The sequence below is a fragment of the Lontra canadensis genome, unplaced genomic scaffold (genome assembly GCF_010015895.1).
Source record: "Lontra canadensis isolate GAN:19392208 unplaced genomic scaffold, GSC_riverotter_1.0 scaffold2, whole genome shotgun sequence".
Classification (NCBI taxonomy): Eukaryota; Metazoa; Chordata; class Mammalia; order Carnivora; family Mustelidae; genus Lontra; species Lontra canadensis.
In genome coordinates, this window is record NW_022630996.1 from 59,192,107 (window position 1) to 59,262,773 (window position 70,667).

The window sequence follows — 70,667 nt, forward strand, 5'->3', positions numbered from 1 at the left end:
GGAATTAAGCTTTCTACTAGAGCAACTTACCCTGAATTTTCTGGCTCCAGTGTTAAAAATTCCCCCTCAGTCCCAGATATACCTCCTATCTCAACTCGATTTCCTAAGTTACAGATGCTACTATCCAGCAACTGGATCCTAAAGAAAAGTCTGATCCATTAAAGGAAAGGAAATTGTTGACACAAACAAACCATTACAACTAAAAGACTTACTGCTTGTTTCTCTAGAGAAAGAATACAAAGGAAAGTAGAACAGCAACAGAAATGGTATTCCACTAGCTAAAGCCATGATTGCTTGTTTTTATTCTCCATAGAGTGAAGGATTTCTGGTTTTAGAGATTTCCCCATGCAATAAATGTATTAACCGCAGGATCATAAATAAAGGGAGGATAAATTTCTTATCCTCTCTGTCTTACATTCTTCAATACAAATGGGTTAATGAAGGTTATTGTAGAGATGAAATAAAATAATACACGCAAAGCAGTTAGTACAGAGGTAATGTCTTATGGATGTTATTTTTTATATTAAACTAGTAGCAAATTTGCTTCAGACTATGACCACCTGTGTGTGTGTGTGTGTGTGTGCGTGTGTGTGCACATCTGTGTATACAGATAGCATTTTAAGCATGGGAAATTTTGGCTAGTCCTAGGTAATAGGGCAGTCTTATATGGTGTATGCCAAACACGAAATTAGGAAGTCAGATTCCTCCTGGCCTTACTTTCCTCTCAAACCTACTATGCAGGTAAATATTAAATTATATGAGAACCCTCTAGTTGTTGTTGTTGTTGTTTTTAAGTTTAAAAAACTCAAAGCAAATTCAAGTATTATTATTATGAAAGTGGACTCTCTGGGCTTCAGTTTATTAATTTGTCAGATAGATAGTCAAGGAGTACCTTTCATTCAAAATCCATGGATTAATGCAGTGCCCGGGTGGCTCAGTGGGTGAAAGCCTCTGCCTTCGGCTCAGGTCTCAATCCCAGGATCCTGGGATCAAGTCCAGAGTGCGTCAGGCTCTCTGCTCAGTGGGGAGCCTGTTCCCCCCACCCCACCCCACCCTACTTGTGATCTCTCTGTCAAATAAATAAATAAAATCTTTAAAAAAAAAATCCATGGATTCAATAGTGGTTATTTATTCCTAAAGAGAAAAACAAATATAAGGTCCCTAACCTTCGTTCCTGCTGGTGCTCTCTCCCTTTGGTCCAACCACCTGGAGCACAGACAGGTGATGGCTTGTCTTCCACAGGCATGGGAGGTGCCCACCAACCTACAGGGACCTACAGAAACTTAGGCAAATTCAATGCCTACAGAAAGAGTAAGGATTGCAAGGATGGTGGTAAGAGGAAAGAGGCCAGGCAGGGAGGGATGGCAGTCCTGCCCGTGCTAGTAATTCAATGCCTGGGTATTCCTAGGCATGGTGTGGCATGAAAGGGACACTTGCTTGGCAGCGTTCACACCAGCTCTCAAAGGCTAGGTCCTTAACTCCCAACAGTAGTGGCTGGCAGGCAGTGCTACCACCTCATGGCTCACAACCGCCAATAAAGGGAGGGGTAAGAGTGCCAACATGGAATATGAGCATGCTCAAGTTAAATGAAAGGCAAATACATAAAAGTTGAAGACCACCCATAAGAACCTGACAGAACCACTTCTTTAGGCTACTGTGAAATTAAAGTGAATTACATATGACATCCCTTCGGAAAAAAGCCATTTAAAGGTCCATCAAATTCACAAGACAAGCCAAATGTTCACCGCCATTAACACTAGGAAGAAGAATGGAGCCCAGCAATATATTGGAAAAACTTAGAGAACTTTTTTTTCCCCTAAAGTGTGATATTTAGGGCCACATAGGATTTTAATGATCTTACTGAAAGAAAGTCAAAAGAAAAGAATAGTCATTAGCACCTTCTACCTCATATATTTCAATTTCTCTGGGAAGTATTTCCCAAAAGACAAACCCTGGGTGGACAAGTGCTTTTTCCTAAATGCCACCCCAGCAATGATTCTATTTCAGAGAGCACAAGGAGGTTCTTAATGCCCAGCTGTTTTGATCTTTTTGCTTTCCATTCTCCCACCTATTTCTCTGCCAATCTTTTACACTGCTCTTATAAGTTAGAGAAATTTTACCACCTGATTTTAATTACTGAATACTTTTTCCTCCAGTTTCACGCCTAACTCATGGGCTTCTGATAAAGATACTCTCACTGAGGGCACCTGGCTGGCTCAGTCAGTTAGGCATCTGAAGGCTGATTTTGGCTCAGGTGATGATCTCAGGGTCCTGAGATGGATGCTTCTTTCCCTCTCTCTCTCTCTCTCCCTCCCTAGGCCCCTCCTCCTATACTCTCTCTCTCTCAAACAAATAAATAAATAAAATCTCTTAAAAAATACTATCACTGTACAAAGATGATTGGTGCACTTCTTTTTCTCAATGCTAAAACATTCTCCCTATCCTCTCCAAGTTTACTATGTAGGTTACATACCAGAGACCTAGCACAGTGATTCAATGACACAACCCTGAAAGTGTCTGCAATTCTTAAAAAGCAAGTGTGAAAAAGCTGTAAGACAGGACACCCCTGAAGCCGAGAGAGACTCAAATAACAAAGTGTAGAGAGAGAATCGTATATCCATAGGATATCCTCATTTTTCCTAAATATGAATGCAGCTACATTCACCTGTATCTGTCCTTTGTGTATTTAATTTGTTGATTTCCATCTTCACTTGGTTTTCCTAGGAGAGGATTTAATATTCTGTGTGTGGCTAGCTGGAGTCCAGAGTTTCATAAACAGAATGATCTTTGCCCTCTACAGTTCCAGGGATTCCTGGAACTTATAAGAAAAAAATCCAGCTATCTCTAAACCCCATTTATTTTATTTTTGCTGTTGAGGTATAATTGCCATATAACACTACATTAGTTTCAAGTGTACAACATAATGAACAGATATTTATATATATTGTGAAATGATCACAGTAAGTCTAGTTGACATCTGTCCTCATATATAGTTAGTTATAAAGGTTTCCTTCTTTTCATGAGAAGGTAGATCTTAAACCTTCTCATGACATGACATGACATGACATGAAGGTGGCTAAGACCTTCTTAGCGGCCTTAAGATATACAATACAACATGATTAACCACAGTCACCCTGCTAAATATCACATCCCCATGACTTACATATTTTATAACTGTAAGCTTGTACCTTTTGATCCCCTTCACCCATTTGGGCTGCCCCCATCCCATTTTAGACTCACCATAGTGTGTGCAGACACATAGTATGTTGCCCATAAAAAGTTACCACAGCAACAAGAGTGTTCCCTGACTTCCTAAGGAACCAACTGAAATGCACACATCCATCGGGGTTAAAACTGTGAGCGTGCACTCAAACCATGAGTGCACATAGTCACGTACCCAAAACTAAGCCAGGACGGAGCAATAAATTATCTGATGGTACATGATCATATAATACTTGGCTAAATGCACCATCGGAGAGCCTGTTGAGACAGTGTGGAAACAGTGAAATAAAACTGAAGACTTAGGGTTGTGAAAGCAAAATTTGACTTCAGTGCTCATGAGCTAAATAGATTGACCATAACTGAGGTTCTGGATGGCAGAGTAATGTCTCTTTCCTGCCCACAGTTTTAAAAGTGACTCCATTGCTGTGTCAGCTACACTTCGCTTGGAAAGCTATTGACTTTTCCTTTCTGTTGCCTCAATTTTCTTCTGCAGGAGCACAGAGGGATGCAAGTCCAGGTGGGCACCATGCTTTCCACTGATTACGCCATGAAACACAGCAGGAAAACCTCTTATCTCAGGTTGGAGCTGCCTGTTTAAGAATCTTTTTCTTTATAAAAGGTATAAGGTAGTAAACACAGCTGTAGATAAAGATTTTTGCATTTTCTTGCTGTTTGTTTTAATCTATTAAAATAATATAATTAAGAGAGCACAAAAACGTCTGTAAAATTATACTATCTGCCCATGTGTGTGTATGTTATGTGCCAAGTTTTACCCAGCTCTTGGTGTTTGAGTAATCTGAATGGATTTGACTTTAGAAGTAGTTTTTTACATCTTTTCCTACGGTGTTGTCAGATCACAAAAATACAGTGGCTTAGGATCAATGAACTTTAAAATTCTAAATTAATCTTGGAATTAGGATGTTATTAAAGATGACTTAATCTTCACTCTGGCTATTTCCTTGCCAGAGTTGGATCATTGCTCTGAATTCCTGTCTGCCGATTGCTTTTCTTTTAACTCCACTAGGGGTATTTTTTTTAATTGGAATATTTATATATCTTTAAGAAGAATAAAGGTTTTGTAAATAGTATCACAGCCAAACCTTCCTTTCAAGAAGATGAAATCTGAGTTTAGGATGAAGAATATGACTCAATTCAGTTTGCGAAGACATATAATAATATAATCCCATTTACTTCCTACTTAGATGAATTTGAAGTGTTTTCAGCTGTGGTATATTAAATTCATCTCACAGAGAATAGATTTGAGTGGATACTTAAGGCCTTTTCCGAGCCAGTTATGTTTAAGTTAAATGAATAAACATATTTTAATGTCTTAATTATAAAAATAAAATGTACAGAAGTCTATGATCTGCACTATCATTTGGAAATAAACTGGAGAAATCCTATTAGGATGGAATTAAGTGGAGAATAGTTTCCCCCTGTGGGGACTTTTAATTTATTCAGAATATTTCTCTAAGTGTTTGCTAGTGAATCCTTTGAGATTACTTTGGAAGAGACACCCTTGAACTCCAAACACATTTTGCTTGAGGACAAAGGGGTGCTGTAATTAATTTCAGCATGGGAGGAATCTGGCTTTCTACTTATCCTTTCCATCACCTCCCTTCCTGGGAGAGTTCACTGTCAATTTGTAAAGGCTTCAGGGGTGCCTGGGTGGCTCAGTGGGTTAAAGCCTCTGCCTTCGGCTCAGGTCATGATCTCAGGTTCCTGGGATTGAGCCCCGCATCGGGCTCTCTGCTCAGCGGGGAGCCTGCTTCCTCCTCTCTCTCTGCCTGCCTCTCTGCCTACTTGTGATCTCTCTCTGTGTCAAATAAATAAATAAAAATATTTTATAAGGGCTTCAGAGCATTTTAGCTTGGGCCTGGTTAGTTCAGCCTCATGAATACCTGGGAAGAACTTTAAACTTGAAGTTTAAACCGAAGTTCTTTATTTAAAGTTCTTTAATTCCCAGGTGAGGAATTAAACAGTTTTGCTAACTCAGATGATGAACCACTTATGAATGTCTGTCCCAAGCCAGTGTGCCCAGTCTCTGTTGGGAGACACAAAGGCCATTCAGCTGAGTTGCCAAAACCAATGACCAACGACTTGTGATATTTTTGAAAGCCTTCGCCACTTTTGAAACAATGGTTCCTGTCTTTTCACCTCATCCCAGTTCGTAGAAATGTATCTCTTCTAAACAAACATCAAACCGAGTATTTCAGGGCTGTTACCTTAAGTTATGAGATGGACTTAGAACCCTACCTCAGAGAAAGCTCTGAAGCTCCATTGTAAATAAAATTAGTCAGATCCATCTCCATGAAATGTATAACGTAACTAGCTTCGTTTGTGTTTGAGATTCCTTGGGACTGGAAAGTACCGTAGATGGATCATGATCAATAAAGACGTAATAACAGTGAACTGCTCTGGGAGCATTTTTCACTGGACAGATAAAGAAAAGTAATAAATAAAGCATTGCAAATACAAAGTAAAATAAACCTCAGCCTAATGGGACTTTTAAAAGACAGGTAGTCTGGGGGCCCCTGGTTGGCTCAGTGGGTTAAGCCTCTGCCTTCGGCTCAGGTCATGATCTCAGAGTCCTGGGATCGAGCCCCACATCGGGCTCTCTGCTCAGTGGGGAGCCTGCTTCCTCCTCTCTCTCTGCCTGCCTCTCTGCCTACTTAAAAAAAATCTCTGTCAAATAAATAAATAAAATCTAAAAAAAAAAAAAATTAAAAGACAGGTAGTCTGATAAAAATTCCCTAAAGTCAAAAAGCACTGTCTGATTCAAGTTTGCATGTATCATGCTAGTATCATATTATGGGGTCCTTTATCTACCTGAATTATGTGCATCTGATTGGTGTGCACAACATTTTAAACAAATGAAAAGATAGTTGCCATGTTAAAAAGACCTAAGTACACAAATTAAATATTTTTGGATGCAATGATTTGTCTGAGCTTGAGCCCAAATGAAAGGATGTTCTGCTTTTCACATGCCTACGAGTAAACAGATTTCCAGATGGGCCAGGGGGAGAAAACTGAGTTTAACACGGCTATTAAAATTATCTTTCCCACTCATTTCCAAGGCACTCCCGCAAACTCAGTGGCACTATCTTTCCAGTTCAGTGAGTAGTAAGTGAATGACTCTCTTGCAGCCTCTCCAGCCACTCATCTGGTTGGAGGGGGGCTTGCTTCTTCAGAAATAAGGATCCCCCTCGACTCTTCCCTGTCACTCTAGGTCAGCAGATTGAACACAGCCTGTTACTCCCCCCCAGATCTCCAGATTTTCATCCTGAATCCCCGGAAAAATGGGGATCCAGTGGGAGGAGGGGAGGGAGAGTATGAATATAGAAGGAGTCAAAGAAAGGAGAAAAAAGGGCGTAGGGTGGAAAGAAAGATCTGCTGGAGGCAGAAAGAAGGACAGCCACGTAGTCCTGTACTCGTGTACTCGAACCCCAAAGACCAGCCGGCGTTGTCCAGCCAGTGACTGTGAGTTTCGGAAACGTTTGCTGTTAGCGCGCCTTTCCTTGCGGACACTGGGTGGCGCTCATGGTAAAGACTTGCGCTTCTCTTGGGGTCCTGCCCGCCCCCCCTCCGCCCCCAACGCCCGCCCCTCCTCGCCCGGTGCAAATTTCGGCTACCGGGAGATGAAATTACTCACATTCTTCCTACGTGTCGCAGTGGGGAGAGCACTTCTGGATAATTTTGATGCCGTGGGGCTGTTTCTCAACGACTGGGCCTGTCGGTGGGTTTTAAAAGAGGCAACAGCATCTGGCCCGCTGGCCTGAAAATAAAGTTCCAGGCCTTGGTGTTAGAACCAACCAGTTAAGGCAAATGTTGCTACCCCGACCGAGAGCCGAGATTCCCAGAGCGTGAGCACCCAAAGCGTGGATCCGAAGCGGGGGGCCAGGGCCAGATGTCGTGTTCGCGCATAGAGCCACGATGACTATAGGACTATGAGGGTAAAAGAAATGGGACTAGATTGGGATCAGACTCCTTTCAACGTAGAGCTCCCGTTCCCTCCCGCTGCCTATGAGGAAAGGGTAGGGGGAAATTGGGTCCAGCTAGAAAAGAAGCAGAACAAAATCAAGAAAGTTTAGGCTCTGGGCCTTCAGAGACACCCCCCAGATCTGAAGATCTCACACACCAGCAGTCTTTCTTTACACAAGTGACTTTAGTCTGGCCTGAGGACCAACACTTTAGGAACTGAAACAAAGACCTTAAAACCTTCCCTACAGCCCCACTCCTTCTTGTCTTGGATAAAATAGGAGATTTTTTTTTTTTTTTAACAAGGAAAAAGTTAAATTGAACAAGGTCTAAACTAACTTAACATTGTAACACTGAGTTCACAACAAGATCCCTAACTTCTAAACTGTGTCCAAATTCGGCGGTTTCCAACCTCACACTCGCTGAAATCTGCCTTCCCCGCAAGGTCTAAGGACATAACCGCTGTGAGCACAGCTGTATTGACCTTATTTCCCTTCCCGTAGTAACTTTTAAATCTGTAACAAATAAAAAGCGGGGGATCACGGGACCTGCTAAGGCAGCCCTGCTCCTTGCACCACTCGCCTTTTCTAGGAAGTGCTCTGAACCATCCCTGGCATTGCTCTAAGGAAGCCGTTCATGTAATTAAATAGCAGGATGTGTGTAAGGTGACTTGATGGGAGCCAAAAGCTTCTCCAGAGCGGAGACTGGAAGCCCGATGGGGTTGGCACTGCTTTCCCAACACCCTGTAGTTTTTCACAATTTAAATCTTGGTGGTGAACAGTGGTGCCTAAATCGACAGCATGAGGCAAGGGTGAGCGGACAGCCAAGGCTCTGTTTACCTGGGTGACTATCTCAGAGAATTTCAGGGCTGTGCAGGCCTAAAGCAGGAGGCTTGGGCTGGGGTGGGGATGGGGGTGGAAGGAGAAGATGGGGGGGACTGGATGGGGCCTCGTCACACACACCTCCCCTTCCCTGTGCACTCCTGACCCGAAATTGTCCCCAAAGGGCAGTACAACAACAGCTGTGGTTTTCCCTGCACCCAGCCTGCAGGGGCAGGCAGTTGGTGGAAGGGTGGTACTCCGATTTCCAGTTCTGAGGCTAGGCTGGCACCCTGCTTTGAGTTCCAGATCCCTAGCTCTCCCTCCCAGCCTGTTTTGGGCAGAGTAGCTCCATGGCCAAGGTAAGGCTAAACTAGCACTAGACGTAACTAACGTAGATACTTTTCTTTGTTGAGAGTGGGTGCGTGAGGGAATGAGAGGCCCAACCAGCCCACCCTAGTTGTTGGTTGGAAATCCCAGGTTCTGGGGCTCAGATTCCCTGGAGGTAGATGCTGGGAGTGCTCAAATCAGGACCCAGCTCCTGCAGTTGCCTATTTGAGGAGAATGGGGTGGGGGTAGTTTGACTTAAGTAAATTTCTAACGTCCCAGCTGGATCACCACTATAGCAAGAGTGACGTGTTATGAAAAGGAAACCCTGAACCTCGAGTTCCAAGCGTTTGATTACTGAGCCTTTATTCCCTTTGCATATGAGCTAAGGTGTGTTTGCTGCAGGGAAAAAAGGGAAGGAAAATATAGAAACAGGGACTTGAGAAGTGGAAAGGTAGGCCTTCGGGTGCCACATCCATGGAAGTTAGGAGGTTACAATTCATGAGCTTCACACAACTTCCCCAAAGAGTTTTTGTCCTTGTCTACTATCTAGTCTTCTTAGGGTTTCCCCATTCCGACCCGGAGCAATGACAGATCGGAGCAATGACAAATCGTAAGTGAACCCTTCACTTCTGCAGGAGTATCTGGCCACTGAACACAGTTACGGACCCTGGAGTCCAACGGCATCCACACAGCCAAGAATCCTGAACAAAATATGGGGCTGCCTGCTCTTCTTGGGGACCAGCAATTTGGGCACCGTTAAGTTATTTGTGCTGGTGACACTGGTATTTTTAAGTGATCGTAGAGGTTTAGGCTTGCAGGAGCTCTCTGCCATTAAAAGCTGGACAGGCAGCGTGAATTCTTGAGCATCCTTATCCAGTCCTTGTCTGAGAAGTACTCATCTCGTGCTAAAGAAGTGCTTGCTGCAAATTTGTGTCATTCCCCAAATCACAAATTTTCAATATGGGTAAGTTACAACTTGGCTCCCAGAACCCCACTAAGAATATTGTTCTCAGTTCCTTCTCGCTTTGGGTCCTACACCCCTGCTCCCTCCTCCCAATCCCTGATTTGATTCCTCATTTCAATATCAATGTTCAGCTCCACACACACAATCCCCCCCGACCAACCCCCCCCCACGCCCCGGGCCAAGCCGATGGGGTGGGATGGTACAGAGCAAGGAAGACCGACGCCCACCTCACCCCCCAAATATGTACATTTTCCAAAGCTGCTGATGGGAACACACTGTCTCCAGATATTACTGAACTGGGTATTGGGGCTTCTGCGTTGTCTTTGGTATTCACTGAAAACAGACTGCCTGAGACCCCCTCCCCCAACAAGCAACAACTACACACATGCGTGCGCGCGCACAGGCGCGCGCACACACACACACTCACTCGCCCCCCCCCCCTCCTTTTTTTTCCTCTCTCTCTCTTTTTTAAGCAATGCTTTGTTGTGCTAAAACTAGTTGGACGAGTTAGGGTGTTGCTGCTGCTCCCGAAGCCCTGGCCAATGGAACCCGATCCACCCCGCTGTGCGTAAGCGCGCAATTAAGGATTTAACCAAGGCTGTGCTGCGCCTCAGCCATCAGTCAGCCTGCCGGAGACAGAGCCTCCACGACTCCCAGCCTCCTCCTCGCCGCCGCCGCCTCCTCCTTCTCTCCTCCTCCTCCTCTTCCTCCTCCTCCCTCGCTCCCACAGCCATGTCTGCTTAGACCAGAACAGCCCCACAGCCAACTCGGGCAGCAGCCGCCGCCACAGCAGCAAGGACAGCCGCCGCCGGTGAGCGATGACAGGAGTGTTTGACAGAAGGGTCCCCAGCATCCGATCCGGCGACTTCCAAGCTCCGTTCCAGACGTCCGCAGCCATGCACCATCCGTCTCAGGAATCGCCAACTTTGCCCGAGTCGTCGGCCACCGATTCCGACTACTACAGTCCCACGGGGGGAGCCCCACACGGCTACTGCTCTCCTACCTCGGCTTCCTATGGCAAAGCGCTCAACCCCTACCAATACCAGTACCATGGCGTGAATGGCTCGGCCGGCAGCTACCCCGCCAAAGCTTACGCCGACTACAGCTACGCCAGCCCCTACCACCAGTACGGCGGCGCCTACAACCGCGTCCCGAGCGCCGCCAGCCAGCCAGGTAAGGCGGGGGCGGGGGGCAGATGCAGGGGGAGCCCGGATTCTGGAGGGGCGAGGTGGGGTGGGAGATTGGGGACCCGCGCCAACCACTACAGTGGGGGCGCACCCGGTAGAAGGGAGGGGGGCCTGGACTCTGCAACCGAGAGACGTTCTCTACGGCCAGCATTTTAGAGACTCTTGGAAGAATTCTCCCCTCGGGCACCTGGGGGGTGGGGGGCTCTCGAGTCTCTGGATTCCCTAGTTGCCTGGTCTGAAAGCCAACTAGTCTGAAAAGGGGGTAGGGATGGAAAGAAGAAAGACTCAGGCAGTCTGAGTGGCGTTTGCATAATAAAGGGGAGGTTAGTTGTTGGAATTTTTGGTGAGCGTGCTCCGCTGGTGCGCGTGGGAGTGGAAGGCTGCCTCAAAGACGCTGTCGGGATTAGTCTAAGAGCAGCCACGAGCCAGGGTGGTGTTCCTGTCCCGGGAGACCGAGGCGGGGGTGGAGGGCTAGGGGGCTGGAGCCCACCAGAGAAAGAAGCCTCGGAGAGCCTTGTGGTTTATCCAGGGCATTTCCAGAAACAAACAGCCATTTAAGGGTGGAGGAGGGCTGCTGAGGGGTGCCCAAAATTTGTCTTCCTCTTCCCCACCTCCTCTCTTTTCGCCCTCCTTGAAACTTAGTTGGAGAGTTTTAAGAGGGTAGTGAGCTTGGGCGGTGAGAGAGAGGCATGAGGTCTCCTTGGAGAGGTTTTGCTGGTCAGGTTTGATCTCTTCCCACTAGCACATTAATAATCCTGCTAATATTAGCATCCCCTTCTTTGGCAGAATAGAGACCACAGCCCTCATTCTCCACCCTTCCTCTCCCAGGAGCTCGCCACACGCGAGCGCGCGTGCACACACACACACACACACACACACACCACTCTACCCCTTCCAGAGATGGGTAGTTTTGATAAGGTGGTACTTTTCAGAAAGGGGACTTATGGCCCCAGGGTATGTTTGTAAAGCCAGTGTTCAGAAAGTTCTTTTCCCTGTCTATATTCACAACTTGGGAGAAATTCGTCCTGATCTGCCGCCCCTTTCCTACGAAAACACCCTACCAATGAATCCTTTTCAATGTGTGACTCTTGCTAAATTTTAAAAAGAGAACCTAGGGGGTGGTATGTCTTCATTCCTTTCAGTGTCTCTGTATTTCGTGCGTAAGTGAAAGATTTTTTTTTTCTTTTGGCCAAGAACTTATTAAGTCTATTTGTAAAAGAAACCAGACACATCTGTGCCCTCGCAGATCTGCAGGGAGATTATGGGGGCTGCATAATCGGCCCTCTGTCTGCAGCGGCCTGGACCTCTTGCTGCTGAATTGAAGGAACATAGTTTGCTTGTGGGTCTTTGAACTTTGGAGACCTCGGTTAGCGTCTTCCCTGCCCCAGCGTCTGGTCTCTGCGGGCGCCCGAACAGACGCCGACAGTGGGGGCGGGAGGGGGGGTGTCACGGCCCAGAGCCTCCCCCATTGAAGCCCCAGGAGGGGCTGGCCAAGCTCGCCCCAGGAACGGGGGTGAGCGCAGGGTGGGCGTAAAAACAAGCCAGGGTGAAGCAGGAACCGCTCGCTGCAAGGGCTAAATCCCAGACGCCAGGAAAGGAGCCGTGCTGTACAAAGAGCTTTGCACAAGCCCACAGGAACCTGAATGAACTGAGTAGGGAGTTAATCAAACTACCTGGCTTTTCCATGACTTGGGGGAGGGGCGTACTTCTCTGGGTCTTGCTAAGCCAAGGAGGTGATATGGGGGAAGAGACCGAAGACTGAGTAAAACAAAACAAAACTCAAAGACTGTATTTGAGGGTTCTGCAAAAGAAACGTCTGCGGACAAACTCTAACCGGGTCTATTTTGATTATTTAGAGAAAGAAGTGGCCGAGCCCGAGGTGAGGATGGTGAATGGCAAACCAAAGAAAGTTCGTAAACCCAGGACTATTTATTCCAGCTTTCAGCTGGCCGCGTTGCAGAGAAGGTTTCAGAAGACTCAGTACCTCGCCCTGCCCGAACGCGCCGAACTGGCCGCCTCGCTGGGACTGACGCAAACACAGGTAAATCCGGCAGCGGTGGGGCCCGAGCCCCGCCTCGGCTGCAAGGCTGGCTGGGCCGCGCGGTTCCATCCCGACCCGCGGCAACCGATTCCATAGCACCGCGAGAAACTCGCAGACAGAAAGACGCGGACCCCGCGCCCTTACCTCCGTGACTCCATGAGTCAGGCTGGGTGTTGCCGCCGTGCGACGGTGGGGATGGGATGGAGACGCCGTTCATCCTCCCGCTTCGGGCCTCCAGGGGCGAGGGGCCAATTTCCTAGATTGGAAACAAGGGGAGGGCCATTTCGAGGACACTCTCGAAGCCTGGAGAAGTTGGTTCCCTGAACAATGCAGAGCCTTTCGGGGAGAGCAGGGCCCCGCGGCCTCGCGGTGGTCTCCGGCGCGAAGGTCGCCTCGGGCTGGAAGGTTGAAGGGTCACGCCCTGCTCCAGCGGAGCTCTAGGCCGTGGCAGCCTGAGGGTCGCAAAGCGGGGGGCGCTGTTGTGCGGGGAAATCATCCTGGGTCGTCCCATTCCCTTTACTCCCTCTTCAGACCTGATGGGGCCCATAAAAAACAAAAACAAACAAACAAACAAACAAAAAACAATAATAATGTTTGAATCTCCACCCAGAGCTGCAGGCGCCTTCTGACCTTTGGAAGCTGAGGAGGGAGTGGGGGGGAGTTGGGCGGGAGATTGGGACACTGCTCCTTTCCCCCACACTGGCGCGAGCACAGCAAGCCCCAAGCCCTCGCGCGCGGCTCTCGGGCCATTGTTTTGGGGACGCTCGCTGCGCCGCGTTCTGTGCGCGCTGCGCAGGCCCACACGTGGGCGCACGCCGCCCGGGACACTTGCGCTCCCCTCCCCCAGCCCAAACAGAAACTAAAGCCTCGGAGTCGGGCCCTCGCAAGGGCCGGTGAGCATCTGGCCGGTCAGGTTGTCCTCCGGGATCCCAGATCCAGGCTTGGCCTCAGGCCGGGCCCGCTGACCTTAGGCCGCAAGCTGCGGGGAGAGGCCAGGTCCGTGCCACCTGGGGGCCCAAGATGCTTCCTCCAGGCAAGGCGCGGGCGGCCTCTGAGTGACCCGGTAACGTGTGCCTTTGTTCCCCCACCCAGGTGAAAATCTGGTTTCAGAACAAAAGATCCAAGATCAAGAAGATCATGAAAAACGGGGAGATGCCCCCGGAGCACAGCCCCAGCTCCAGCGACCCTATGGCGTGTAACTCGCCGCAGTCTCCGGCGGTGTGGGAGCCCCAGGGCTCGTCCCGCTCGCTCAGCCACCACCCTCATGCCCACCCTCCGACCTCCAACCAGTCCCCCGCATCCAGCTACCTGGAGAACTCGGCTTCCTGGTACCCGAGCGCAGCCAGCTCAATCAATTCCCACCTGCCGCCGCCCGGCTCCTTACAGCACCCGCTGGCGCTGGCCTCCGGGACACTCTATTAGACAGGCGGCTTTCTCTTGCTCTCTTTTTTGGGACTGCTGTGTTTTGCTGTTTTAGAAAATCATAAAGAAAGGAATTCATTTGGGGAAGTTTGGAAAACGGAAACAAAAAAGATTCATGTGTAAAGCTTTTTTTGCATGTAACTTATTGCATTTCAGAGGACCCTCGTCCCCCCTTTTTTTACAGACGAACTTTTTTTGCGCAACTGTGGACACTATCAATGGTGCCTTGAAATCTATGACCTCAACTTTTCAAAAGACTTTTTTTCAATGTTATTTTAACCATGTAAATAAGTGTAGATAGAGGAATTAAACTGTATATTCTGGATAAATAAAATTATTTCGACCATGAAAGCCAAATGTTTCTAAAAAACACTCCTTTTGCCCTCCTTATACTGGGCTAGTGACGTTTTATGCAGGCAATTAAAGGAAGACATGCTCTGCAGAGATCCAATAAGGCAAAAAGGAAAACAGAAATTGGGGCTGCATGGAGGCAAAACTGTACCCATGTGTCGGATGCTGTACTTTATGTGTCTATATACATATGTGGCCTGTTTATAGTACTGCCATAAAATATATATAGGGTTGGTTTTTTTTTTTTTTGCCTAACCACAAAAACATTTAGATAATTTTAAGTTTAACCCCAGATTGTTTCAGGTAGAAAGTAATGCTTGAATCTAAATCTGGTCCTCCCACCCTGTGTGTGAGTAAAAAAGCTGCAGAAATCCATCAATAACCACTCCAAATTCTAAACTCAAAGCAATTATCACGCACAACTCCCCCTCCCAACAACCTCTGCGTATTGGCAGAGCAATTAGACAAATTACACTCCTTTCAGATGGGCGCATCCAGAGATGAGGAAAAGAAGAGGAAGAAGAAAAAGAAGAAAATTTTCCTTCCTATTACATTTTTTTTAAAAAACCTGAAATGTTTGCAGCGTGGCAAATGGTAGTGTCTCAGACTCCTTGGTAAAGGATTATAAATTTTATTTGGGCTCTTTTCGGAGAAAGGGAAGGGTCACAGGACCTGAGAAGGATGATAAACATAAATCAGTAGGGCAAGCAGAGCATGATGGGTAGGGAGCATTCCTTCTCCTGCCAAGAGAAGGAATTGTGGGGTGAAGGACAGGAATGACAGCGTCTGGGCTCGGTTTTGATTTCATCTTGTGTGAGATAATATTGTATATTTTTTTCCCCCTCCATCCTCTTTACCACTGTGTTTTTTTCAGGAAGGGGGTCTTTCTGCTTTGCTTTTACCTAAAACAGTGGCATAGTGGTCCCAAAGGATGGGAAATTGAATATTTGTAGGGATCTCTCCTTTGTGAAGCAGTGTTTGGGGCAGAGAGGAAGGACTTGCTGCAACCTTGGCCTATGTCTCATCCTTCTTGGGCCCCTGTACATAGATATCAACACGGTTACAGCCTGGTCAGGGCTTGCTCTCTGGCCTGGCTTGTGGGTATCTCTTTGATTGTCGTTTAGTGTGCCTGACTTTGTTTCCTTGGGACACCAAGGGAAATCCTATGTTGGAAATTACAAGATGCGTAGATATATTTTACAGCTAGGAAATCGGCAGCAATAAATGTGACAAGAGTCTTTAAGTGTGTGTGTTGGGGGGGGGTTAGAGATTAGCACATAAAAAATTACCTCCTGTCATCTGAGGATTTCTGAGAAGGTTCTTCCAGGGTTGGGAAACTAGACCTGAAAAGGCACGCTGCGTGCCCAGAGGGGAATTTACCACTGTGTTCACTCTTTCCCCTCTCTCCCTTCCCCTCCTCCCCATTTCCCCAATTCCCTCCCTTTCTAGCCTGCCATTTCGATAAGGGCTAGGGCCTGGGGGTAGGAGTTCTCTGGTCCCCGGCGTCCCCGGCCAGGCCCCGGGGCAGCACGGGGCAGGGCCTGGGCTGTGGACTCCTCCTCCTCCCCCACCCCAAGCGGCCGCTTCTCTGGTAGCAGCTTTCCTCCTGTCGGTTCTCCTCCAGCCCCTCCTTTCTCCCAAGAAGTTCCGGAGGGCGACTCGCTCCGGGACAGGCCGTGCGAACCCCCACTTTGTTTTCCGCACTGGCAGAGAATGGGAGGACGGCAGGGAAGAAGTGGAGGGATCTGCTTTCTGCTCTTTTCTTCGCTTGTAAAGATTTGGGGAGTTTCCTTTACACCGAAGCGAGCGCTTCATATCCGGGGAATCCAGCTTTGAGAAAGCCTGCGCGGGCGGTTTGGGAGCTCCACCTTTCCCCTGCGCCCCCGGCTGCGCGTTTGGAGAGGCTGGCGGGGGCGCATCCACTGCACACCTCTAACATTTCCCATCCACTGGCCGCCTGAGAGTGGCAGGAATGTGCTTGGAACATGCTTTTTACCTTTCTGCACAGGGAGAGGGCAGATATTTTTCCAGCCGTCCCTCTCATCTCCGCCCTCCCTTACTGGCTTATGAAAAGGGGATCCCTTCTCTACCATCCCCAGTCACCGGACGCGGTCAAGCTGAAGGACGGGCGACTTAGAATTGTTTGCGGGGAAAGAAGGGAAACTCTTCTTTCCTGACCTCCCTTCCTGATCACCCAGCCTTGACGCTGCCTGGTGTTAAGGACACTAGTCTCCTTGCGATGCCGGTAGGCATCACACCGCGCAGACAGACTCGGTTTCAGGATTCCTTTGCTTGTGCTAACCTCACTTCTTCCACTCTCAATGGTCTCTTCTCTCGCGGGTTTGTTTTTTTTTTTTAAGTTGGTCTGAGAGCCATGGACAAAAATATTCTGGCAAACCATTCTGCAGCGGGTTTTCCCTGGCACCATGGGGATTCTCCCAGGAGAATTTAACTCCCTGCAGTCCTGCGCCCAAGGATGTAAAAATAACAGATCTCCAGCGAAGTCTAAAATTATCTGTGTGGTGTTTCTCTCCCTTGCCCTTCCTCCCACCTTCCCTCTTTCTCTCCATTGTTTATTCTTGTATCTAATAGAAATGTACTATTCCCCTAGCATAGCTGTAGTCTGTCTGACACCACTCTCCTGGGGTCTCCGTGTGCCCCTTCCGGTCCCGACTTGCCTAGCTTTCAATCTAGGTCTCCCAAGATGTTAAGCCCAACCCAAAATTTAATTTCCTTTACCGTGGGCCTCTTCACAATCCCCACCATACTCCCAAGCCTCTACCCCTATTTTCAGACCTCCACCCCTATTTTCAGACCTCCTCACAAAGCCCGGGAGGTCCGGGGCTTGCCGGCAGGGCCAGCGCGATTCCTTGGTGCCCTGCCCGCCTCCTGGGCCCTCCGGTAAAAGATCAGATAAATTGGTCTTTGTTTGAAGCTCGTGTTGGGTTAGGAGGATTTCTGCCCTTTTTTCCCCCGTTTTCCTGGCGGCCACCTCCTTGTGGAATAGGGGGCGGCCTGGGGAGCGGAGAGAAGCCGCATTCCTGTGGGTGCCAGGCGGCTCCAGTGCTGAGCCACAGGGCCTGAGACACACACACAGAGGAACCCGCAGACCTCGCTGTCCTTGATCTCTCTCTCTCTCTCTCTCTCTCGCTCTCGCTCTCGCTCTCTCCCTCTTTCCCTCCCTCCCGTTGGGGAACCCACCCGGGAGGCTGTCAACCCACACACAGATCCACCCAGGTCTCGGCCTGGGGCAGGAGCGTGTTGACCCGCACAGCAAACACACGCACACACCCCCTCCTGGGGACATCGGCCAGGCCAGGATCTCCCCGCCCATGCCAATCCTTTCTCTCCCGCCCCTTATCCCACAATCCCAGACGCGCCGGCTGGCCTCCTTTGGCTCCTTTGATCCCACCGGACGCCCCACGGCTCGCGGCGTCCTGGCCGCGCCAGCCCGGGAGTCGCCCACAGCGCGCCGAGGCCTGGCGGTGCTCGCCTCCTCCCGGCGCGCCCAACTGCTTACTCCGGCCTGACACCACTGGGTCTCCCGAATTCCCCCGCCCTGAGCGCAAGGGATGCCTCCTGGAGCACTGCCCCCTGACCCCCTGCCCTCCGTCAGCGCTTCCTTTTATTCCAGGAGAGGACCTTTAGGGCTACCCAACCACCACCCTCCCCGCCTCATCCCCGCAAGCCCTTGGATCGCGCGCCTCCCACTGGTCGCTGGGATCTCGCCAACCCCGAGCGCTCCAGCCCTCTCCAGAGGCACGCCCTGAGGACAGACGCCCTCCGGCACCTCTGGGAAGCGCGCCACGACGGCGGATCCGCCTGCGGTCACCCCTCTCCTCCCTCCAGCGCCCCCCTCCCACAGAGGCTGGGTGGAGGCTTCCGCCTCGCGTGAGGTTGGGGAGGGGGCGCTGCGGCTCGCTCCCGCCCTCCGCTCGCGTTCCCAGGTGGCCTGCGGTCCTTGCATACTGTACTCGGTTTTTTTCAGACTCACAGCGAAACTCTGGGCCTCGAAAACAGCCCAAATAGCGGTAGCACGTGTGGGATTGGCTAAATATTTTTCTACGTAGCCTTGCCGCCCCCCCCCCCGCCCCATCCGCGTTTTCTTTTGCATCTGACAAGTTTTCGGTTCCCCTGTTGTACAGGGCAGAAAGTATACATCGCATCTACTGCGGAAGGGCGGGGGGCGGGGGGAGCCTTCCCCTTCAATCACTCAGGGCTGCCAGCGGAAACGCAATAACCTGTTTTATAGGTCGAGCTCTAACAGTAAAGATAGGAACCAGGGGAATTTACGTGCATCTGTCTTTAAAGGAGATGAGAGTCTTGTTTTGCAGCAATTAATGTTTCTGTTCTTTTGTTCGTTGGGACTTCGTATTTACTTCTGATTTATGGGGGTCTGTAGGAGTCTTTGCCAAAAGTGCATGAATTATTGAGTCTGTTCCACATCCTAAACCAAGATTTATATAAAACCGTGAAATACCACACGTTACGACCTTTCCCACAGGAAGGGAAAAAATGGCTTCATAACACCATTCTACACACGCACGCGCGCGGGCACACACACACACACACACACACACCTCCTCCAAGTTTCAGTAATGATTCTATCTCCACCATACACAGTCTAGTGTGTGTGTGTGTGTTTTGTTTTGTTTTGTTTTGCTTTGTTTTTTTGAAGAAGTGGGTGGGGGTGAAGGGTGATAAACAGTTCCCAAGCTATGATTTTTTTTTTTACTTTTTTTTTTTTTTTCTTGCAAAGGTGAGAAGACAGAAATCTGCCACTGGAAACTTATTGTCATCCAAGGACTATTTCTGCCACTTACCACTTGCAAGGTGGGATATAGTGGTAGGGGGAGGAGGCAGGATATGGACTCAACTTTCATCTATAAGTAGGGGTCACTAAACAGGGAACATTTCATTATTGCCTTTAAATTCATAGGACCCAGGAAGCCTGCTTGTCACCTTGGGGGCTGGCCCTGGATGGGCAGCTCCCAGGTCTGTGAGGTGTTGGGAGGAGGAAGAAAAATCACGTGTGTTCTAGAGCCTGCCAAAGATGCCCAGGAAATTCTCTGTAGTCAAGGTGGAAAATTGAGGTCCTATAATAAAAAAATGATCATAAAAAGTGATATAAGGGTTTTAGGTATCTGACCAGGACATCCTCCCCATCCCCACCCCCCAACCAGGAACCAGAACTAGGCTCCAGAAGTTTCAGCCAGGGCAGGGTCTAGCCTGCTTACAAAGGGTCTAGCCTCTTTGTAAGCAACAGCTAGAACCCAGTCACCTCAGTCTGGGACAGCAGAGTACCCCAGTCTCCCTCCAGACACTCTTGCTCTAACTCTGACTCCCTCTCTCTAGGGTCCCTCCTGTTTTAAGAGACTGATCTTGCTTTTTTACAACCATGTATGGGAGCAGGAACAATCCTTTATCAAAAATATTCGACTTTCTGGAATCTAGAAAGAAACACATCAGTGACTTAGAGCAATAGAAGCTAGTTTATATGCGGGGTGTTAATTAATAAAAGTTAATGATAGGATTAAAGCCAATAGTCAGCCTAGCCAAGTGGAGGAGACAGCTTCCCAGCCGGCTTTATTTCATTAGCAGCAATTAATACGTTTTCTGCTAATATCCTTTAGGACTATCAATGACTTTTTCTCTGTGAAAGAGAATGGAGATGGAGCTCAGGAACACTTACAAGCACACAAGGCATTTTCCTCTGATGACAAGAGAGATTGCAAATTCATTTAAGCAAATGTTCATAAACAAGTGACAGGCACACTCTGAGGCAGCCTTGGTGGAAACAATCGTGAAACTGACAAATATTCTTTGCTTGGGGGAAGGGCATTTTTCTTTTTTAAGCAAGGAAATGCTTTAGCAGAGAGGGAAAACAAAGACAGGAGGCAGAGAGAGGTAAGAAAGAAAGGAAAAAAGAAAGAAAGAGAAAAATTATTCCAGACTCCAGGCAGAAGCACATGCATCAGCCCTTGCAAACACATCAACCCTACACATATTGAAGATTTGTACACGTAATGCTTCAGACCACTGATTTGCTATTTTCTTAATTCCCGCTCTTCTTTTTCCATATGAATCAAACAGTCTTTTGTCCTTCAGGGTTTGATTTGATCGCTACCGTTCACATTTCACTTTTGTATTTTCCTCTTCCTATACCATTACTCATTGAGTGCCTTGTGAAATTACAATCGTACATTTTCAACTCAGCAACCCATTTGCAGTGCAAAAATAGGGTCTAAATAATGGCTGAATTAGCCCTACTGGACAGTTTCAGATGTAACACTCTGTAATAATTATATTGCAGGCTGGATTAGGATGCTATTATCATAATCTGGACGTTTACAATTATCTGTAATTTGCAAAGATGCGCCAGGTCTTGATTACAGCAGTTTTTTTTTTTTTTTTGTATCACGCTAACCATCACTAAACAGTGACAGTAATAACAGCTAATTTTGCTGGCAATATAAGAGGTGCTGGGGTGTGCAAACAATTTCACACCTGGATGTGCTCACTCAACCAAGAATATAGAGAAAGAGCTTCTGCCCTGAGACTCAGACAAATATTCTCCTCTGCTTCTGTTCAGTATAGATTTCTAGACCCTGATCATTGCTTAAGAGATTTTCACTGGTGGTAAGTTTTTATTTCTTCCATACTTGAAGGCACCGTTCATGTTTCTCGTCTCACACTTTCCAAGCTCTATGTGTTGCTGTTGTGATTTATTATAGACTGCAACTTTGCTTTATAGATTTTTCAGTTCTGACCTTTTATCCCCCTTTAACAGTGAAAGGGTTGTTCTGGTGAGGAAAAGGATTCGGGTGAGATTGGGATCCTTAAGAACTCGGTATGTCTTTTTTGCTTTCTGTGCTATTTATTGATGTATGTGGTGCAGCTTCTGACTGGAGACTGCGGAAAAAGACCAGGTTTCTGTAAGGTGTGAAGGGAGTCGGCTGGAGATTCCAAGCTAAAATCTATTTGGAAATTGTTACTCAAAGCTAGCCCTAGGCGAATTTAAGATCTTTACCTGTGCCGGTGATTTTAAGTTTGGGGGCATCGAGAGAGCCAACGGCGCTCCCCACAATGCTCCTTCAGTATCACAGGTACGGGGACATTTGCAATGGCAGGTGTAGCCTGCATCTCTCGACCGCAGAGCCCCTTCGACATTTTCCTCCACTTGGGAGAAAGTTTCCGGAATAACTGGCCCCTGAAACCCTTCAGGGCTCTTTTGCAAGGCCTGTGCCTCCAGCCGATGCTGGGTGGGAGGGGGGAGGCGGGGGAGGGGCGGGATGCGGTTCTTACAGCTATAGCCGTCGGGGCCCGAACGCTGCGACCTTGGGGTTGGAGGGGAATGATTGGCTGAGACGCAGAACCGAGCTGTGGAGCCCAGGAACCAGTCGGATGTGGGAATGCACCGAGGAAGACTCTCGCAAGAAGCGGTGCTGTTCTATCTATAGATGACGCTGTTTCCTGACCCTGTAGACACTGGAAGCAGCTAGAGATGTTAAGTGCAGGATCCTGAGAAGTCTTTGGCTCCCTCACCCCTGTACAGAAAGGCCTTTCTCTGGCGGTGGGAATCTTTGGACTAAATTGTGTCAAAAGATAATGAGATGCTTACTGGCGCCGAGAAGAAATTTCCTCCTTCCCCTCACCCCCGCAGCCATTGTTCTCTCGTTCTTTTTTTACCTGGAAGAACGAGGCTCTAGAACGCCAACTCCGGGGAAGTTCGAACGTGGGGAGGCGTTGTAGGCACCGCAACTGGGCGATGCCTTTTACCCACGCCCCTCCTACCGGTCTGGTCCCTGTCCTCTCTCAATCTCTCTCTCTCTCATCAGTTTACTATGGGGTCTATACTTTCTAAAGAGCGAAAATATTAACCCTTTAGGTTCAGAGGACCCGGAGGAAGCACAGTCCCAAGGATAGTTCTTGGGAGGACCCCTTCGCAGAATTTCTTGTTTAATTAAACTCAAGTTGAGAGATAGATCGTTACAGGCGTATCATGACAGCACCTCCAATGTGTTAAAATGCATTTGCTGGGTTTCAGAATTCCATGCACTCTCAGTGGTTTGGCATACGTCTGGTAGTTTTTTTTTTTTTTTTAAGAAAAATTAGTGTTGGTTTCGATGTATGGTAGCTTTTTCTCTAACGTAATTTGAATAATTCAGCAAAGCCCCACTACCAGCTGTACTTCTGCAGCCTCTTCCATTCTTTTCAGCATTATAATTTTGGTTAATTTTCAATTTTAGGTCCTACGTCTCTGCAATTTGTGTATGAATAACAGAATAATTTCCCTCTTTTGTTTCGCCTTTCCTGTTCCTGAATCTAAATAAAGATGGCTTTTTAGTATTAAAAGTGGAAGAAAATTACAGGTAATTATCTTTGACGGTAAAAACGCTGTAATCAGCGGGCTACATGAAAAATTACTCTAATTATGGCTGCATTTAAGAGAATGGAAAAAAACCTTCTTGTGGATAAAAACCTTAAATTGTCCCCAATGTCTGCTTCAAATTGGATGGCACTGCAGCTGGAGGCTTTGTTCAGAATTGATCCTGGGGAGCTACGAACCCAAAGTTTCACAGTAGGAAGGGGGAAAAAAGAAAAGAAAACATTTTTCCTAATGTAACAATGCGAATGCTAGAAAATGACAAGACTGATCGGTTTTAAACCATTCTGAGACTGACTGAGCGTGGAAGTTGCTCAACAAAAAAAGGAACGGGTATATTGGTAAGTAGTCTTTGCTTTGTGTCTAATTATAGTGACTGTCCTTTTGCACGACTGTATGTCGCTGTCATTATATGGAGCACTCTGAGTATCTCTATTGACTTCTGATAAATGGCTCAGTGGTTTCAAGGTTCATAATTTGAAGGATGCCCAGGTCTGTAGCCATTAATTCTCGCAGTATGGGGCTTCCTGCTTGTATGACGAAAGGGCTTTTCATTTTCATTATTTCTGTGCTTTCCACAAGATCGGAAGGATGTATTTCATCCAGGATCATGCATTTTCCTACCTAGCTAGCTTGCAAAGGGTATAAACATTAAGTAGTTATAATTGTGCGTTTACTTTGGTTTTTTTTTTTTTCCTGTATTCTTTGCTCTTGTTTAAAAAAAAAAAAACTGCTTCCAAACAAAGACAAGTACAGCTATATTATTTTGGCCATGGAAAGGAAAAGGAGAGCATTCGGTTTCTGTACTGGGAACTACTGGATGTCTAGAAGTTAACCTGGGAGAGATCATTCCAGTGTTGTTGTTGTTGTTGTTTTTAAATAAATAAATGTGTAGAAATTACAATAAAAATATAATATATAGAGGAAGCTGAGAAAACATCCACGTTTAATGTTAAAGTACTTAAGGCAAAGGCTAGTGCTGCAAACTGACATCTTTGCAGGCACTTGTTGTTTATATATAGGGCTTCCCTTATTAGGAAATAGGAATTCTTTTAAGAGTGATAGAAAATATATGGGGAGGGTAGGAGGAGGGGGTGGTGAGATAGAGACACACAGAGAGAAATATACAGGACACTCCCAGCGTTTTGTGGCTTTTACTCCATATATGAAAGAAGACAAAACCATACAAAGTATATGTACAACTAAAATTCAACAATATATACAGAAATGTTTCTCAATATAAACGTCCCTATTAGCTTAGTGAATGCCACCAATTCACCTAGTAAAGGTATCAAAGCAATAGAATGGTGATTTTGGTTGTTTCTTCTGTCTTTCCTGATTCCAGTTCAGGGTTCGGGGGTGGGGTGGGGAAAGAGTGGTTCTGTTTTGTTGTTGCTCTTGTTGTTTTTCAACATCATCATTCTTGCTCATTGCATTTTGATAAAACATGCAGCGTTTCCTTTGTGGCAATGTTCTAATCTTACAGCTGATTTTTCCTTTTTCTTTAGAGAAGGGCTGTTATGTGAGGGTTTTTTCTTTTTGCTTGCTTTCTCTTTTCCTTTTCTTGTTTTTTTTTCTTTTCCTTCCTTCCTTCTTTTTTTTTTTTTTTTTTTTTTTTTTGTCAGTCTGGGATTGGTAAATAAAAATGCAGGAGCCTGAAATGCTTCTTTTTCATCATGTAATGTCTTAAGCTCATTAAACAAGTAAAAACGCTGCCATGTTTGCGCAGATTCTTCTGGTGGGGGAAATGTCTGTAAAAAAAAAGTCGTTTTGATGGATACTCCCAAAGAGAAGAGGAGGCTCAGAGCCTGGATCCCAAAGGGTAAGGGAAAATGTCCTTGCAGTGAGGGATTTCAGGAGCACTGGCATAGAAACCAGTCTCTCCCTCTCTCTCTCCCTAAAATGCAAGATCAGTTACTGAGGCTGCTCAAAGGAAAAAGCAGATGAGGAAAGGAAAGGAAAAAAAAAAAAAAAAAAGAAAAGAAAGGAGAGAAGAGAAACAGAGAGAGAGAGAGAGCAAGAGAGCGAGCAAGCGCCCAGACTGTCTTGCTACACAGAAGAGTTCTCCCGAGCCTGCTCCTTTGGCTGGGTTTGGCAGATGCAAGCAGGTCCTGGATCCTCCTTGCCTTGTTCAGATGTTTCCCTAGGGTATCAATTTCCCTCAGACAACTCACATCATCTGTGGTCTCTGCATCGTGTCCTGGTGTGGAGAGGAGTACCAGTGCGAGTAGCCGGGCATGTAGCTGTTGGCGGGCATACTGACGCCCTTGGCTGAGGCAGAAACGTCCCACACCGGAGGCAGCGCCGGCGAGCGCGGCGACAGGGCCGCTGAGCCAGGGAGAGGGTCGCTCTCATGCGGGTTACTGCCCTGCTTCAGCAGTTTCTTAAACTTGGAGCGTTTGTTCTGAAACCATATCTTCACCTGGAACGAAATTCGGTAGTGATCATTAGGCATGGAAAAACTTCAAACCGGTGCCTCCATTCAAGGCTTTGGAAGCAATATCCAAAAAACAAAACAAACAAAACCGCAAATGCCAAGTCCCCGCCTTCCTCCACCTCTCTCTAGCCGTCTCTCCCCCATCCCGCCCCAATTTACCAGGTATCTTGTCTGGATACCTAAAGTCATTGTAACTCTTTCTTCAGCTGGATGCAAGCCCAGGTTTAAAACTGTTTAAAACAGTTTAAAACTGCAGCATAAATAAGAACGAAGGTGAAGAAGATAGTCAGGTTTAAAGTCTAAAGGAGGCTTTTTAAATGGAGAAGTTTTCAGATGAAAGCCAGTTGAACACACTTCCTCTGGTAGTCTGTTTTTGAATTTGCTAACCCCCAAACCTGGCATCTCCATGCATGGACAGTGAGCAAATGACTGAACAGTGAAATGCCTGTACATTTATAACCAAATACCTCGAATATAGCCTGCATACATTGCACATGACATGCATGGAGCATCTGTCTCCTGAAGTAAATGCATCCTCATAATCCTGGAGGGAATAGGGATGGTACCTCCCTAGTTCCCTACTTTTATGTTGCTCAGTCAGATTGTGGTCAATAATCATGACACGATTGTCAGTGCAGTCGCTAAAAGTCAAAGGCCCCCTGAAAATTAAATGTGAATCAGGACTCTGGGATGGTAGCATATCTAAGCTAACACCCCAGATCTACTTTATTTGAAGAAGGAAATTCTCTGGGGCTGCTTCTTTTACCTTTAAAATTCCTTAGCCATAGGAATCGGCTTTTCCAAGAAGAATACAAGTTACTGAGTAGCAGGAATCCGTCCACATCAAACCCCAAATATTTCCAGTGGCAATATGGCAAGAGAAAGCAGGCTGAATTGAAAAGAAAAGCTTAAGGGGCATCAGTTCTAAGACACCACACACAATCACCTACCAGCAAGAGTCCCATAAACCCTTGAGTCCCCATGCTGAAGATCGAAATCGCCCACCTCACATGAGGCCTACCAACCCATTCAGCTAAGTTAATTGACAAGGACAAAAACCACAGGTGATTGCAGCCTGGCTTTATGACCAGGGTCCTAATATACCTACTTAAGCCCCTTCCTGTGAAGTCTAAAATGCCCCATATGTCTTTCAAATTAGTAGGACAGGAGAACTTCAGCAACTGTACTTAGGTGAGGCTTCACCTGCTGTAATTTGGTGAGCATTCCTCTTTGATCTCCAACTCTGACATTGCTCCCAAGTCCTGTGCTCCAGGGAGGTACCCCAGCCTGCACCAGCCAGTCACCCAGGGTGATTTAAAACACTGAGCTCAGGGCAATCTTCAGAAAAACCCACCTCACCTATCCTATGACGGATAGTTTGTGCCTTGGTCCTTTTACTAAGTCTTCTTGGAGCCTATACCCATCTGGTTCCCCCCCTCCACCACCAGTTTCATTTCATCATTCTATGTCCATGAGTTGAAATCCTTATTAAGTCCCAGGACCCACAAATGGATCCTTAAGAAACATAGGTCTTATTCTGCCTCCTGGCCTGAACATCTTTTCCTCCTACATGTTTGTTCTCTTTCTTGTTGTTCTGCTCTGGAATAGGCCTCGATTAATTTATATGTTTGGTCACCAAAGGACACTAGGCTGGGGTGGGGTCGCCGAGAGTTGGGAGGACGTGCAAATCCAATCCAGCATTGAATACCAGGTCATTTATTCCAAACTGTGTTGTCCCGGAAAGTGCGTAATGGAGCAAAGGCATTTGTTATTAAGCTCCTTCCATCCTTAGTTGACTAGGCCCAGAATTCCTCCTGATGCGCTCCCTGACCGATCTGTAAGCAGGGTCAGCATTTCAGGGATACCTGGGCTTCCCGGGAATTACCTGTGTTTGTGTCAGTCCTAAGGAAGCTGCCAGTTCAGCTCTCTCGGGCAGGGCCAGGTACTGAGTTTGCTGAAAGCGATGGTTTAAAGCCTGGAGCTGCAGGCTGGAATAAATGGTCCGAGGCTTCCGAATCTTTTTCCCTTTTCCATTGAACCGGATTTCCCCGTTTTCAATCACTGTGGTTTTTTGTTGATCTGCAAGCAAAAAATACAGAGGAGCTGTCACCCGTGAGGCCACGGCTGCAGCCTCCCTGAGCTTGGCCTGGCCTATACCGGGTCTCCCCAAAGCCCAGAAAGGATTTCTTCAAAGCGTCCCCACGCCACCCTAACCTCTCGGGGTTCACAGTGCCCGGGTGCTTCCTGAGGGTGCGAAAGCTTCTTCCCGACCCTAACTCTGGCCCTAATAAAGTGCGGGGACTGGACCGCAGGAGCGCCCTCGACCCTGGGGCAAAGAGCCTCGCTCTGCCGCAGCGGAGGCGGCGCCGGCCATTCTCGGTGGCGCGCGACGCCGCAGGGCGGCTGCTCTCACCGCGGAACTGGGGGCCCCCCGGCCTGGCATTACTGGAGCCACCCTGATGTTTATGCGGCCAGTTGACTTTATGTCACTAGCTCCAAGCCCGGTGCATCAAGACCCTCGGCGTGTTCGAAACGATGCTGCTGAGAGGGACCGAAACACCAAACAAAACGCAACCGGCCGCTCAGACCAGCTCCGGAACCGGCTGAGCATTGCCTAGCAACTTTGAACCCCTCGGGGGCTGAGAACCGTCCGCCCGAGGCCCTCTGCTTCGCCTCTCGGAACAAAGGCGCAGCCAACATTGTATCGAAAACCCAGAGGGAGGGGGGCCTGGGCAGGCGTTGGTGGGGGGAGGAGTGGGGGACATCTAAAAGCCCGCAGCAAAGAGCCCAGTTGTCGCCAGCTTAACCAGAGCTAGAGGCAACGTCAGCTTCCCTTCGGGTCACCGAAGCGCACCGGGCGCCACCCGCAAAGTAGGCCACTGGCTGCCCAAATTGCATTCGGGAGCAAAACACGCTCCTCAGTTCCTGCCCAGAAATGTCCCCAGTCCTGCCAAACGCCGGTCACAGCCCGGAGGGGAGGAGGGAGGCAAAGGGCGCACAGACCCAGCGAGCTGGAGCGCGCCGCGCGGACCAACTCGTAGAGCGAAGCCAGCGCGGAGTCGGAGGCGCGCAGCTCGAGCCGCGCGCGGGAGACCAGGGAGCAAGGCCGGCGGCGCCGCGAGGAAGCGGAGGGTCCGCGGCGGCGAGCAGGGGCCCGGCTGGGCGGAGGCCGGCAGGCAGGCGCCAGGAGAGCGGGCGCGCACGAGGCCTGGCCGGGGGCGCGCCGGGCCGCCTGGGGGGGGGGGCGGGGGGGGCCCGGGGGGTGGGGGAGGGGGGGGGGGGGGGGGGGGGGGGGGGCAGCCGGGAGGCGGGAGGCGGGAGAAGCGAACTGCCCCGGCGGCCTCTCACCTGTGTCGTCCCCTCGCGTCTGGGCGGCCGCGCTGCTGTTGTGGTAGGACTGGAGGTAAGGGCTGTGCTGCGAGTGGCTCATGTAGGGGTAGGCGGCGAGCGAGCGGTGGTTGTAGGAGTTGCCGCCGCCCGACGCGTAGGGCGAACCGTGGTGGTGGTGCTGGTGGTGGTGGTGGTGCGAGCCGGCCGCCGCCGCCGCCGCCGCCGCCGAGTGCAGGCAGTGCAGAGGGTAATGCGCGCCTGCCATGGCCGGGGAGCTCTGCTGCGAGTGCGGCTGTGGCGGCGGCGGCGGCGGCGGCTGCTGTTGCTGCTGCTGCTGCTGCTGCTGCTGCTGCTGTTGCTGCTGCTGTTGCTGCCCGAACTCCATGAAGGCGGATTTGGACGAGTCCTGGCCTTCCAAGCCGTCAGCCATCGTAGTCATGGTCATCATCAAAACTTTGGGGGCTGGAGAAAGCCTTCTCCCGGGTTTCCTCCACCCTCCCCCCACTTGGCTCGCGCCGCTCTCCCCTCTGCAGCCACCTTAGCTCTTGGGATTCTTGCAAAAAAAAATAAAAAAAATAAAAAAATTTTAAAAAGAGGGGGTGGAGGTGGTTCTCCCTCTCCCTCGCTCTTCTCTAATATATATATTTTTTAATATAAAGAGATATAGTGAGCAGGGCCTTGTTAACTCAAAGGGAGGAGGAAGGGGGAGGGATGGGAGAGGAGAGGGGGGAGGGGGGAATCTGCTCTCCCCCCCCTTCTTTCCCCCCTTGGATTTTTTGGGGGCTGGTGCAGTTTAAGGCAGAGATTTTAAGGTGGATTCTGCGAAAGTTGCGCGTCTGCTTTCAGACTTGATGCAGACGCCACGAGTCGAATGGTTTGTCTCCAAAGGGCAGCGCCTCCCCATTGGTCAGTCGCCCCCTGACGTCACAGGCGCACGGCTTCTACTGGTGTGTGCGCTGCTCGCCGAGTTCTTCGCCTACCTTCGGCAACTCCAATCCCAGCCTGGAGCTGCAGCCGGGGGCCGCGCGGCTCGGCGCGCAGGGCTGCCGGGGAGGGAGGTGCCTCCGCCCGGCGGGCCGCCGACGCCTCCCGCCGCAGCTCGCGCCCGCAAACGCGGAGCCTCAGTTCCCAGTACCGCAGCCCTGGTACAGCCGGGCCGGAGGCCGCTCTCTCTCAGTCCCCTCGCACCCCAGCAGGCTGCCTGTTTTCAGAAGCAGTGCCCTCTGCATTTAAAGCGAGGCCCGCTCCCTTGACCTCCTCTGCACAGCCCCCCTCCCTCAGTCCCACTGTAGTCCCGCGGGAGCGCCCTGTCACCGTGTATTTCTCTAGACGTACTTTATTGAAACCACAGAGGGAAGAAGACCCCCACACCTGGGCCCCATTCTTTGGTTGGGGGGTGGTAAAGAAAAAGAAAAATCAGACCCTGTTTTGGCGAGGTTCCTGCCGTTTCAGGCCGTAGTTCCTATATATTGGACAAGAAAGGGGGAGAATATTTTTTCCCCCAGAACGCAGCAGCCTGTTCTGAAAGCGAATCGTTGGAGGACTGACAGTAATGCATTTTTTCCTATTGAAAACAGAAGCTACTGTAATGCTTTCAAATATATGCAAATGATACATGCGGTTAGTGGTTTGGCAAATCTTGATTACAATATAAACTACCCAAGTAAAAGTGCCTTCGTCCTAAATTTGTCTCTCGATTACAATTCCAATTGATTTTATTTTATTGTCAACATTGTTAATGATAAAAATAGAGTCGTTTTACAGTTATTTTTACTTTCTGGAAGGAGGCAATTAGAGTTCTAATCAGGAATACACAAAAATCTCCCATGATTAACTGCAGTACTTTGTTCAAATTGCTGCTATAAAATTCAGAACAATTTGCCTGTAATGATTATGGACTGGGTTTATTTTGGGAGGTGGAATAAAAGTGGATATAGCATAAATTATCCTCTAATTATACACCAGTGTCGCCTCAATTATCCTCTTATCAAAATGGTTGTCTAACTGCCGCATTTAGTTTCAATTCTCTCCTTTTTTTCTATAAAAAGAACTTCATACCTTGTTATTATTAATCCATTTATTATTTGCAAGGGGATTTATATCCGCACATCCAGGTGGTAGAACCACTTCTCTTTCAAAGATGGACTGGGGAAAGACATTAAGTTCAGAGCAGCCCAGGACTGCGGATCTAGCCTTTCTCCCTCTAGTCTCCAGACCCACTCAGCTCCAGGCAGCGGAGCAGAGACATTGGAGTCCCGGAGCGCCTCTCAGGCCGGGCCACCAGGTAGGAGAGCCGGACCCGGGACCAGGAGCTGAAGAGGGCAGGCCGGAGATGCGCCAGGATTCTGGTCCTGGGACTGCGGGGAGGCGCAGGAAGTCTGCACTGTCAGTGGGTCGGGACTGGGTGGGCACGACATACAGACCCCCATAGGCTCCGCGCCAGCGTTCAGTCCGCGACTAGAGCGAAGCCGCGAGCCTTTGACCACACGGAGAAAGGTACAATCTAACATCTCCAGGTCAACGTGTCTAGAGGTTCGAGCGGCGAGTCTGGGTCTTTCTTTGGGAAAACTACTGGGGCTTGTATGCACCCTATACGCTTGGACTCCATAAGTTATGCGACCTAAAGAACCCGAGAAATTGACAATTTATTGATTCCGCTGGCCCGGTAACTCCAGGAAAGGTGGCTGCAGAAGAAGCAGCTTGGACCCTATTTACATACTGTGCGTAGCTCTGCAGCAGCGGCTTAAGCTAATTGATTTACTCAGCTCCCAGCCCGGGGTCTCCAGGCGTCGCCAGGCTAGTTTGCCTTTTTCTTTTTCTTTCCTTTCTCCCTCCCTCCATTTTATCACATAACCTGAAGCTCGCTGCCCGTGGGTTTTCTCCAAGGTTCTCAGGGCAGCAGCGTTTACTCTCCTCTGCCCTCCCTTCCGCAGCCCGCCGCGCTTAACTTCTTGAGCCTCGGGAGCCGGTTCAGTAACTCTGAATTCATTTTTAAGTGGCGTGCCTTGTTCCCCTTCTTTTAACAAGAGGTGCACTTTAACACGCGAACCAGTAACCCGATCCACGCGTTTACAAATCGTCAGTGAATTAAAACAACAACAAAAAAATCTTCAAGGAAAATGAAAGGTGGGCTGGGTAAGGGGGAGATGTGTGTAGGGTATGTGTATGGGGGGGCAGGGGGGAGCTCAGAAAAAGAAAAGCCCCCCCTCCCCGTTCCCCGGCGGGCTCTCGGCGCACCCGGGCTTCGCGCCGAGCTTGTTTGTAATGTCCTCAAAGCTAGCAGGTAGATGTGGCAGTTTTATTGCTTTATACCCTGCAGCTTGCTGTTAACACGGTGAAGGCGTTTCTCTCCCCCCGCCCCCCAATCCCGTGCATGTCTCTGTTTCTTTATGCTCGCAGGTGCACTGCTTTCCTTGCTGGCTTCCCCAACTCTAGCCGCACCCGGAGCGGGTCGGGTCGTGGCGTGGCGGGACCGAAGAAGGTCCCCGCACTGAACACCAGATCCAGGGCTCAGCAGCCCCTATTTGCAATGGGTTTTTTCTCCCCTTGTTAATTCCCAAGGAAGCCTGGAGGGCTGAACTTGTCGGCGTTGTAGCTGCAGGACTGTCATCCCACTCCCGTTAGAGGATAGACCCCCGGCACTGTGTTCCAGAGGAACAAGTGTGCAGCTAGCTACACCGAAGTAGCTGTTGTCGCAAGTGGGAAAGGTCCTGCTGAGCACCAGATTGAGCTCAGTCAGTCGGGCTGGGGAGCGGAGCGGGTGAGGGGTCTCTCCCGCCTCGGCTGAGGTGAGGTCTCAGTGCGAGGGACTGGATAGAATACCCCACTTCTTGAGCGTCCAGCTTTCCGGCCGTCCCGGGAATAGCTGGCCAGAGAGCGAGTCTGGCCCCTCACAGTGTGCCAAGGTGGCGCGCAGCTAGTGACTGCCACGTGTGGCCTCTGCCACCAGCCTCCCCTCGAGGAGTTCGGTGCACAGTGGCTGGCTGCCGCAGGGGCCGCTCCCCTCACGCGTTTCTCCCCCAGGGCACCCTGCATCTCGGCTGCCGAGTCCTTCGCCCCGTGTCGTGGGCAGCGGTCATGAGCCAAGGCGAGTCACCCTTAGTTTGCTCTAGTCCAGCGCGCACCTCCGGCTCTTCGGAGAAACCAGAACTCTCGGATTCTTCAGGGCCCTCTCAGCGAAGCGCACGCTTCAGGGGCTCCAACCGCTCGCCCGGCCCTGGCTTCTACCTCTTTGTCTTTCGGGCTGGGGATTCCCGGCCAGCCCTTGTGGGAGTGGGAGGAGGTGAGCAGGCGAGTCCTGCGAGGTCTTTATCATTCAAAACAGAGGTAAAGCAGGCAATCTGGAAGAGCAGAAGGCCAAAGGCTCTTTTAGATCCTGTAATAGGTGAGGGTCCTATTCACCAAGAAGTTTTAAAGAAGGCAGACTTTGAGGCCTAAGCTGCTTTTTGCTTTTAAGGGTGTCGAGGTCTGGGGCTTGTATTCTAGGTGTCAGTGTTATTTAGAGAAAAATAACGACTGTCAATATAAGACCCTGTGTGTCAAAGAGCCCAAGGCCACTGTGGGAGGGCTGGGATCTCTGCGCCAGAAATTGCCCTGCTGTTTTTAGCTCTGGAGAGGTGTTAGCCCGCTCCCTTTGGCCAGGGAATGGGTTGGGTGCTGCGGAGGGTTCGCAGCCTCTGCGCCCTGCGGAGGTGCATTCAACCCGGGCAGGGCCCGGTTGGGTTTGGTTGCTAAGTTGGGCTCAGTTATCACGTTAATTCTAAGGAAATTAGACCTCAATAAATAGCCTTTGAATTCAAAGAAATAACTCGGTATTGATTTACATAGTCATGCTAAGAACCCCCTTCTCAAGCGGAGACATTGGTGGAAAAAAAATTCCTGCTAGTCTTTTCCCTATTCAATGTAAAATTCTGTTTGTGTACTTGTGTAGGGAAAGGGTGCTTGATATCCTGGAAACCCAGGCACTCTTTTCCCCTCCCCCACCACACACACCTGGGAAAGCTTGGGAGTGGAACAAGAGAGCTGCCTCTTTCCCTTTCTTAGTCCAAGTCAGTGATGTTATGTTCAGGGATAGGCAAAAGTATCAGAGGGTGCAAGAAAGCACTAAGAGTGTGGCATTATTTTCTCCAGTTACAAAACATAATGCCCATATTAACACCCTCCCCTGTCAGGCTCCCCAAAATCCAGCTAAAAACTGGGACCTGTTTACTCCACACCCAGAAAGAAGCTCATTAAAGTCTGGAAATAGCATCTCCCTCATCTCTCCAGTCCAGAGTCCCAAGAACAGGTAGCTCTGAGGCTCCAACATGGATGGCACTGGTCCACCAAGGTCAGTGATGCCCACTGGGAGCTTCACAGACTTTTTCTAGACTGTTCAATTTGAAGAATATTAATTAAGCATGTTCTAGCCTAGAGGCTCCTGTTCTAGTTCTTTTCAAACCTGGGGTCCAGGGAAGTTATAAAAGCAAAGCCAACCAGGTCCTCCAATTCAGCACCTTTGCCTCTCCCTGACCCCGTTCCCAGATTGTGCTCTCATAATCCACATTGAGAGCTTTCGTAAGGGAGGGAGCCAATATGCTGGGCCTACAACATATTCAAGAGAGAAAACAACATGTTTCTAGCACCCCCAGTTTGGGGATTGTATACAGAAGTCTTCCTGCTCTCCCTCTCTCCCTCCCTTCTTTCCTTCCCTCCTTCCCTCCCCACTCTCTCCCCATCCCTCTCTCTTTCTTTCTCTTTTATCAAGCATAGGACCCGACTCCCTAAGACACGGATACATAGGGGAGGAAAAAAAAAAAAAAGAACTCAATAATATTTAAACATTTAGATGAACACAAAAATAAGTAGTGTTATTTATCTTTTTAACCTGTTGGATAAACCAAGGCCAAGCCCCCCCCCCCCCATATTTGCCCTGCTGGGAAATGCAGCAGGGCAAAAGGGGAAGGGATAGGGTGTTAGAAGTCAGCTTTAATCAAGCCAGTCTTTGGAAACTAGGACCTCCTGACCATTGGAGGATCAATGCAGCCCTGGAGCAGCAGGGAAGAGCAGCAACAGGAAATGGGAGACTATTTTTAGGATAATAAGGAGTTAATATAGCTGGCCAAGCCTCTTCCTAAATGCCTCGAAGCCTCCTCTGTTTTAATTTCTTCATCCCTTCATCAGCAGTAACATAACAAAGTCACAGCAAAGGCCTCAACATGAAGGGGGAGCCAGGCTTAGGACAGCTCTTGAGGAAAACCCAGGGTGGAAAACATCCTCTTGCTATCATGTGAACTCTTAGATGCTTCTCTTGTTACAACAGAAAAAAAATCAAAGCATTAGAGAGAGGGAGTTGTACCTGAACTACCCTTGTGATAGAAATGCTCTGGTGATTTTCATATTCATGCCTATTTATAGGCACTTCGTAGCCCCTTTATTTCATAACATCCTAATAAAGGGAAAGGTAATTTATTAGATTTTTAGCAAAACTTTCCTTAGGGGACAACGTATTGCAAAGCTGAGGGGGTTATTTGTTTGTTTGAACACATTCTCTCACCTGTGCCCTTTCTCTTTTCTTTTGTTCGGAGCAAATCCATTCTTACACAACTCTAGGAGAAAGAAAGCCCCCTTTCCATCCTACCCAGGGGAATGAAATAGTATTCTTCTTTAGGTTTCAGTAATTTTGTGCAGAGAGTCCCCCCTACCTCTGCCAAGGGAGGCTCCCCGCCCCACAGAGCTTAAAGCCTTTGCTTCTTTAAATACTCGCTGAGAGTTGGGTCCATTTGGATACATGTTTGGGTCCATATCTGAGTGCCATTTTTCTTCCCACGTGCTTTGTGGAGGGGGATACAGAGAGAATAGAGAAGTAGGGAACCTAAAAAGGGAGTTGAAGAGAGATACAAGAGAGTGAACAAGTGAGAATGAGTGTGAATCTGCTTCATTTGGAGAGTACCATTCTTGTCATCTTCTCCATCAGATTCTTTAGAGACCGCTGTCCCACAATGTTAGTTGCACAGCTAATAAACCCAAGTCTGACACAAGCAGCCTGCTTTGCTGTGGGGGCTGGGGGATAGCTAGACTCAAATCCCTAGTGCCCACCCTTAGTGTTCTCTGCCAGACTTTTCTCCCCATCTCCTCCCCACCCCTTAGCCTGCTTTCCCCTCAAACACCTAGCGCTTCCCGCTGCTCCCTCTAACAGCTGCAAAGTCGAGGGGGAGGACCCTTTAAAAATTACAAAGGAGGTCACCCTCCCGCGACAAATGAACCCTTTTAAGAACGAGCCTCTGGAGGCTCAAAGGTCTTGGGCCCAAGAGTTAAAAAGCAAGCGTAGTGTTTCAGGATTTCGGTGCAGCAGTCCCAAACAGACAGGCAGGCGTCCAGGGCTCTCTTTGGGGCTGGGGTGAAAGAAAGGACGGGGGAGGGCAGGAGCCAGGAGGGCGGGCAGAAACAGAGGGCGACAGGAACGCCCGCGTCCGCAGCTGGCTCCCACGCGCCCCTGTCTGCGGGGAACGGGGGGCCGATAATGGAATTCAGGAGGCAGAGATCCTCCAAGAGCCAGCCACTGTCTTGTACAGATTTGTAGAGAAACCCTCACTGTAATTAAAACCGTACAGTCAGATTAATTCAATGTGTTGCTCGGGAGCGTTTTTAATAGTAAAAATCCGCTTTAAAATTGAATTAGGGTCGAAGAAAATTTCTGCGAGACTCGCTGGATTTGCCAGCTTTCATTGAAGCCAGCCCGAGCTGGACTTTGGCGGGGGCTGCACAGTGTCGCCCCCTCCCCCTTCCGAAGCCCGAGATTGGGGTGGGATGGGGGCGGGGAGGTAGGGGGGACGGGGGGGCGCTGATCAACAAGGGGTACCAGTTTGGACTGGATTCCGGAAGGCCCGAGCCAGGCCCAGATGGAGCTCAGGGCCTGCAGTTATTTCTCTGAGGCTCCGCAGACTTTTGACACCCAGGACTCCTCCCCACCCTTTCGCTATGTTCGCTGCTCAGGTAGGGTCCCGGGAAAGAAGAGAGCCCTGCTGTATCTTGAAACAATTTCCCACTGTGGGTTCCCGCGTGTGGCAGAGGTTGGAGCCCTCCCTGTTTGGATGCTGGAGTGACAGGAGAAAGTTGTGGTTCTTTCCACTCATCCCCATCCCCCTTTCACTTCTTGAAAGTCTTCCAAAAATTAAGAGTAATATTTCAAGCGCGCTGTCAAAATGTCTCCCAAGCTTTGATATGACTTGCCGCCCCCCACCCTTTTCTCCCTTCCCACCCCTTATCCTTTGCGTCTCCGGGGTTGTGAAATGCACGTTGTATTATTAAGCTTTTCCCCTTTAAGGTTAGACACCTCAGAGTTGAAAACTTGCTCCAAAGTTCCTAGAAGAGGTGGCGGCGAAGTGCTAATTGAAAGGCTCTCACGTCAGACCCGCCGCAGTGCGGGTGGGGGGATGGGGAGGTGGGAGGGTGGAGGGGGAAGGGCTGAGGGAGCTGGACCCCGCACTCTTCCTGAGAACAACCCGGTTTTCAGAGGCGCAGAAATGGTCCCAGTTTCCTCCTTCCCTCAAGGACTTGCCATTGCGCGCGCGCGAACACACACACACACAACCTGGGACAAAAATTCCCTAACGAGTTAGTCACATCATCAGGCCTGAGAAAACAAAAACCGCTGTGGGTCCCTGCTCCTCCGGCAACATGCACAGACGCTTTAATTGCCTCAAATTGTCACTCTGTCCCCTTTTCATTTTCTCGCTCCTTCGTTTATTTTTAGTACACTTCAAATGCCTACACACATCCCTAGTAAGGAGAGAGCGGAGCAATTATTGCCTTTGCCTTCGGGGCCTGCTTTGCCAATCATTGAATGGGGATGGAGTAAACAGGGCGAAAAGCGAGGCGCGTTATTGGTCTTGCTTATTTCAGGTGGAGGGCGGTAAATAACTCTCGCAACCGCACCACCCCCTCCTCGTTTCTCGGGTCCCAATTATCTAGAAGAAAGGAGATGCGGCTCCCTCCCTCCTCCTCCCCATTACACCCCACCCCATGTGAGCCAACTTTTACTAGAATCCTACAAATCCCGCCAGAATTGGCGGGTTCCTCGGAGAGCAGTTAGGGAAAGAGAATTCCGCAGGGACCTAGCTCTTAATTCTGTATTGAATAGAAAGACGCAGCGTGCGCAGGTACTTTCCCCGCCCCCATGCAGGGAAACAGGGTCCTTTTTTCTCTGAGGGTTACGCCAGTGATAGATGCCCCCAGGTAGGTTATAGAGAACCCTCCGGGGGTCCTTCCCTATCTAGAGAGGCTTTGAGGTTGGATTGGAGCAGTTTGGGACAGTCTGTTAGGGTGGCTATCGATCGACATTGCTCTTGTCCTAAATATTAGCCAGGAATTCTTAGAGATGAACTTTAAATTTTGAGATGAAGTGTTGGTGTTGAACGCTGGTAAGGCCACTCTGCACCCAGAACCTTTTCACTGACTTTCCCAGGACCGGCATAGCGGCGCGGGGTGGGGAGGGAGGCAGGTGTCTGTAGCAGCAGCCGAAGGGGGGTATCTGGCGTCCTGCAGAGGGATCCGAAACAAATCAGTGCGGGATTAACTCGTCTGTCGGCTGAATTGTCTCCAACTGCAAAAGCTGCGCCGGCCGCGCCTGCCCCGGCGGGTTCGGGTTACTCGCCCGTCCCGGGCGCGCTGTCTCCTCGGTGTCCCGGCCGAGGTTGGCAGGCCGTCCCGGGACCTGTCGGGCGCCTGGCCGGCTTGGCAGGACATTTTAAAAGAACGCAGCGAGTATGAACTTCTCCATTCTCACACACACCCCCTTCCTATTTCTTTTTTATGAAAACATTTACAAGAAATCTAATTTCAGATTGTGGAAGTAAATTTCATGCTAGGATATATTTTACAAAACATGTAATCTTTCGGGCCGAAGACGTTTAATTAAAACCATACTTTGACAAGTTGAGTTTCAAAGCGAATTCACACTAGCGCAGAAGGCTAATTCATATTCAAGATGCAACCTGTAATCCTGTTGTTTGAAAACGCCAGCCAGGGCAACACGCGCTGGATCTGCTCGATACCTGCCCAAGGGCCCCCAGGACTCGAGAGTCCCGCGCTTGGTCTAAAGCCTCCCACGCTAAGACGCTCTCCTGCGGACCGGCTTGGTGTGGCTGCCAGGTCTTGAGGAGATAGAGGAAAGCTTCCTGGAGCACTTTTAGTGTCCTTAGAATAACTCCTGCGGGATGGTGGGGGTGGGGGTTGTAGGGTGGGAGTGGTGGGAGACCCCGCACACTAATCCGGAGGTAGGCAGGGAAGACCTGGAATCCGGGCACCGCAAGAAGTCTCAGTGGGATTGAGAGTTGCAAGCCCCCAGCCTCCTTCTTGCTCCCTGACTGACCTGCTAGAGAAAAAGGATCCTCCCCCCATCCAACCCCGCCAAATCTCCATTTCTGGTGACCCAAAAAGGGTGGGTTTTGTCCTGCTCCATCTGATCTATGGGACATCTCCCTCAGAGTTCTCATGGAAGAGGTAGTGTTGGCTCCTGAAGCATTCACAGTGTCAATTGTATTTTTGTAGTCTCAATAATCTTCCTCCTTACCCTCCTTTACCATTTCCCTATGAATTGACCAGCCCCAACTTAATTAAGAGTGGTACTGCCCCACATGGGAAGGACGTGCTCCCAGTTCAGCTGGTTTACCAGCAAGCCAACTGTATCTGTTGGGAGGGCGGGAGCTGGTAGGTACCGTAAGGTGCACACTGATGGGAGAGAAAGTGACTATAAGATAGTCTGGGTTAGAGTTGAGGATGCCTGTAAACTGCAACTCCAGAGGCTGAGGCTGTGGCCCAGGCAGGGTTCCAGGTCATTATCTTGGGTCTGCAACTCCGTGTTCCCCTCCCGACCTCCAGCCTGCTGGTCTTTTCTTCTGTTAGAGGTAACTGTGAGTTGTCATTAAAGTTAGACTCATGGCTCATCTGAAACCTGCCTCAAAGAAGAAGCTGGGACATGAATTTGAGACTTATGTTGGTTCAATTTTACTCAACATGCTCAAAAGAAAAACCTTTTATAGCAGCCACTCCCAAGGCAGGGAAGGAGGATTTTGCTTCAACTGGGGACAGTGAAAATTATTGATTGGCTGATGGACTTTCTTTTAGGCCTATAGTTCCTTTCAGATGCACCCTTATTTTCCATAAAGCACAAAGATAAGTCAATTATAAGAAAAAGCCTAAAATCTAATGCTCAAGATGGACTTTAAACAACATGGCTATCCCATCTTGAAACCTCTTGGTTTTATGGGGTCAGCTTAGGAGAAAGCTTCATTTTTGCAAAGACAACCCCCCCACACAAAATTGTGGTAAAGTTGTTTTTTTTTTTTTTTTTTTTTTGCTCTTTACAGAGACTGCCAACTGGCATTTCTGGTTTCAGTGAGTACCTCAGAAAATAGACATGGATGCTGGCAGCTAAATGCTTAACAGTATGCTAACTTAATACTTACTGGTCAAATAATATTGATCTTAGGTGAACAAATAAGACCTTGAAGTCACTCTAGCGCCTTGCATTTGGGAGGGTTGGCTGGGGTGGGACTCTGGTTCACCCTCTTAAAAAAAAAAAAGTTATGTGATGATAGTAGGCCTGGAGGGTGAGAAAGAAAGACCTAGGAGACAAACAGAGGCACTGCTGGAATGGTTTTATCATTGTTTGAGCTGAGCACTAAAAAGTATGTATCTGACCGAGTGCATTTGAAGCCTAATCCCATGTTGGAGACTTGTGAATTACACAAAAGGGGAGAGGAACTGCACATAATAATCCCCACCTGTTTTATTTCAGTGATAGGAACAAGCAGTTTTCCTGTCACGGAAAGGAGCGCTCTCAGGGGTGTTGGAGGCCCATTTGTGGGCAGTAATTCTGGCAGGGATATAAGGTGGGAAGACTACAGGGTGGTTGGTACCTGTCAGGAGGGTGCTGCAGAGAGGGCAGGCAGCAGTGTTGGTGTGCAGAAGGGGCAAGATAGGTAATATTTCCCAGCTGGCCCACCCCTTCTGCAGCCCCAGAGAATCAACCTCATCATTTCCAGCTTCAGAGCTTGGGTAGAGGTGAAAGAGGCCCATACAGGCAGGATATTTATGTCACTTCTTTACCTTTCTAGTTCCTTCTGCCCTTCTATAATTAGCCCCACTTCGTAGATGTGGGAGCTAACACATGGACCTCAGTGCATAGACCACTTTGGTGCCTGAGAAAGGGAGAAGGATGGAATGTAGGTGTTCTAGCTTCCCATCTCCCAGGCAACTGTGGGGGCTGGTCATGGGAGTGGAGAAAGAGTTGGGCTTGGGGTTGTTTTCCCAAGCCAGGCTTGTACAGGGTAATGTCTCTATTTCTGAGGCTCCTTGGGTCAATGAAATAGGTGGGATTTTCATGTGACTTGAAAAGGTTTGAGAGATTCAACATTGGGCAAAATCTCAGGACTCTGAAGGCAGCAGTCCCAGGATTTCTTCACTTCCCGCCCCATTTTTTGAACAGACTCCTTTCTCCTGTCTTCTTTCTCTTAAATTCTGAATACTTTAACCCTTGCTTGTAGTAAATGTATTTGTACTTCTAAAATGTGTCTTTTTCCCACAGAAATCTAGCGTGCCAAGGCGAGAATCGATACCAAAATACCCTTTTTATTTTTAAAGTGGGTGTTAAAGGCCTATTGTGGGGGAACCGAGATGTCAATGTGACCCGGAGACGCAGTTGAGATAGGGATCCTATTGGCTGCCACGGCAGGGCCCAGGCTCTGCACAGTTGGCTCACGTGTGAGCCTCATCATGCAAAGCCAAAGGCTGAGGCATGCGCACTGCCTGGGGGGGGGGGGGGGGGGGGGCCGGGAGTACCGCCTTCTTCTCTTACTTAGGACCAAGACTTCCAGATGCGCAATAATTAGGTTTCCTCATTAAACAAAGGTTTCCCCATCATTCCCCTCCTCCCACCGTTCTCAGCTGGGAGAGCTCCTTACAAACCAAGCTGATTATCCACCCCTCCACCCCTCCCCGCCCCGCACGCCCCAATCTCTGATATCCAGAATATAGCTTTTACTTCTTAGGGTCTCCCGGCATTTTAGGGTCCTTTACATACCTCTCTATTATTCTTTTTCTTTGCAAAGGCCAACTTTAAAGGATATTAAGATGTGATTCTCTCTTCATTTGAGGTCCCTTCCCTCATCTCTCCCTCTCAACGAGATAAAAAATTCCCTAGCGGTTGGTCTGACAGGAAGAGTGTCAACATCGCTGCTCCCCGTTCCTTTCCACTTCCACCGCCTCCCCACCCATCCCGGACCCCCCACCATGTGGGTTTCAGTCCAAAGTGCAGGAGCGTGGATGGACCAAGAACTTGATGGGCACTACAGCCAGGCACCAGTCAAGCTGGACCGCACACCCCCAGGCACCAGACCCGGCGGCTAAGAAGCTCAAGGCCAGCACCTGCGAGCCGGCTTGCGCGCCTGTGGGCTGCTGCTCTGAGACTCCGAGCCCCCACCTCTTGCGAGAAGCGCGTGACTCGGGGAACGCCTGCAGGGGAGTCCTCTAAACCTCTCCAAGACCCCCTATGCGGACACGGGGACCCCAGGGATCCATCTCCTTGGAACAGAATGGCCTTTTCTGGAAAGGGATCTCAGTGGGCGAGAAATAGCCACCATTACGTTCAAAGCCTCCCGCGGGAAAGCCCGGTGTCTCTGCTCAGAGCTCTGGCAGACCCGCGTGCGGCGTCGCGCGGAGGACCGCGCCCACACGCGCTCCGGGAATCGCAGTCAGCTCATTCTCCCTGGCAGAAACCCGCATCGCTCCTCTGGCTTTCAATTACTCTTAGCTTACCTGCAGGGCGAACAGATTTGTATTTTTCCACCAAAAAAACCTCTTGCCCTGGCTTCCCCCAGATTTACCCTTCCCCCTCATCCGACCTCAGCCCAAAGAAGGGCGAGGTAACAGTTTGATTCTTTGATATGACACAAATAATTGTTGCATCATGTAACTTCCTGCATCTTGGTTTTAATTTGCAGTGAACCAAACAAAGATATTTGCAATTTTAAAATGAGCACTCGATTTAATAAATGGGAACATTGTGCAGGGAAGACTATGCCCCCCCCCCACCCCCTTGAGAAGACGTTATTAGCTCTGACAGCATGCCGCTCAGGTTTGCGGAGAGGATTTTGTAAAGGGATGACAGACAGGAAGGCCAGCAATCATGGGCTCCTTGGGCTGAAGCTTTTTTTCTTTCTTTCTTTCTTTCTTTCTTTTTTTTTTTTTTATCAGAATGTTCTGTTCGATGCCATTTATCCTTGATGATAGAAAATTGCGCTGTTGCCAGGACGCTGCTGCTTGCCGCTGAAATAGAGGGCAGGAGCCACATTTCCATTTTCCGGCTTGAAAGCTATTCAAATGAATTTGTGGAGGGGGGGGGACGTCTAGCATAAACAAATGAGAATAAATCGAGTTCCCCTTTCCATTCTTTCCTTTAAATGGGTAGCTGTTCATTTCTGAGATAAAGATTTTTGTTCATCAGTGTTTGGGAATACCTGGGAGATAGTGTAAGCCAACGTACAATTTATTTTGATGTTCTTAAAGTGACTAACCACATAAACATTTAAAAAGAATCCATGTCTAAACATATATAAAGTATAAGAATTATATATACATAGATCCCGTACATACATACCTTCACACAATTCCAAAATACAGTGGGAGATACACTCTTTAAGCAGAGTTTCAAGCGAATGTAATTTGCAAGCAATGCTGGCTGTTGGTAGTTATGGCCTTCTTACTCGTGTAGATATAGGAATTGTTAGATGGGTAATTTTTAAAAGCCCTCCCCCATGTTATATATTTCAAACTGCTATACAGTTTAATTGCCCCTGTAGATCTTAAATGATTTAAACACCCTCCCCTCCCCCAAAAGTGATAAAAGTCACCCTTTGTTACCGGTTTCTCTCAAGTTAATTTTCCAAATTTACCTTTAAAGTTATCTAAGCAAATAGAAGTCAGAAGAGTTGGTGCACCGGTCTTCTACTCGATGTGAAGAGGTTGGAGCCTGCACTTCCCTTCCTTAGAATTTTGATTTTCTGTTAGCTTAAAAAGATCACATAGTAATAGGAACTTAAGGAATCATGTTCAAAATATAAAATTTTAAAAATGAGAATTTAAAAAATACAGCCCATGAGAATATGTATATTAACATTAGCAGTGTCTTGGCAGAAACTATAAAACTTGTAGGGCTCCCACTGCATCTTAATAACTGAATAATAACTTTTACTGAATTCTAACTCTGTTTTGTTTCAAAGTCACATACCAGCGGTTAGAAAATTTTCAGCAATACTTGATATTTCAGCTGGTATTTTAAGCTTGGGGGGAAAAAAGCTTGCAATATTTTAAAACTTAAAGTTTTTTAAATTAATCGTGGGTCTCTAACTACTGTCCTTTTAGCTACAGGATGGTTTCCGAGTGCTAGACCACCGCTGTGCAAACCAGGGCTGCAGAGAGAATAATACTGTAAAAACAGAGTGAGAGGCGGAGGGTGAGTTGATACTGATGTTCCGAACTTTTCCAATAGAATTTTCAGGCAACTCCCTCAGCCAGCCAGGGTTCCTAGTTACCGATTCCTGAACAGTCCTTACTCAACTGAAAATTTCCTTGTTAACAAATTAGCATAATGAGAAAACAATTATCAACGCCATCAGATCTAGCTAAAAATAAAGCAAGGAAACGGCCTAGGAAAGTCCAATTTGCTAGTGTTTGTTGTGATTACAACAACTGGAGGTGAGTGTAGCGTGTTTAGGCACTGAAGAAGAGTCCTCCCCTTCCTTATCTTGGTCCTGGGAATTGTGTTCTGGACAAAAAGCTTCACCAGCAGGCTGCTTTTCCAGTTGAGGCAATTCACCAGGTTCCTTATTGAATTCCCCCTCCAGGTAGGCGCTTGGGGGCGGGCAGCGGGAGTCCGGCGCCGCCGGGACGCAGAGGCGAAGGCTGGAGCGCTCGGGCGGGGCTGGGGCAACTGTGGCAGAGGGGACCTCCCAGCCCCGCACCCCTGGCCCTGGAAGGAGCCTGACTTCAAGCCCCCCACCGTGCGGCACCGGCACCGGACGGGCGCGTAATGGATGTTACGCAAAAGGAGGTGGAACCTCGTTGGGTGTCAGGGCGGGGATACACACGCGGGAAGGACCCCCTTCCCCGGCGTCGGGTCCTATCTAGACCTTTATCCGGCTCTATTCTGCCGAATCTTCTTTTCCAACCAGTTCCTGGGCTTTGGCCACGTAGCGTGCGTGGGTTTGGAGGGTGAAAGGGAAGTGGTGAAAGGAAAGTGGTGAAAGGAAAAAAAAAAAGGCCTTCGAGCGCTGACCTAATGGAACTTGGAAGAGCGAACAAGACTAAGGTGCGCTTAGGAAAAAGCAGGGCTCAGCTGGGTGAATGGGCGTCGGGATCGGGACTTCTTGTGTGGGTGTCTCTGTGTGGCTAGGCGTGCAGAGTTGCGAAAAAGGTGAGTTTGGGGTAGAATTGTGTAAACCAAGAGTGGAGACCGTGGGATCACATACGGGACGGAGAGAACGTCCGCCCCCCTATCCCGGCAGTTTGGTTCTCCCTGGCAGTTCCGAGTCCCTAAAGCAGGTTGAGCTACACTCTGGCGCGCCCTCTTCTAGGTAATGTAGCCGAAATCACAGTCAAGTTTGGCGGAGGAGAGCTTTTTCTACCCCTCCAAGAGGTGTATACACTAAGCCTTAAAAATAGAAGTGATTTTTCCTTCACATTCTGAGATCCTAGGAATATACGACTTGCTTTTTTTTCCTCAACAAAAGAACAAGCACCTCTGAAAGGCTGCAGAAACACTCACTCTTTAGGGGTTCCAGCATCCAGGAATGTCACACTCGGTGAAAATACAAAAGCTCAACATTTTGATATTTTAGAAGATTTTCTCTTCTTTTAAATCCTCCGCGTAAATGTGAAAGTGCTTTCGTGTGAAAACATGCTGCAGGGTTCCCCCCTCCTTTTCTTTATGTGTATTAGCAGCTGCAAAACATTCCAAATGAGCTAGAAGGTCATTGTGGAGACTTATTAATCAACAGCCAAAAGCCTTACCCCAGAAAATTAGAAAAGAGAAAGCCAAGATGCTTAAAAATACCAGGTACTTTAAATTCTGCATTGCCTCCCAAATCCCAAATAACTTTTCATAGTTAGCCTTTGGACTGTTAACCCATCACATTCATATTCCATTTCCCCTGTGTCCCAGAGCTGCGTTTGTAGCTATTTCTTACATCTCCAGACCTTTGAGATGCACAGTGCAAACAGTAAAGAATCACATTAATCCTGCTTTGATCTCCAAAGGGAGATCATAGCACAAATCAGGTCACCACACAGATAGATGCTGCTGTGAGAAGGAGCCCCCTCTCTTTCTTTTCTTTTTTTGCTTTTCTCTGTTGTGCTTACGTATGTGTGTGTGTGTTTCTTCAAGATATCTTTCTTGGCTTCAGGATATTCGTTGCCAGTTGGCAAACTGGAAAATGTTGGTATGAACTATAAGTAACTTTTTATTTAAAAGCTGGAGGATGAAATATCTTAGATGAAGCCTTTTTTTTTTTTTTTTTTTGTCTTACAGATGTAGATACCGGGGTTTATGTCCTCATCTTTCTACTTGGTTATTTGCATAAATACATTGGACCATTTTCCAAATACATGCCCCAAACACAACCTCCACAGGAACTTAACTGCCTGGAGAAAAGTTTTATTTCCTCTGTCTTTCTTTACTCCTTCGTCCTGTAGGCATAGGATAATAGTAGTTAATCTGCTTAGATAGTTTAAGACTTAAAGATTAGAAGGCCTATATTGACAATTTCAAAATTCAAGTCTGAGCGCTTTGGCTAAGCAAAGCTTAGGAGATGACAGATGTGATAAAAGAACTGCCAAAAACTAGACTTTATTAAAACTAAAAAGTGTGATGTTTTTGTGGTTTTGAAAGAAATGATTGTTACAATGCTCACTCAATCCAAATGTGTCCCTAAACAAACAACTGTAGAGGATTTTATTTTATACTACCTGATATTTATACACACAATACAGTATTTCACTCTGCTTGCATACACACACACAGATTCTACAGTGCTTTTCAAGCCACCCCCCCCATACATAAATACAGTTAATCAGGTAGTGTAGTTAGTATAGTTGAGCTACAAACTACACACAAGTGATGTGTACATGATCATAAACATTTGCGCTCTGTACACATCCTTCCCCTCATTTCTCGATTTTCTGCCAGTGCATCAACATTATATTGCAAGAAGCTGCTTGTGAAGCTGTAGCTGCCGCCAGCTTGTTTCAGAACTTGTCCAATGGGAGAATGGGAGGAATACATGCAGATATCGGAATTTGTTTTTAAAAATGCTCTTCTGCTTCACCTCATCCCTATCAAAGTGGATTTTCATTTAATCTCAGTGGGCCAGCCTCCATGACAGCCCAGTTCACACTGACACTGAGGCTACCCAAATGCTTCTACATGTTGGACAAAGTACATTAAGCTGCTTTGGATCAAACATATCCTTTTAAAGTGATTTTAGATGGATTTGGGAGCACAGCCTGGAAGGCAGACCTACCATGGAAAGAGAGCATACAGGAAGGAAGGGAGCAAAGAGAGAAGGCAGGTGAAGGGAGAAAACCCCATGAGTGAAAACTTAAGCAGAGAGATCTTTCGGGGCCATAGATCTTATCCTGTGAATTTCTGAAGTTATTTCCAGACTCAGTGTCTCCTTTTTCCTGGATCCATTCCTCTAAATATGCTACCATTAAAATCTTCTTCTGGAGACTTTATAGAGGAAGCTGCCAAAATATTTCTTTATAGGCTGTTGTGGATATTTTAATGGATTTAGATACATAAATCATTGGATTAAGCCTCTTAGAAATGCCCATTTTGGGGATATTTAACTGAAAAACGTTATTGTCACATTCATATGAGCTGATTTGTGTGTTGTCTTACTTGTGACTTAACCTGCTTCTACAGTTCATTTTATAAGCTGACTTTAAACTTATTTTGAAGTAAAAAAAAAAAAAATTCTCTCTAGAAAAGCAACAAATGGGGCACCTGGGTGGCACAGTGGGTTAAAGCCTCTGCCTTCGGCTCAGGTCATGATCCCAGGGTCCTGGGATGGAGCCCCACATTGGGCTCTCTGCTCAGTGGGGAACCTGCTTCCCCACGCCCCACCTGCCTCTCTGCCTACTTGTGATCTCTGTCTGTCAAATAAATAAATAAAATCTTTAAAAAGAAAAAAAGCAACAAATGTTGGATACTTGTTGGTCCTTAACGATGGAAATAAGCATCACATCGTAATTAGCTTTAGAGTTTTGCTAAAAATTCTAATCTCTTCAATCTGCTCTTTTCCTTTTGCCAGGATCCCAAGAGCCTGGTATGTCGCATATGTGTAAGGAGAGAGAATAGGCGTCCTTGTCTTTTTAATTAAAGTTTATGCAGCTTGTAGAAAGTAGTAATTTTCTAGAAAATTAGATCATTTTAGATCACTATAGTTCCACTCAACTATCTTAACCATGGTTCTAAGCAAATCGTGCCCTTTAAAAACCATCAATTATAAAGCAAAGAATACCGAAAAAGTATTCTGAATTTAAAGTATTCAGATTTCACAATACGACTCTGTCTCCACGAGAGTAGGTATGAATGAAGGATTCTACCATGTATGCATGGTGTGACAACCCGCATTGGTTTCTTTATGGCTTATCAGAGTGACAGACAGAAGTTCCAATCTCTGCTTGTCCTGATTCTAGGGGTTATGATTCACATGCACAAAGGGGCTTCTTAAGTCACTGCTCTTTTTCTCAAGTTGGAAATCAAATTTAACCAGAAAGTAATCAAGGTCTTGGACCAAAGGATTAAAAAAAAAAAAAGTTAGCCTTTCTTGAAGGGGATTCACCTCAAGTTGAATGGCTCTGCACTGCCTATAGAACAAAGCTAAGCTCCACAGTTTGGCATACCTGGGGAGACTTAGAGCTTAGCGGGGAAGACCTTCGGTTCTTGAGTCAGACTGCTGCAGAATCTTGAACAAATTATTTTTCTTTTCTGTGTCTCAGTTTTCTTTTTGGACAACTGGAATGATGATTTGAAATGACCTATTTGGTAATGGTGACTTGAATGAGATAAATGCCTGTAAAAGGTTTATAGTAAGGAGTTTTGTGAAGAATAAGTGTTGAAAAAATGCTAGCCAATGCTTGCCCATAACATTAATAGAATGCCTAACAAGGCCTTTTAGTTTCTTCTTCTGCATATGCCATCCTCTTATTCTAGAAAGCCCTCCCTGGCTCATAGCCAGACTGGCTAACTTCTTACCTCTCCAGCTCTGCTCAAGTAATACCACCTTGGGAAATCTTCTCTGATGCTTGAAATTAGGTATCCGTCCTTATGATTCCATAGTACCCACTGTTTATTGCTTTTATGGTATTTTGTAGGGTTTCTTCTCTTTTTTTGGTCATTGTTATCTGTCTCCCTACTTAGACAATAAGTTGTCCTAAGTGACATGTAATATTTATCTTTATTTCTCGGAACTTACAAATACTCAATATATGTATGCTAGATAGATAAATATTTGGTGTCTCTGTTTTATTTACACTTATAAATAAGTTGTAATTACATGGATTCTTCTACATTTAGTTTTCTCTACTTACTATGCCTCAAAGAGAGTACTCAAAGGGACCTATCCGCCCCATAAGCAACGTTATGAAGAGTTTTGATTGTGGGCTCTGTAAGGAATTGTTGGTATTTTCAGGACAAAATATCTGCAGTGAGTTTCCCAATTTAACTGAAGAACTCATGAACAAGGTGGGTTACCGGTCAAATTTGTAGCTATTTGGCCATACTATTCAACATATGGCTTATGCATATTCCTTGGATAGTGATTTAGATTATCTACACGAATGTTAATAGGTAGGTTTCAGGGACGCCTGGGTGGCTCAGTAGGTTAGGCAGCTGCCTTCAGCTCAGGTCACAATCCCAGAGTCCTGGGATCAAGCCCTGTATCAGGTTCTTCCTCAGTGGGGAGCCTGCTTTTCCCTCTCCCTCTGCCTACCTCTCTGCCTCCTTGTGCTCTCTGTCTGTCAAATAAATAAATAAAATCTTTAAAAAAATTAGTTAGGTTTCAATTATTCCAGTGTGCTGGCCAGGTGGATTGCCAACTAATCCAATTATGCCCCTGGTTTAAAGGACATATGTATATGAAAAAGTCATTAACAGAGATTGCATGGATCCTAAGTATCTTCAAGACCAGTTAGGCTTGTTTCACTGGCTTCTTGGATTCATACAACTCTGGAACAGAAATACAGGGAAACCTTCATAGGGCTGGCTAATTTGAGGGAAGAACAATATAAACCAAGATATGTCAGAATTATAGAATATTGTACGTAACCTGCCATATAGAAATATTTACATAAACCAGGGACAAGTACTCTGTGGCCAAGACCTCATAACGGGGTCTACTTTAATGAGTAGACCAGGATTCTTTGCAATTGTTTCATTAATTGTCAGAAACAGTTATTACTGGAGTGTTTGAAAGCAGTTTGTTTTCTTAAGATTAATCACCCCCTGCAAAGCTCACTTAATTAGATTTGTAAACTCTCACTTCCACCAAAGGAAAAGTTAAGCCAGTTCTCCATCTTGGAATTATCAAATGTTTCAAAGGTACAAGGTCCAAATCAACTATATTTTCCTGGAACAACTTAATAAATATATGAGTTAAGGGATAATAACAATGATTCCTACTATTCTGCTCCTGTAAACCATAACTGATTTTGTAATCTTTTCTCTAGTCCCCTTGAAAATAAAACAGAGCTATACAAAATTTAGAAAAAATTCCACTTCATTGTGGGAACAATAGAATTTCCATCGATGATGGAGAAATACTATATTCTTTGACCTAAAGAGTGAAGTAAATATTTCGATTTGGTTGCAAGTCCAGAGAACGGGCCTCACAGAAGCTGCAAGACGATCTTAGGAAAGGTTGTGCAGTCCCTTTTCTTGTACCTAGGCAGAGCACTTCCATGCTATCACAGAATCAACATTATTCAAAGCCCAGTACAGCTCTAACCCAGCACTTACATGCTCCCATGAGGCATTTCGTTGCCCCACTAAGACAAAGGAGGTCAAGGAAAGGGAAGGAATGGAGAGATAGGAATTTGTATTTTGCAACTGGCATAAGACAATACGGAGTGAGTATGGGATCCAAAGATTAGGAAACGGTAAATATCTAGTAAGGGAAGTGGTAAAGTTTGCTATGCAAATGGATCTTTCCATTTCTGCCACTACTTTTGTGGCTCTTCCTATTCATGTACGCCCCACATCTTTCCATGAAGGCTTTGAAGTGGCGTTAATGTCGGACATGTAAAACAAAATGAATTCTTTTACTTCTCCTACTCTCACTCCAGACACCAGCTATGGAGTTACTCACAGCAAGAAATTTCTGGCAGTAGAAGTAATCTTTTGCTAGTTTTATGATTAACACAATAACACACATAAAAATCCCTTGCTTTCTTTTTCCTATGTAGATAATATTGGTCCAGAAAAAGACAGCCCTTTTTCCCTCTCTCCAAATATCAAAATCAGTTTTTGCCACATAAATATGGCCTAACTGGTCCACCTATCAACCATATTTAAACGATATTCAAACATGAGTCTACAACTTCTGTTGGAAGCCTATTCCTTGTGGTTGCTGAAAGGATAGTGTGAAAACTTTTTATTGTTTTAGATTGGACCTCCCAAGCCTAACTGTGAATTTTTATGCCTGAGTACCTAAAATATTCCAAGAAAAACATAGCTCAAACCACCACATTTTGCTTGCTTTCAGGTTCAAACCCTATAAAACCACCACATTTTGTATGGTTTCCACCCCAAACCATAAGTTGGCATGGGATTCCACTAGATGCTCTGTTCAGGTCTAATTGAGATGTTTACCAACTTTGACAACATTTTTGGCTAACTTGTCACTAATTTGGAATGCAGGTGAAGCAAGCTGAGTTCTCAGCAATAATTTCTTCATTTGGATCTCTTTACTTGACAACCTCCCCCGCCCCCGCCACCCAACTGGGGGCCCAGAGCTATAGCATTGTCCTGGATCAGTCATTGTTACTTCCTCTGTGACATTCTACTCATGTTTGCCTTGCCTCAGACCTTACTCTTCCCTTCAGAACTTGTTTCTGTGTATTATTCCCTCAGGTTGTGCACTTTGCAGCTAATTGTCTAAGCCCATTTTTGCTAAGGTGTTCATAGATTGAAAAATTCTTAGGGAATGCATACAGCACTAGATTGTAAGGTCCTTCTGGGCAGGCCTGGTCTCTTGCTGACTGTTTAGAGTTGCCAGATCACATACAAGATTTTAATTTGCTAAATCTGGCAACCCTATGACTGTTGTATTTCCATCTTCTAGAAACCCCCACACAGCAGATGCTCAATAAATAATGGTTGACTGAATGACTGAATGAAAGTAGTTTGGGATATATATCTTGGAATCTTTTGATTTGCTCTAAATTATATTGCATAGGAAGTTGGCTTACCATATAGGCCTGGAGCTGTTTTCTATGATCTCAGACCTCTGTGGTTTTTTGTTTTTTGTTTTTTGTTTTTTGTTTTTAAGATTTTATTTATTTATTTGACAGAGAGAGATCACAAGTAGACAGAGAAGCAGGCAGAGAGAGAGAGAGGGAAGCAGACTCCCTGCTGAGCAGGGAGCCCGATGCGGGACTCGATCCCAGGACCCTGAGATCATGACCTGAGCCGAAGGCAGCGGCTTAAATCACTGAGCCGCCCAGGCGCCCCTCAGACCTCTGTGTTTTTGATGGAGATTGAAGTAGGCCAATTCTGCATTTTGTGTGACCATTTTCTTAGAAGGACATCCTTCTTTCTTGGAAGAGCTTGTGGGATAGAAGGGGGTGAGGAGGGACACCTAGGTGGTCCAGATGGTTAAAGTGTCTGCCTTTGGCTCAGGTCATGATCTCCAAGGCCCTGGGATTGACCCAATGTCAGGCTCCCAGCTCAGTGGGGAGTCTGCTTCTTCCTCTCCCTCTGCCTCTCCCCCTGCTTGTGCACTCTCTGTAATTCTCTCTCAAATGAATAAATCTTTTAAAAAGGGGGGGACAGTGAGGAAAGGAATACCTGCTGTTAGCCCCTAGTTCACTATGAAAGAGCAATCCCAAACAATTGAGTTGGAAAGCCTTGAGGGAGTATGGAATCTTCTTGCTGTCATTCTTTCCTTACCAGAAGTGGGATCTCCCTTGATAACCACAAATATACAAATAGGAACCTCCTGGGAGTTCACAGGTACTGGGAGGGGAAGTAATAATAGCAGTTTGGACTGACTAGAATCTTTTATAAATAGTCCTAGTGCTCCCAGAGTCATCATCATGAGAATTCTTAAGGCCTCTGTGGAAGGGGAAATACTATCTCAACATATTTATTTTATAATTATGTTAAATTATCAATTACGTTTATTGCTGAAACTGCTGTAAAATCATAAGGGTGCTCTTTAAGAGTGAGGGGCCATTGAATATAAAGGCAGTGTTGACCTTTTTTCTTCCTATATTGCATCTACTGTTTCTTCAGGAAGTTTCTAGAACACTCCCAGCACTTTATTAAGCTTCTCCTTGGTACTGGTCAGTCAGTATCTCTCTGAAAAATGTGGGTTGGAAGGTTAAGAAATTGTGAGTAAAGTGCTTGCTCTTCAAGGTTCCTGAATCCATCAGGTATTAGCAATGTTGCCTGTTAATTAGAGCTGTGACTAAAGCTCATGGCAGATCTGTCTTTCTGTATTAGCCGTTGCCGAAAGACAACAGAAATACTTTAACTTTGAGACAAATCAACTCTGAGCCAGACTGAGCCCAGAATTCACATTTCCACCCACATTTTCTTCTGTTTTGTGAGTGAATTATCTCTGATGCTCGTTTATCTGATTTCTAGAATCTACTACTGTCCTCAGGCACACTGTCAGATAGAGGAAAACTATGTGCTGTCTGGCTACTGAAATCCGTTCCTCTAACAAAACAAGGTCAAAATGACTTAAAAGTCTCATCTAAGAAGAATGCTCTCAAAGGTGTAGAATTTTGGTTTTCTATGCTTGATAGTTAAAAATGTGGGTTTCGCAAATGAATAAACGAACAAACAACAGCAGAATCAGACCCATAAATAACAGAGAACAAACTGGATAGGACAAAATGGGTGAAGGGGAGTGGAAGGTATAGATTTCCACTTCCAGAGTGAGTAAGTCAGGGGGATGAAAGGCATAGGGAATATTGTCAATGTAATGTAATAGGGTTGTATGGTGACAAATGGTAATTATACTGGTGCTAGGCATAGTATAGCACATAGAATTGTGGACTCACTATGTTGTACACATGAAACTAATGTAACATGTGTCAACTATAGTTCAACAACAACAAAAAGAAAAAACAAGGAAAAGAAAATGATGGGATTTTTTTTAAATGTGGGTTTTGGGGTCCAAGCTACCTCAGATGGAATCCTGGATCTGTCTCTTCAGTAGCTTGAATCAAGTTGCTCTACTCTTCTAAATTCTCGTTTCCTAGTATGGAAAAGGAAGATAATTATAGTATCTACTGCATAAGATGATTAGAATTAAATGATCTATTACACGGAGAGTTAGCCCGTACATAGTAAGTGCTCAACAAATGACAGCCATTATTATTCAAAGTCTGGAACAGAAGATTTTCTTTTTAAATAGAATCTCAGAATGTTTCTGTTCAACAAACACACCCGTGTGGCCTGGATTCTGCTTGTGGGCCCTGATGGAAACTGTGGCAGTAATGTCCCCACACCTGGCCAGCCACATTCCTGGCTCTTCCCCTGAATGTCCAGCTTCTGGTTTAACTGGAAGTTAGGACACAGGGTCAGGATATGCTCGCACCCTCTTTCATAGCCAAGACTAGAGCCCAGCAGAAGGGTGGGTGAGCCCTGTTGCCAATCCCAGTCGCTTCTGAAATTCCTGGCTGCTTCTCTTTACCTGTCTTTCAGGGGGTGGGTGTTTTGGGGACAGTACATTCCCAGCACTGTAGAGGTGGCAGCTGAGCCCACTGCCTGGGGCTGTGCTGGGTTTCAGCCCTGCCCCCAAACTTCCAGTGCTCTTCTGGCTCACCCAGAAGTTCAGGTGTGGGGTGGCGGGTGGTGTGTGTTGGCCTGGGAGAGTGGGTGGGGTGCAGTGGAAAATACTTGAGCAATGAGTCTAGAGGCCCTGGGGATTTTTTTTTTTTTCTTTTTTGGTTTTGTTTTGGGTTTTGGTTTTTACGTGGAATTTTACTTTATGCCATTTTTCCCTTCTACCTCTTCGGAGCTTCCCAAGGGTTCCATCCCACCAGGCTTGTAAAGGTCACCGCAGGGGACTTGTGAAAAGAGATTAGAAGAAGGGAGAAGTTGAGATGAGTCAGTCCTCCCTTCAGCAGACTCTCGTCTAGCATCTCTCTGATGTTTTCTCTCCCTAGTATTTTTGCCCTTTTTACTCTTTTCACTTCTAGCTATCTACAGAAACAGAACCTGAGGTTAAAAAGCTGAGGGAACCTCAAAATTCTTGTGTTTTTTTTTTTAATCTTTGTTCATGCTTCTAGTCCTGTCTTCCATTCTCTATGCTATTCTTCTTTTTTAGAACATAGGACAAGGGAGTTTTTCAGAAGAAGATCAGAAAAAACAGAGGGAAATCAGGCAGTAAAGTAAGGAAGATAGAGAGGAGAAGGAAGGGGGTGGTGAGTCCCTCTATCCCAAGTTAACAGGAAATGGTCCTGAGTTAATATGGAGCTGGCAAGGCTTTCTGTCTTATTTAAACTAGAGAAAGGAATTTGCGAAATTTGATAAAATTGGAAAGAAAAATCCAAGAGGGGAACCCCCCCTACAAGACTAGTGTTGATATTAAACCACTCAGCATGTTGAGGAAGTCTGGCCATATGGCTGCAGATGACCTATCCAGATAGACTCAAAGGATTAAAATTATCTCCTGATATTGGGGTGTGTGTATGTGTGTGTGTGTGTGTGTGTGTGGTGATAGCTATGTGTATTTTATATATAAGGTAGGAAATACGAAAAAGCCAACCTTAATCATAATGAGTATGGGGGAAATACAGAAAGGTAATAAAAGGGTATAAACGTCCAGCAATAAGACTAGTAGGTTCTGAGGATTTAATGTATAACATGGTGACTACAGTTGATAACACTGTATTGTATAATTAAACATAAATTCTGAGCAAAAAAAAAAGATAAATATGTGAGGTGATGGATGTGTTAGTTAAGTAGATGGGGGATCCTTTCATCATGTACATGTATAGCAAATCACCATGATGTACACTTCAACTGTCTTACAATTTTATTTTATAAATTATACCTCAATATATTATTGAGCTAAAAAATTATTAAGAAGAATAAATGTGGGACACCAGGGTGGCTCAGTGGGTTAAACCTCTGCCTTCAGCTCAGGTCATGATCTCAGGGTCCTGGGATCAAGCTCCACATCAGGCTCTCTGCTCAGCAGGGAGCCTGCTTCCCCCTCTCTGTCTGCCTCTCGGCCTACTTGTGATCTCTCTCTCTTTCTGTCAAATAAATAAAATCTTTAAAAAAGAAGAGTAAATGTTTTCCTTTCACAGGATTTTTTATATATATGTATATATATATATATGATTTTATTTATTTATTTATTTGACTGAGAGAGGGAGAGAGAACAAGCAGGGGGAGCGGCAGGCAGAGGGAGAGGGAGAAGCAGGCTTCCCGCTGAGCAGGGAGCCCATGTAGAGCTCAATCCCAGGACCCTGAGATCATGGCCTGAGTCATGCAGATGCTTAACTGACTGAGCCACCCAGACATCCCTGAAGTGGAAGTTCTAAGGAGAAGTCATTTGCTTATTTTAGCATCCGTATTGTCTTGGTGGTGATCTGATTTAGAAATCCACTCCCATTTTTCTCTTGAAACTAAACTCCCAGAATATTCTAATTAAGACGATTCTTTTGGTCCCCATTTACTGAGCACTTCTTCTGGTCAGGCCTTTAACTATGCCGGGGCTCCGTACTTGTCACAGGTGATACCACTTAATGCTTACACAGCCCAGAGATGTGGGGACCCTGACTGTTGTGTACAGCAGCCTGCTCATTGCCAGGACTCGTACATCTTCAACAACAGCAGCAACAGCTGTGAGAGGAATCCAAGGACCAATTTGTTGGAATAAAGCAGAACAGGGCTGTCCCATATGGCAGATAGATCTCAGATGGCTTTATTAGATGTAGGATGATTTTTCTTGTAGCCTAAGGGCTTTCTGGAGAGAATCTGAAATCTTTTCACTATGCCCACATCATTGCCAGATGTGGATATAGGGAAATAGAACTTCTCCTCCGGGTGTGTGTGTGTGCGCGCGCGCGTGTGCGCGTGCATGCGCGCACATGTGTGTGTAAAAGTGGCAAATCCTGGTTCCCATAACAAGTTTCAGTTCATGGCACTTTCACTTTCTTAGGAAAAAATTTCTTCTTGAGCCTTTCAAATATGTTATGGGTCAGATCATGTTCACCAAAATGTAAAACCAGTGGCAGTAAGATAATGATAAAACATGGTAATTTCATAAAGGGCCTGTTAGTCTTGTGTTCTAATAGTAGGATGTAATGGAGTGCTCCACCGAAACTTAAAAATTCATAATGATTACTGATACCATTAATCAGAATGCCACGCGAACAGCTCAGGGATCTGTTGTATTAAGCTGTCATGTGGTTGCAATCATACCTTTTTAACCGCCATCAGAGGTAACTGTCAGCAACACCATGTCTTCTCTGCAGTCTGTTGCAGAGTGAGGTCCCCAGGGTTCCATCCTGAGTCCAAGGTGATTTGTACGGTACGCTAATGACCTGCTGATTGTCTGCACAAAAGCGTAATCGTACACTGTTCAGGCAACACTGTGATTCCACACAAAAGCAAAGGACTGTCTGGTGTCAAAATAGTACCATAGTCTAACTTTGATAAAGGTTTTTTAACGGACTACAAGGTACTATTTGGTGCTAAAGCATGTGGCAGAAATAATGTCTATTCAAATAACTAACAAGTTGGCAGCAGGGGAAATTTCAGGAGTGTGTGTGTGTGTGTGTGTGTGTGTGTATGTATGTGTGGAAAGGATGCTATTTGATAGCTGTTTCTGGCTCGACTTTTGGTTCTAATTTTGAAAAGCATAGAAACTAGCAAATATCTTTGTTTCAGCTAGATATTTATTCATGTTGGTAATTATTAATGCACATTTTAAGTAATGTAACTGAAGGATTTTCTTCCTAGGGAGCGAAAATACGTGGTGAATATTATACTGATCTATTTTCTTATTATCTTTTGACCTACCTCTCCGGGCTGTTTCAGGGAGCAAATTTGGGGCTGTGGAGAGCCAGGCGCAGCCATTTCAATACTCTTTCATGGGTGTAACTCTCCCAGGGTATCTCCCCTCTAAACCTGAGGACAGAGAAGAGAAGTGATGGAACAGAGTCCAGTGACAGAAAAATGGAAAACCACTGAAAATCGTAGCCTGCTCCTCTCTTTGCCTGCCCCCCTGCTCTGCTGGCTGCAGTCTGGTCAATACGTGTGGCTTGCTCTTTCCTACGGGGACTTGTCGCCAAGTCATTTATCTGTTTGGTGATGGAGGAGAATTCCTGCTGAGACTTTGACCTGGATTCTAAAGTTAGATTCCAAGACTTGACTTGTTTGTTTCTTCATTCATTTGTTTCTGCTTTCACCCATTTAGTGACTGTTTTAAACCTGTCGTTATATACCAGGCACTATGCTAACCATCAGGATGATAATGATGAGTAAGATTTGGCTTCAGCTCTCACGCCCCTTGTTGTCCTGTAGGAGTCAACTGGCCATAACCAAATGCTAAGAGACTGTCAAGGAGCCCTTGTCAGCTCCGTTCTGAGAGAGATTAAAGAGAATGTGAGTTGCAAGTGTTGACAAAATGAAGGCTCTTCCACTAGACTGTAAGCTTGTTTAGGGCAAGAAGCAAGTCTCGTCCTTGGAATTATTTATAGCTCTGAGTTCAGGAAGGACACAGAGCCTATGTTCTATGAAACGTTGTTGAACTTTTTGGAATTTTGGAATTGGAATTGAATTTTGGAATTTGGAAAAGAATCTTCAGCAATGGACAGTAAGTTGCAGATGCCAAGAGTAGAGGCTTTGGGGTCAGCTAGGCGTTTGGTCTCTACTCAGTAACCAGTAATGGCTCTCACCCCATCAAATTTATTTGTCCATTTCAAAACATATGTGTTTAACACCTGCGATGTGTCAGTGCAGGTGCTCGGTGTTGTGGATTCAAGAGTGAAGAAAACGGAAACAGGATCTTTTCTCATATAGCTCATGGTAGTAGGGATATGGGGATCTCAGAACAGATAAAAGAGATTTCCAATAAGGCATGTTAATTTTTGTGAGAAAGGAGTCCTACTGTTGCCCAGGAGTCATTCTTGGTGACTGCCAAGGGGAGGGGTTCGATGGTCAGGGAGATGAGTGCTGTAGCCCATATGGATAATGTGTCAAGCCCTGGAGATGAAAATGATCATGGTGCATTCCAAGGACTTAAATATATATTCAGTCATTGAATTGTCACCTACAAAGAGAGGAGCTTGAGATGAAGCTGGGGAGGTGAGTGGGGCCAGACCCTGAATAGCCTTGTAGGGAGTGCTAAGTGGCCTGGATGCCACTGGAGACTAAAGGGAATTTTTTGAAGGGATTGGAACAGGCAGTGCCACAATGAAATTTGCATTTTGGATCTAGTTCTTGGGCTACGTAGCAGGTGGAGGATGGTGGAGGTGAGAGACATACTAGTTAGGAAGACTTCTGCAGAAATCCAGGTGGAAGATGGTCCATAGTGACTTAGGTATTGTGGAAAATGCTTAAGCTTGAGAATCCAGTAAGACTTGGCTCTAAAATTTAACTATCTTTGTGACTATTTACCAAGTAATTATTTTACATAAGTCCCACACTTTCTTCTGCAAAATGGAATAATTTTGCCTATCTGTTGAGGAACTTAAGTGGGATACTGTAACTAAGTTGCCAGATATTATATGACATGCATTTCTTGTCCTGTAATAGTCCTCCTTCCTCTTCACTTGTATTTCTTCTCCTTAATGTCCAACTGGGTGCTTTTATTTTTTTATTTTTTTCAAGATTTTATTTTTAAGAACTCTCTACACCCAATGTGGGACTTGAACTCACAATCCCCAACATCAAGCATTGCAAGCTTCACTGACTGACCCAGCCTGGCTCTCCCAACTTTGTCCTTTTAAATAGGATCTTTTGTTACTGTTTTTGGTCCTTTTTGTTCCTGGACCATGTGCATGGAGAAAAGGCACTCCTTTTCCTTCTGCCTTTGTGAATATTGTAGTTCTCCCATCATGTTCTGGGCCATCACAAGGTTACCTCTGAAGTTGCTTCCGTGGAACACTTCATTCTGGTCTGTGTGTTGTTACAACCAATGAAAACCAAGCTTGGTAAAGATGAAACTCCTTGCTCCCTTCCCTTCTGGAACTTTCTGGTAACTGCATTCTCCTCCTCATACCCTCGGAATGCAGCTTTGGTATTATCTTTGGCTGTCCTCAGGGCTGCTTCTTAAGCAATTGTGGAGGGAGAACTTTATATTTTTTCGCAGAATAGACCTTATTTTCACTTGGAGAATATTCCAAAATCCTGTCATATTTTCCCTTCTGACATCTCTAAAACTCATCTTTTCCCACTGGTCTCCAGTAGCTAAAATCCTTTCCCATATTTTGGACCTCTTTTTCTTCTTCTCCTTACAAATACCTCCATTGTGGTCTCTATTCTTAAGTTCTGTCTCTGTTAAAGCAATCTCTTTGGTGCCTTCATTACAACATCTTTTTAAAATGCTCTTTTCAGTTTCTCTCATCTGCATGAAATCTGGATTTTAGGGAAGTGCACTGCTCTTCCTTGCCTGAGTTTTCCCCTTCCTGGTTTTTATATTTCTTCTTAATTTCTTAATACCTGACCTCCTTATATGTGTTCATTTTATTTTTCTCATTCACTTTTTTGTTTTCTTAGGCAGCTTTCAAGGTGTGTCCTCCCTAGCCAAGGACATTTTCTTTTCCTTTTTCCATGCCAAACCCAGCCTCAAACAAGTCGTATCCCAAAACTCCTCTCTTGTTCTTCTCATAGCTCTCTTTCTCATTTGGTAATGTCTCCCTCTTCATGATGTTGGCCTTTTCTTTACCAAGTGATGCCATTGCTACATAATCGAGTGTATCTATGCTCTTTTCATACAAGCAGATCTATCACTTTCTAAGGGAAGTCTCTGCTATTAATTGACTTAGGTCTATTCTCTCACTTCCAATGCGGCCGCCTTGAAGTTGACAGTTACCTGCCGTTTCATCTCACCGCCTCAGCTCACTCGCCCAGCTGTTCTGCCCTTAACATCATGCTCAGGATGTCTTTCTGAGCCGATGTCTTTCTTTTCTTAAACAAAGCAGAACAAAACAACAAAGCTCCTGGCTTTCCCTAGCCTGCAGAATGAGATTTACTTTCCTTAGGTGTGCATCAAGAATCTTCATACCTTGGTCCCTCCTCACCATTCCACATTCTGCCCGTCACTTTTTACCCCAAATCCTAAATTCCAGTCACATGGAACAGCTTGAGGAAGCAATTTACTATATACATAGGTTGAGAGTGAACTGTGACGGACCAAATTCAGATTCAGAATTCTTTCCGATTTTTAAAACAATAATCGAGTGGGACTAATAATAGCTACCTTTTAAAAAATTTTCTCCTTTTTTCTCTCAAAGAATTTATTTATTGATTTATTTGAGAGAGAGAGAGAGAGAGAGAGAGAGAGAATGCATGGCAGTGGGGGGAGGGGCAACGGGAGAGGGAGAGGCAGAGCATTCCAAGCCGACTCTGAGCGCAGAGTTAAACATGGGACCTGATCCTGAGACCACGACCCTGAGCTGAAAACAAGAGTCAGACGCTCAACTGACTGAGTCACCCAGGTGCCCCATTTTGCCTTTTTTTTTTTTTTTAACACCAAAAGATTTCACGTAAAAATCTTTCTTTCTGGTTTCTTTCAGAAACTATGGCTGTACTACATCATATTCCCACTGGCAGCAGAGGGTTGGAGTTGAATGGTGGCTGCCCTTTTAGGTGAAAAAAGGCTTTTCTCTAATTTGCGAGTTTCTGTCACTCTGTTTTGTGTCAACATTGAGGCAAAGTGTCATTTATCATTGCTCTTGTGTTTTGTTTGCCTTATAGTATTACGAGAAAATTGTACCACATCTCTATAGATAAGTAAGAGATGGGCAGATGCTATTTTGTATTTCAAGAAACATATGGGGCCTACTTTACTCTTTCATCCTCCTGCCCCCAGCAGACAATCTGAATTTGGCTCTCTATCAAAGTGGCTTAGCAGTAGGGTCTGTGTTCAAATCCTCGTCCCATTGCTTGTTAGCTGTGTGGCTTTGGACATGTTACATAAGCATTCTCTGCCTAACCTTGCACCACGGTCATATCTATCTCACAGAGTTTTTGTGAAGATTATGTGAGATAATCTATGTAGAGAGTTTAGCAGAAAGATTAGAACATGATAAGAATAAATCTTAGCTACGTTGTTGTTGTTGTTGTTGTTGTTATTCTGTTCTCCCAGAATCTAATAATGGGACTACCAGAATCATGAAGGACTGATGATTTGATTTGGGGTCGATTCTTTTGGTGCCTACTTGGCCACGTCTTTCTAGCTATTATTTTTGTCACTTACTGGCTATGGGCCTGGTCAAGTTGTTTAACATCACTATACCTCCATTTTGTCATCTGTAAAATGTTAACAAGAACAGTGTGATAATGGTATCCACATCATTGGTTATGATGTATCATTTGAGATAACCATGTGCTGTGTATCGCAGGCGTCTGCCACCTAAGAAGTATGCAGCAAATGGTAGCCATTATAGTCATTGGCTTCCCTGGCCACATTTTGCCTCTGTTGCCCAAGGGAAGTGGTTCAGTAGTGGTGAGGACGCAGGGAGCCTGGTGATCCACCTGCATGTGATATGTGGTACCACACATCTATATGGGCTTCTCAAGAATTGAAGTAGAATTTGCATATCATAAAATTCATTATCTTAAAATGCATAATCAAGGTTGCTTTAGGTTGTATAATCATCACAACTAATTCCAGAATGTTTTCATCAACCCGATAACCATTAGCTATCATCCGTCAAGCCTCACCCCTAGCCCTTGGCAATCACTAATACACTTTCTGTTTCCGTGGATTTACTGGTGTCTGTCTTCAGGACTCTGACTTGTGCCCTAATTGTCAAGAGCCCTTTGATATCTGAGCTTGCGAGGATGTCGTAAGAGCAGCCTTTCAGGGGGACCTTCTAGCAGGCTCCATGGTGCTAATATGCAGAGGGGTGATAAGCACAGCAGAGGGGTGGTTTCAGCTCCCAACAAATCAGGCTCCCCCGGGGAACCACTTAACATTCCTGTGCCTCCCTTGGACTTACTGAACCAGACTTTTGTCCAGGAAGGGGAAATTACTACTCAGGTATTACCCAAATACTTCTTTAGAGTTTGAAGAACACAATACTCCTGTCTAGAACAAAGACAATGTGTTGTGCTAACGAAGCTTTACTTGGGCTGGGCTGCGAACTGGGACTTAAGCTCAGTCTCAGCCCTGCCTTCAGTCAGTCTCTTTGTGACACTAGATAAGCCACTCATCTTTTAGTTTGCTTCTTTGTCAAGTGAGGGGTTTGGAGGAGGGCAGATACCTGGAATGCAGACATGGTCATTGGTATCTGGAGGAGAATTCTCTTTAGGCATAAACATCAGTTCTGAAGAATCCTCTTCATTTGTTCTGAGTAAAACTGCTTACTCATTCTGGGCTTAGCAGCTGTCCACTGTGTTTGGCACGGAGGCAAAGTTGCTGAAGCCCACTGTTTGGAGTTTTGGTGGTCAGTGTGGAGTCGTGTTGAGATTAAACCAGAAGTATGGGAAGCCCCTCCTCTTTCCTTGCTCACCTTGCCTTCTCTCTTCTTCCCATATTCCAATAATTAAGATTGCAAGTAATTTTAAATTGCAAACAGCCCATGGGAATGTTAAAGCCACCAGGTATTAATACTCTAGTATGAAATACTCAGATCTAACAATTGAAGACCTTAGGTTTAAGCTAGTCTCTGTCATATTAAGGACATTTGGGTTCCTGGAGCCTGAGGAAGGGGACAGAGTGGTACATCAAAGGAGAATGTTAGTCAGGGTGCATGGGTGGCTTAGTGGGTTAAAGCCTCTGCCTTCAGTTCAGGTCATGATCCCAGGGTCCTGGGATTGAGCCCCGTGTTGGGCTCTCTCCTCAGCGGGGAGCCTGCTTCCCCCTCTCTCTCTCTGCCTGCCTCTCTGCCTACTTGTGATCTCTGTCTGTCAAATAAAAAAAAAAAAGAAATCTTTAAAAAGGAGAATGTTAGTCAAAGACAATTCCTGATGTGAGTTTTGCCCAGTACCTGGGCAGTGGCACTCTAATACATCTCCTGTGATGTTTTTAGTGGAGATGCCCTAAGCTAGTGCTGCTTCATCTAGACTGTCTTTGTGTTAGGTTCTTATCATTATGTCTTATCTTGTTAATGACTCAGAATCAGTCATTTTGGATGCCAGGAACTGAGTAAAGCTTGGGTGACTGTGCTTCTAATTTTTCATAGGGTCTTAAATCTTTTGTCGCCAAATATCATTTATTCATCTCTCTCTTAGGTCACAGAATCACAACTCCATTCAGGTCGGCTCTGCAAAATGCTGTGAAGAAGCAGCAGCTGTTCTTGGATTCTGTGAGCTCTCTTTCCTTTTTCCCTTGTATGTCCCTCCTGAGCCCACTCATTCTACATGCTTTCTGCAAGCAGATTCACTCGTATTTAACTGCAATTACATTTTTTCCACCTTCTTTGTTAAAGCAAAATAAATGAAGAAATAGAGACTCCTTAGGCATACTTTGTGTGTCCCTGTAGTCTCTGCCTCATTGTTTGGAAAACCACAGACTTCATCTAGATGCCAATGCATCCGTCATCGGGATTTGGTTAAGTGGTGTATTTACCAAGATCTTCACTTGAGCAGTGGCTTAACTTTTTAATCTTTGATTTATAATTTTACAGTTGCTGAGACAGAAGGAAACAGAAGGAGCATGACATTTTCTACGTTGCTTCCTATCCCTGTCACTGAACTTCCTGAATCCTGGCTCCAGACACCATCAAGAGGACCTTCTGGATGGCCTACCTATCCCCTGAGAGAGGAGGAACATCAACTGTGGTTTCTAACTAGACTGCCTTCTTCATTTCAAGTAATGGATGCCATCAGGATCAGATTAAAGACAGACCAGTTGGACCCCTGCTTGGAGGACTAACCTATAAGGGCACCAAAATGACCACAGAGTGCTAAAACATCCACAGAAATATACAGAGAGGAAAACAATACTAGCACTTATTTTAGGGAGAATTCTGTGTGGAATTGGAAGGAATGGTTTGATAAATTCCTTAGGGGTAGAAAGTAAGGCATAATAAAATATAGAGGAGCATGGGGTTGTTTTACTACAGGGCTCCTATTTTGTCCTATTTTGTCCTACTCAGATATATAATTTGGGTGCCCCATCTGGATTGTTTGTGACCATGGAGGGTAGGCAGACACCCCCACTGGTCCTCCTGCTTGGTTCTTCCCCACACAGAGCTCAGCTTGTCCTTGAATAAAGATCTGGCAAGTAGTGGTTTGAAGGAAACACCAATTTATTTATTAGCCTACATGTCTCGACATTCTAGGACTTGAAAATGAAAACATAATCAGACCATCTTCCAGTTCTAGGATGTTAGCCCTTAGTATGTCTTCATTCACTTGAGGGCAAAGATGGACCAACACAGTAGATCAAGTCAAATGGAGCCTGAATTCCCTGTTTATGGGCTGGGTGATCAGCCTCTGTGTCAAGTTAATTTGATCAGTGGAGACACTAGGTAGAGTTGAGATCTTTAAAAATATTGGCTGAAGGGTGACATTATTGATTATTTGTAGATGAAGATGTCAAGGAACATTCATAGAATCATGAAATATGGAACTGCTGGTCACATTAAAAAAATTCAACAAATAGTTAAGTATCTACTGGACACTGGAGACAGGTGTAAGATAGATATGGTTCCGGGGCATCTGGTTTAGCATCCGACTCTTGATTTTGGCTCAGGTCATGATCTCAAGGTTGTGAAATCGAACCCCGCATTGGGCTCTGCACTGAGCTTGGAGCCTGCTTGGGATTCTCTCTCTTCCTCTCCCTCTGCCCCTACTTGGCTCTCTGAATGAATGAATGAATGAATGAATAAGATAAACATGTTTCTTACATCCTAGCTTTCTCTTGGATGTGAAGAGCAGTGGCCACAGCAAACAAGTGGACACAATGATATTCCCAAGTCAAGGATTACAGTTGGTATAGCAATTCTTATTGCCTTAATCCAGCCTAGTGAGCACCCGTTTGTAAGACCTGTAAGTCTGCATTCTGTAATTGCTCTGTGAACCTGCCTAGACTGTTTCTCTAGCAAGCTGTATAAAATCCCATGGTACCAGAGGAAGGGGTTAGGTTTAGTTAGGGCTTCTGGGGGAGAGAGATATCAAGTGATATGGGTCAGGAAATATGAAGGGATAGAATTCGGGAAGCAGCTAATGCTTCTGTCTGATGTGGAGAAATTGCATGATGAAAAATGCTAGGCTGGGAACTCTGAGACCCAGATCTTTATTTTAATATCAATGAGCCATGTGACTGTGGGCAAGTCATATCACATTCCATTTGGAGGCCTCTTAGGTGATCCAAGACCCCTTCAGCTCTAAAAATGCTAACATCAGGTCCCAGTCTACTGGACAACTGCCCAGTTTCTAATTCAACTTTTCTTAAGCTGATAGGTCAAGTAAATCTGCAATATCACTTGACTGGGTTTTTTTGTTTTTTTGGTTTTTTTTTTGGAGGAGTATTTATCAACCTTATAGAATACAATGAATCTGGGGTGCCTGGGTGGCTCAGATGGCTGGGTGGCTCATCTACCTTTGGCTCAGGTCATGATCTCCGGGTCCTGGGATAGAGCCCCACATCTGGCTCCCTGCTTATCAGGGAGCCTGCTTCCCACCTCCACCTCTCCCCCTGCTTGTACTCTCTGTGCCTCTCTCTCTCAGATGAGTATATAAAATCTTAAAAAAAAGAAAAAAGAATACAATGAGTCTGCTTAGGAGTTGAGTAGGTTCTAGAAACATTCCCTGTAGAGCTCACAGATGCTATACCCTCCTCTACTCTTTCTCCCATCTGTGCCTTTCTCCCTCTCTTTTCCTTGATCACACTTCCACTGAGCATATACCATGTGGAACATACCAGGTGTATGCTAGGTTTGGAGATACAAGTTAACCTGACAGTTTCCCCCACTCCAGAAGCGTTCACAGGAGAGGGTACAAAACCCTCCTTCCAATCATCTGCTGGCTTTTCTTTTGGTGAGGATCACCCATGTCTCAAGGGAGTGGACTGGAGGTCCCACCAACGTAACCAGTTACAGGCAGATGACCCATGCTTCTCAGGCAATTCTGAGGTGCCTTGACATCCACCTCTATGTAATCACTTAGGCCCAGGGTTACCATGAAAAGATCTATGTTCAGATATAAGGAAGAGACAATCATTTACTTCTTGGAATAAATCTGTAGAGGGACAGCCCTCCATACAGTGATGGCCACTGTCTGCAACCATCTCTGCTCAGATGGGGAGAATCCAGGTGACTATGTACTAAACTTTAAAAAAAACTTCTTTCAATAAATAGACAGACATCTTTCATCTATACTGTTCTTCATATATTCATTATAGCTGGTGACCTCTTTAAATACATATAGTTTCTCTCTCTCAAGATCAGAGGGCTGCTAGGACTTTGAAGAGGAACAAAGCACTCGGTAACCCGCATAAGTGGAAAGTTGACCCGCAATAATTGACAGCATATTCAAATATTTCACTGAGCGTTACTTCCATTAAGCAAAAGCGGTATCAGTAAATTTACATGACTCTAAACATTCTAATGAAAAAGACACATTCTTTTTCTGCCTTATGTGCTAAAGAAACTGTAGTAGAAGAGGAAATATTCTGTGGGCCATCTCAGATTTCTAAATATGTGGATACTGGTCCTTATGAAGGATAAAAACTACATATGATGGGTGGTCTTTCCAACTCCCATTTGCATAACCTGAAGTCTTATAGCCCCAGGCATTGAACTCAAAGCCATTTGTTTTCTTTATCCCTTCGGAGAGAAAATAAAAATCTTATTTTTCCAAGCAATTAAAACCCTTCTGCTTCAGCTAGGATGAAAGAATTAGGAGTTCTGTCTCCTTGTACATAATTGCATGTTTCTTCTTTGTTGTTTAATGATTGGCAGAAAACTGATAAACTGAGACATCTCTGAATCAGGGTTGAATGTACTGTCTTGGTGGGCTCCATTGCTAATTTGTTTGACTATTTTTCAGCATTTCTTACTGTGTAATAGAAAGGTGTATTAAATATGAGGGGTGCAAAGCTTTATGAATACTAATGAACTTATTTGCCAAAACTTAAGTGTTCCTACTTTTCAGTGAATGCCTGTCTCATTTAACAGGATCCAAATTGAATAATGAAGAAAATTAGACTATACTGTGCCCTCCAGAGACACTGTGTGTGAACTGTGAATGAATAGTGAGGGAAGAAAGGGGTCATATTTAGAAAAATAAGAGTAGATGATTTGGATCATGTAAGAAAGGATTAACTCAGAGAAATCCACTTGTTTTCAAAGAAATATACTCAGTAATTTAATGAGCAGGATTTCCCACTGCACAGGTGGGTACCTTGTTCCTTACCTTTGTCGAACTTAAAATGAGAATGAAGTCGTAATCATATGGCAATGCATGCTAGGTTTCAATGGTTACAATTTACTAACTTTATCCCAGTGTAAGGCATCCCATACCTGTGATGGAATGAACACAGTTCTCTAGAGGAGTATAATAGGGAGATAGAGTTTGAGAAATTGCCCCAATCCTTCCTTTTAGAGCAATGCAATGAGGCTGCCCCTTGATTAGTATCTTTACTTCCATTGCCTTTGTGTTATTAATAAAGTTGATCAGGATCCCCTTCTCTTGCCAGCATGTGAAGGGCACTGTGGGAGCAAGATGGCTGCCCTCTAGGCAAGGGACACAGGCTGGGAGAACTTCAGCAGCCACACAAACTGTTAAATATGGTCAGGAACAGACTGTATGGATAAATTAAAGTGATTGAGGGAAAGTGAAAGAGAATATGAAGATGAGACTGTGGAAAGGTAGGAATTCATTCCTGTCAGAACTTGAATAGGAAGATACCCATTGGAAAAGAAGGAGGTAAGGAGGGACACTAAGGTAGAGAAAATAAAGAGAAGAATGAATGTTTCCAGAGCTTGTTAAAATTAATTATCCTGAGATTTCAGGAGGAAGAAAGGAAGATCAAGAAAAAGAGAAGTCTCTGAAGCCTGTGAAGTTTCAAAAACAAAACACAATTTTTTTTTTTAACTAAAATCATACTCTTCTTAGAAAAGAGGCTGAGCATTAACAGAAAGTTTGATGACAGTGGGTTTGTAGTTAGGAATTTACTTTTAATCTCCAAGAGAAGTGTTATGTGACAAAGATTCAAAAAACAATGTGTTTTTTTGGCTATCATTTGGGGCATCAATAGAAAGGGGGAAAAAGAATGGTCAATGCATCTCAGATAAATACCAACAAACTGTGCAATATTTCATTTGAGATTTGTATTGTCCCCAATTAAGTCTGGAAAAGAGAGAGAGAGAGAGGAGGGGAGGGGGCAGAGAGACGTAGTGTATTTGATTGCCTCTGTGGGAAGACTTGAGAATTACAAACTCAGATTACTCCCTTGAAGTGAAAATTTGCTGTTAAAAATTAAGCAAATAGAGAATCTGGGGACATTAAGATTCATCTCCATCATTTCAAATCATGATCTGCTCCCTCAGAAAAAAAGAAGTTGGGACTCGGAAAGTAGGGAGGCAAGGGGAAAGGGACTGATGGATGAATACTGCAAACCCAGTAAGACTATACAGTTTGTGGGAAAATGAAATGAACAACAGAGTTTGAAGGATAAGCAGATAATGAGGAATGTGAGATAAGATGACACTTATAGGTTTACTTATTTATTTGAGAATGAGAGAGCGAGCGAGCTTGAGCAGGACAGGGGGGGCAGAGGGAAAGGGAGGGAGAGAATCCCAAGCAGACTCTTGCTGAGTGCAGAGCCTGAGGTGGGTGCAGGGGCTGCTCCATGCGGGCTCCATGCCAGGATCGATCCCACAACCCCAAGATCATGACCTGAGCAGAAATCAAGAGTTGGACGCTTAACTATCTGAGCCACCCAGTGCCCCAAGAGATAAAAAGACATTTAAACATTGGGAAATTACTAAGGAAAGTGAGAAAGAATGAGGAATTAATGTGGAAATGTGAGGAAAGGAGGAAGTAACTGGAATGAGAAACAAAATGTGACTAATGGCTGTAAAGGACAAATTTGGACTCTTAATGGCATGTTCCTTAACCTTTGGAGAGCACACACGACCTAGAAATAAAGGAAGAAAAGATGGAAAGAGTTCACGGTTAACACGAAATCATGAGGACAATAAAGGAAGCAATGTGCACCATCAGTCCTCAAGAACGAAAGCATTTCTAGAGAACTGTATGAGCCTATGTTCTCCATTCTTCTATGAGCACAATCCTCTTCATCTACCTTTTACAAAAGGTTGACTTATGAAATGAGTGCTATTAAAGGAAATTAAAGCTAAGCTTTATTAGAAGTTGAAGAAAAGATTGCATCTAAAACAACTGAAGTGGGGACTAAGCCAGCAAAAAAAATTGAAATTTGGCCACTCCAGGAAAGAACTGAAGATAACGGATTCAAATAGCAATGCGGGCAGTGACGAGGGAGGAAGTTGTAACGGTTGTAAATATTTTAGGATATATTTTTCCACAACATTTTTTTTTCCTCTTAGAATGACTGAGATTAAGTTAAAAGCTTCTGGGTATTGCTTTAAACACTGGATGAGAGGATTTATAGCAATTCAAGTATTCCCAATAGTAGAAATAACATTAATTTTCAAGACGACTAATATCTGGAACAGATCGAAATGCCTGTGATTATCCTTTGCTTTCTTGTGTTTGTGCAGGGGATTCCTTTCAGGCAGACAGTACCAGACCCCCTTCGGAGGGAAGCTGATAAA

At 46.0% G+C, this 70,667-nt stretch overlaps 2 protein-coding genes across 3 annotated transcripts; one reads left to right on the forward strand and one right to left on the reverse strand.

The window, feature by feature from the left end:
• Positions 1-9,964: 9,964 nt before the first annotated feature.
• Positions 9,965-14,313, forward strand: DLX5 (distal-less homeobox 5). The gene is made up of 3 exons (XM_032865981.1): positions 9,965-10,485; positions 12,356-12,540; positions 13,633-14,313. Exons 1-3 carry the CDS (start codon positions 10,131-10,133, stop codon positions 13,960-13,962), a joined length of 870 nt encoding a protein of 289 aa, XP_032721872.1. The 5' UTR covers positions 9,965-10,130; the 3' UTR covers positions 13,963-14,313.
• Positions 14,314-24,297: 9,984 nt separating this feature from the next.
• On the reverse strand, positions 24,298-29,317 carry DLX6 (distal-less homeobox 6). 2 transcript variants are annotated; one of them, XM_032874589.1, is made up of 4 exons: positions 28,485-29,317; positions 27,022-27,215; positions 24,874-25,121; positions 24,298-24,450 (listed from the first exon to the last, which is right to left on the reverse strand). In XM_032874589.1, exons 1-4 carry the CDS (start codon positions 28,912-28,914, stop codon positions 24,321-24,323), a joined length of 1,002 nt encoding a protein of 333 aa, XP_032730480.1. In that variant the 5' UTR covers positions 28,915-29,317; the 3' UTR covers positions 24,298-24,320. The 2 variants fall into 2 exon arrangements, with proteins under 2 accessions (XP_032730480.1, XP_032730490.1); XM_032874599.1 differs by having other exon boundaries at positions 24,356-25,121.
• Positions 29,318-70,667: the final 41,350 nt, after the last annotated feature.

What these genes read in the sequence shown, in the direction of transcription:
- DLX6 (XM_032874589.1), bottom strand. Translation starts at nt 28,914, where the DNA reads ATGATGACCATGACTACGATGGCTGACGGCTTGGAAGGCCAGGACTCG. An exon ending in TAGGACTGACACAAACACAG is followed by an intron (nt 25,122 to 27,021) that starts GTAATTCCCGGG and finishes ATTTCGTTCCAG; the next exon opens with GTGAAGATATGGTTTCAGAA. An exon ending in ATGCAGAGACCACAGATGAT is followed by an intron (nt 24,451 to 24,873) that starts GTGAGTTGTCTG and finishes TTTTTTTTACAG; the next exon opens with ACATTTCCCCCACCAGAAGA.
- DLX5 (XM_032865981.1), top strand. Translation starts at nt 10,131, where the DNA reads ATGACAGGAGTGTTTGACAGAAGGGTCCCCAGCATCCGATCCGGCGAC. An exon ending in GAGCGCCGCCAGCCAGCCAG is followed by an intron (nt 10,486 to 12,355) that starts GTAAGGCGGGGG and finishes TTGATTATTTAG; the next exon opens with AGAAAGAAGTGGCCGAGCCC. An exon ending in TGGGACTGACGCAAACACAG is followed by an intron (nt 12,541 to 13,632) that starts GTAAATCCGGCA and finishes TCCCCCACCCAG; the next exon opens with GTGAAAATCTGGTTTCAGAA.